Here is a 72,089-nt window from a genome sequence, read left to right as displayed (position 1 = left end):
TGTTTGTCACATCTTGTAAACACTAATGTAAATAACTATCAAATTTTTGCTTACACTTGAACCACTGTACAGAGAGAAATTAAGGTGATATTTGAATCAGTAAGGGACAACATATTTTATCTCAGTGGACCAGTTTCTGAAACTGACTACAGGCATAAGAAAAATAAATTGAAAAACGTTTAAAAGATTGGGTAAAATTTTGTTACTTCTTCCTCCCTTTCCTGTCACTGTTCCTGCTTTCCCTCTCACACATACAAACATTATCACAGTCCATAAAACAAGATGCATTTTTAGGGAAATGAGAGCATATAAAACAGACAAAGACTGAATTAATGCCTCAGAAAGCAAAATGTATTACAATGGAAGAAATCTGGAATACTTAAATATGTCAAACAAATAACAGAAGCTAGGAAAAGGTCTACACAGCCATCAATTATCCTCTGACATTTGCTAATGTTGGAGGTTGTCAAGTCCAATATTGTGGATAGAGTTATATATATTTATATTTTTTAAATGGCATGTATTGTTATGAACCTAAAGATATAGTTAGAGCATCATTTGGTTTAGCAGCTCAAATCACTTCTCTTTACCTCTCCCCTCTCCATTTGATCTATTCACCGGCATCTCAATCTCCTTTCAGTACATGTGTGTGGATGTCTACATTCCCAACGCAGAAAGTGTGAACCTAGCTGGAAGACTCACTCAAGTTAAAAAACAGCTTATTTGTTTGTAAAGTTATTTGGTTAGGTGTGTTTTAGATCCTGATCACAATGTAGATCAGAACAAAGAGGGGGTGGAGCAGAGAGAAGAATAAGTGTTAAAGAATAGATCTAGTGATTTTGCATCATGATTGCCAAAAAATAATGCTTCTTGAATGATTCCTTAATAGAAAAGTAGTCAGAAACTTCACTCCAATTGCTTAAATTATTCTCCTTCATTTATTTAAGGACACAGACAACATTGGTTGTAAGTTCCGTGCATCTCTCACTTTCTTTTCTGGAGTTAATGAACACAGAAACAAAGAAAACTTCTACTTCAATGTTTTTAAACTGATACTCAAGAGGGCTGGTGAGTTAAATACTATTTAAGTACCTACGATCTCACATTCTCTGATCAGGTGGCAGACGTGGCTTAAGAAGTTACTACCGCTTAGTTGCGTTTTATTGCCTCCCTGCTATGCATTATTACAGGAATAGCAGAGCTGGCATCTTATGACGTGGACTTATACTTTAGCTACTTCATTTCATTGAATGTTTTTTATATTCTAAGTAAAAGTATCCTTGGCATCTCTGAAAACCTGCTTACTAAATTCCATCCCTCCATTTGACAACTTTATTCCTGCCTTCACAGCTGGAGAAAAAAGATCACTGAGTATCTATTGGACACCCGAAACTTTAAAATTATATACTGTTATTTAGTGTTCTTTCTGGCAAAGTTCAAAATAGCCATTCCTGTTACAAAAAAAATCTCTGCCTCCCTCCTGCTCTTACATGAATGTTCCTGCAGGGTTATGTACTCTTTAAATACAAAAAGTGACACTTGTTTGGGAGAGAAGAACCCCTCTGGTCCCTGCACTCTTGGAGGTGAGGTGTATGTGCTGTTTATTAGCCCTCCAGGGGAAGGCAGTACAAGAGACACTATCTCCCAAATTATCTGCTCAGGAAACACAGAGAGGAGTGAATGAGGCAGGGAAGTGGCCCTTGAACAGACTCTCACAGGAAGCTTGTGTTGTAGCCCGAGCATCTTTAGCCTCATCTCTGCTGAGGACACCAGCCAATGATGCTTCAAACTGCTTGCAGCCCACAAGTCTGTCACCTTTTTCATTAAGATGAGGACAACGATGGGATAAACCAGATGCCAATGATGGGATAAACCAGGTGCCAGCACTGGGGCAGAAAGTGCTGAGGAGGGATCTGGCTGCTGCTTTTTTAGCTCATCCAGATCTCTTAATCCTCTCTGGCATTCTCACTCACCGGAGGTGTGATGGTGGCCAGGAGGATATAATTCTTGATGATTTTCTCTGAATAACCTTTCCACGGGTCAGCCTTAGCAGAGATAAGACTGTCTCTCTAGAGAGAGACAACCACTGATATATTTGGATACTTAGCAAACGTGCTGTCTGAAGCACCTGTCACTGATAGCAGTGGAACAACACTGGTGCAGAGCTGCTCAAATTATCTCAGGTTCAGAATGATTTTTCAGCGCTATCCACTTTGCTGTTTTTTTTTCTCAAGAGGCTTTTCAAATGTCACATCATCCCTACTCTTTAGCACAATAGTCTTTATGTTAAAACTAGCTATAAAAATCAGCAAGCTCTACTGGGGAATGCAGGCTGTGCATATTTCACAGGGGGGCAATACAAAATAAGCAGCAGTCAGTTACTCTCTTGTTGTTGCGGCAGTGAGAGACTATGATTTACTTTTAAGAATGGAGGCAAGCTAAATGACAAAAATGTCTTCAAGGGAAAAAAAAAAATAAGGTTTGCATCTCTGCTGGCTATTTAAATGGAGACAATCTGTGGTATGACATTTTATCCTCACTCCTTATCCGTACAGAGGTTTGTACTACGCCAGACGTCTCAAATTGACTAGATCAGCACATCCTAATGAACTAAATCTTAAGGCTAGATGCAATAAAGAAATAAAGATCACAGAAGATAGGACCTGCATAGTCCAGGCAGCTCTTGGCCTCTGGACCTGTCTGGGGAGCACTGTGACAGTCAGCCTGGGTCTCTAGCTGGGGAGATTTTAGGGGCCTCAAAATGACAACCCAAACAGTCAGGCCATGACAAAAGAGCAGCCTGGAGCAAGAGAATGGGAAACACTCATGCCACAGATTATCTTAAATGGATATTTTCCTCTCCCAAAGTCATATAACTCATTCAGTCCAAAACTGATATCTCAAACTGAAGCAAAGCTAACACGGGATTGTCCTCCTGAGGGCCAATGTCTCCTGTGCTTTTCCAGGATAAGAAAAGACTTCATCCTCCTGCAGAAGAGCTTCATGGTTTGAACAGTCATTTGGGGGGTGTGTGAGAATGAAATTCAGTGCCGTTTTTAACCTGAAAAAGGTCTCAAACCCTACGCTCACATACTCCCAGAGAATGCCTTAACCGTCGAGCAATTTGTACCCCATTCACGTCACTGATGCTGAACGGAGAGCACTTGGGAATGCCACAAAAATAACATAGGGCGTAAGATGGTCAACCCTTGTATTAGGGCCTTCTATTGCTAAATAATAAGTAAAGTTTAAAGTAAAAAATCATGTGCAAGTTCCAACCTGTTCACATCAGCATATAGTGCCCTATGAAGCTGTCTCATGAAAGTCACACAGTTCCTGCCTTTCGATGATCATACTGAGCTGCCTCGCTGCTACATCCCACTGAAAAGTCTCCTTAGAAAGACAGGACGAAAGACAGGACCAGTCTTCTCAGGCAGAACCAAAACTATTCAGTGACCTGATCTCTGTGCTATTGGAAATAAATAGGTCATTTTCTGTAAGGCCACTAATCCTGTGGAAGGCTAGAAGACCCATTCCTGTAGTTTTCTATGATGAACATATTTTAAAACCATAGGAGAATGAGATATTTATTTTTGCCTGTGAACTGCAGTATAATTTTGTATAGCAAAGCAGCAGGTAGTTCATGGTGTGTGTGTTCTCTGGAAAAAGAAGAAAACAAAGAATTACGCTCCGAGTCCTTGGTTTGCATCATTGATGTCTGAAGTTCCAGTCCTGTTAGTGAGGACAACACTTCATCCATGGGGAATTATTCTATTGATTTACATGAGAATTTTCCTAAGTTTTATGCTGAGCTGTATATTTTTTACTCCATGAATACATTTATGTCTTTTTCTTCAAAGCTAGAATTTAATCCAAAGGGAAAACAAAACCTTTTGCCATGATAATTTCTTTTAAGAAAAGTTGTCTTCCTGGGCCTATTCAAATGATCACAGAGTAAAAGATTGTCTGCCAGAATATAAAATCACATAAATTGTTATGCCTGGGTAGGGATTCTTTTCTTTAGTACAGGATGAAAACGTAAGAACCAAGGTCTCGGCATGGACTGGGGAAAAGTAACTTTTCTTCCTTTCAATATACACATCACATCCTCAATTGTTTTTTCTCTTTATTGATGAGATATGTCCCAAGAATATCATGGGATGATTAGATAGGATATGCTTGGAGACATTTGGGGTATAAAACATATACATGGAAATATAGGTCTGTCTGTATTAGTAAGCATGATTCCACTTGGCTGAATCTTTCATATGATGTATAAATCTATTGCAAATAGATATAACATTGACATTCCTAGAGGGGTTCTGGTTCTTCTAAGTTAGGCAAATGCATCTTCCTTTCTGCATTTCTTTACATTCATGAAGATATCTCAATGAAGTGTTTTAATACTAAATATTAAAATTCTGCAATTCCTTACAGCTAACAAGGCAGACTGCAAGGATATATGTGAATCAGCTGGTGGTAAAATAATCCCTCTACTGTTCATTTAAAAAATATATTTTCCTCTAATGTGGTTCCATCAGCTTCTACCATGAATAAATTACCATATGCCAATGTGCAATCTTCTTCTTGTTCCTGTTCTTTTTATTCCTAATTGGTCATTAATACGGAAACAATTTCTGTATGGAACAGTTTTTGGCATTTTAATTCCACAATTATCAGGTGCTGCTGATTTCCTACCAAGGGTTCTGAAACTCTCCAATGCTCTCCCCAAAATTGCTGGTCTTTACAGGTGATAAAGTGATGTGTGAAATCATCTCATTCTAAGGTCAACAGAAGTTGAAGGTACACCACATTTCACATGCTTGGGGTCTTACACTCCAAACAAATAAACAAAAAAGCAAAAGAAAAGATCTCTGCATGTGTACCTTATCTTCTGTTCATACCTAGGTCATGAGCAATGAGAGAGTCCTGGGCACTTTTCAGAAGGGGAGATGCATTGTAGTTATCTTTCAGAGGAATGTAAGAATGCAGTGTTTGAATCAAACTAATAGTTGTGACACCAGCATTTTGTGTCAAAGACTATTAATATCAAATATTGCAATGAAAGTTTCGATATATTCCATATACTTTCCAGGTCTGGAAAAATCAGGTCTATGGTGATAGGAGTGCATTTCAGCTCTTTTTACTTTAGAGAATCACCACAGTAATACAGATTATGAAATGATTATGGGCAGAAGGGAAAACTGGGACCTAATTTTTCTTTGCTGATTGACCTCAACACCACCATTGCAGCATATCCATAGAAAACTTAAAATGACAGTTTAATAGCTAGGCTGATATTGATCCACAAAGAGGGAGGTTGGAAAGTCTAACAGAAGCAAAATCTCATCTGTTTCATTAAAATAGTGCAATACTGAATTCCTTCACAACAACAAAAAAAAAAAAAAAAAAAAAAGGGCAAGAGAAGTCTGTATCAGTTTACAGTCATTTTTCCATAAGAACTCATATTTCTACATTATAGCATACAGCCCCTTTGGAAAGATCTTTTCTTAACATTTTCTTCATACAGAAGTTTGAAAAAAAACTCTATAGAGAAGTGTGAATAAGTATTTGTGAGGCATTTTATCTCTCCTTTTTATCACAGGAGACATGATTCAGGGTGTTCTGTGCCAGGAGATAAGTCCCCTGGGTTTTGTTTTGGCATTATAGACAGAAACCTGTGATTTCTTTACACACATTTAGTACTTTAATCTGTGGGTTCTTCTGGTTTCATTTTCTCAGCATACTGAACAAAACTTCTTTGCTTCAGATATCAGGGAATTGCAGGATGTATGTAAACAAGTTTACTTCCCATTTAAAAGAATCTCACAATAATGTAGGCTACAAGAGGTCAGATAGTACAACTTCCCGCTCAAAAGAGGGTCTTGTGGCCTCTTATTGCCTCCTGGCCTTCCACTGCACTTCTTAGAAGACTTCCATTCTGTTTTCTTTAGACTTTACCATTAGGTAGATGAAGAAAAAAACCCAAGATCTTCACTTAGCTTTCTCTTTCCCAGGAGAAAGCAACAATTCCCACTCTTTTCAGCCTTCCCTCATGTCACTTTTATTTCTTTTCTAGGTTGATGTTTATCCACAGTGCATGTATATTACTTTACATCCAAACTTTGATATGGAGTAAAATAAGCTTTTATTTCCAATTATAGCTTCATGCACGAGGTATAAATTTCACTAGGCCTCTTTGCATGGACATTTTATAATGTAAGGATCAACTATTTTCTTTTTCCCTAAAGAACAGGAGGAGTTGACTATTGCAACACTTCCTATAAAACTGTTATTGTGACTTGACTAAATTAATTTAAAAAGCAAAATGCTTGCATAAACTATTACATGGCATTGTATTATGATTGAAAACTCTCTTGGTGAAAGACAAAGACTTAACAGTTGAAACAATGTGATAATATATTTGTGACGTAAATATTAGCAACACTTTGGAAAACTTAATTTCAAAAATCTATGGCACAAAAAATTACAGTCATCTAATTAGGGTCATGATGATTTGTTTCTTTGGACTATTCTCTGTTGTATTTATCACCAGACCAATTACAAGGAAGTATTATTTAGACAAAGCTGCCAAAGAAAATAAGTCAGTAGTCCACTATGTGAGTGTATTTCTGAGAGAAAAGTTGGAGGGAAAAATCCATGATATAGAGTTGGTTTCTAATAATTAAATCAACAAAACGGTTTCCAAAGTCTCATCATTTGGTGATGTGACTATGAATAGGCAGTTGAAAAGTTATATCCATTCCTATTTTTAAAAATATATTTTTTCCTCTAAAATTTGCTGCTTTGTGATGTCTGCAAACACTATTTAAACTGTGCTAAACTGGTATTTCTACACATGAGTTTCAAGCAACCCACTAGCCAATTCTTAGTATTAAAATTCACAGCTGCTACAAGCTAAGTCCTGTACCCCCTTTAATAATCTCTCTTGCTGCAACTTTGTGTTGGGGACTAGGAATATTATTTCATTTCCTTCTGACCTCAGTTCCCAATCTGCACACTGGAGATGGGAGCACCTCGTAACCCCTTTCTGCCACACACCTGCTCTGTTTTCTTCACAGTTACAGGAACAACTGAGCTACAAATTACTGGAAGCCAAGAAGTTCTCCTATGAACTGAGTCACTTTATTCTTTGCATGGTATCACCTTTGTTCTCTAAGCTATTGTTTTGGGCCATTGTCAGCGACAGGATATAGCATTAAATGGTCTGACACAATACAACTGCTCTCATCTTCTTATAATCCCAAATCGCTGCCAACAGCAATGCAGTTTGGATTAGACTCCTGGTTTAAAAGCTTTTGGGGAAAGAAATGTGAAGAAAATAATAGTCTTCTATTTGTACTGCCAATGACAACCATTATATAACTACAGAAAATTATCATTCATTATCAGTTTCTTGGCAGAAGTACACAAAGAACAGAATTATCCTAGACTTACTTTGGATTTACTCAGAGTAAAATTGTATCTTCATTTCACTAACTTGGTTTGTAGGCATCTTTAAATTTTCATACTGCTTAAACAGATAAAAAAAGGCTAGCTGTATTCATTCATTTATTTATTTAAAATAGAGCCTGTTTTCATCTTTCAATTTCTTGCACATGAAGAATACTGTTCTATCAAAAATACTTTAGGACATATTTAATACTTGAAACAATTAATCACATGAATTAATATTAACTTGAGAGAGGCAAGCAACTTTGTTCAAAAGGTTTTTGCCATTCAGCCTGTATTAGAGAGAAGGCACAGGGCATTAGTGATAATGACAGGTCTGCTGCAAAAGCCATAGATTATCAAGATGAGAGTGTCCCCTCAGATAAGTGGTGAGTGATTAGTATTTTACTGGCCCTTTGTCAACTTCAATTATGTTTTTTTTGAAAATTCTGTTTAGAAAGCAATGCTCAAAATGCTGGATTTAGGGAGCTAAGTGTTAATCAGGTATGTGAGTCTAATATAAGCAGATACCTGTAAATCAAACACCCTAAGTGTTGCAATTACCAATTTCAGAAATATTCAGATATTGGTAGTCTTCTACAACAGAAATTAATTCCTCTACAAAAATAAGTCCCCAGCAAAAGATGCTGTTATGATATATGTGCTCAGATTAGCTAGAAACTCCCTAGCAATAAGCCATTATTATTTACCAGTATGGATTTTGAGGACAAGCTTTTCAAAGCCACTTAGGGGCTGACTATGCCCAATTCTCATTAATTTTATAGGTGATTTGGTATCTAAATCCCTTTGGAAAGCTGAAAAGCTCATTTTCTGAAAGTCCAGCAGGCATCTATGTCTGGATATTTCCTCTTGGGACCATAATTTGTACGTGCCCTAGACACTTGAAGAATGATTTTTCCCATTAACTTTTGATGCAAAAAGTCAGGACTCGACACTCATGCAATATGTATATGAAGCTAAAATGGAAACTTTAATCTAATAAGTCATGTGATATGAACAAAGATAGAAAGTGAGCAAGGAAAAGACAGGACAGGATTCTCCCTTCTGCAATATATTTTACTTCAAGGCAGAGAATCCTCTATCACAACGCAAAATAATCCCTGGTCATTAATACAAAAGCCATAAAATTAGTGGTGAAGCCTAACTTTGTTCATTTGTCTGTTTTTCTCCCAGAACTCCACACTAAATTAATGAATTCTTACAAAGGTGTTCTTAAGAGAAGTTTTTTTACCTCAGAAGGAGTAGTTTTCTCATTTGCCTTTATCAGGAGATATTCTGGTACGAGTGAAAACTTAAGAGTTGTAATGCTAAGAAACATTTCCAGCACATCTGCTATATTTTACTGTTAGCAGTGATAGCAGTAAGCTAGATTGCAGACAGAGTACTATATATATAAAAATAGTGATTTCATAGTATTAGTAATTTTTTTCTGGAATTTCTGTGTTTGTATTTGCTGTAGTTTTGGAATAAAGCAACGTTTATTTCAGTAGAGCAGGTGATTAATGAGAAGTGAGTGAACAGTGTATTACCAGAAGTAGAGGTTCAATAATTGACTGTTACATGCTTGAAAATAATAAGATTACTTTATAAAATCATAACATTAAAAACAATAAAGGAAGGGGTTTTAATAATTTATGGGCATTCTGGGAAACCTGTAAATATTTTTTTTCAGTTCCCTGGAATGTTGGGGCTTTTTTTGGTTTCTTTTCTAAATCTCATACCCACAACCTGTCACTTGGCCAGCAAAGAATTTGCTGTAGTAGATGACTTAAAGAAGGAATATTTGCCTTGATCAATTAAGTATTAACCAACTTGTCTTTCTCCCTGACCAACCTTGTTTCCCTGTAGGTATCCATTCTCTAAGACCACTATCATGAGATTTCCAGTTTGACACCCTGCCTAACCCCCCAATGACATATCTCTGTTTTTTCCATCATGTTCAGCTCTGCATCCACACCAGATACTATATAAACCTGCAGAATAAACAGATTAATTTCTGAATGAATGTGATCATTTGACTCCAGTTTGTGCTGCCTGAAGAATATGTGGAACCTGGAACCACAAAAATAAACAACAGGGGCTTCTCTTTTTCTCTTTTTTTTCGTCTTTTTTTTTTTTTTTTTTTTTTTTCTTTTCCTTAATCCGACTGTAAGCACTTTGGGGCAAAGATTCTTTCTTTGTTCTGTATTTACAGGGAGATCCACATCTCTACTGAGCATTCATCTTCTGCACAATTCTTTGCTCAGGGCAGGGTATGAAGTGTTACTCTAAACCATGGTGTGCAGTGGCTTCACGTCTCCCAGACAGCACATCAGTTTGCACACATTTCCAATTAACATCTAATTTTGGATTAATTCCTGATTCCCTCCTCTGGGCCTTTGTAATGAGATCGTGAGTTACATTGGCAGAAAGTTTATACTTAAAATGTACCTATATGGTAGAACCTTCTAGGTAGTTAACTGACAATAGGATCAAAAAACTATCCAAACCAAACAGGGGAAAAAGCCCAAAACCTCCCTATTTGTTAGACATCTGGAGTTTTTTAATTTCATCAGCTATAATCAAAGAAAGAATCTAAATACATTCAGCTCCCAGCAGTTGTTTCCTTCCCTCTCTTTCCATGCATTAAGAAGCTGGGTGTTATCATTATGTTGTTCTTATTTTCCTTCAGTACTGAGAGCATTACGCTGATGTGGGAAAGTGGACAATTTTACTAAATAAAATGCCTGCAGTTCAAACTCTACCTTCTTAAGTAATTGCTTTTAAATTATTTGTTAAACCCCAGAGCTGTTGGGAAAATATGTATTTTAAATATAGAATGAATGCAAAAGTTAAACGTTAGTTGAGCTGTTCTTATTTACCCACCCATATGCAGGAATGCACCATTGGAAGTGTGGCAGTAAAACTGGTATTCTTTACACATCTTGGTATTGATTTCTTCAAAAGGCCCAAATCCTGAAATGTACCCAGTTACCTTTTCCACATGCACACAGTTTTTTTAAAAAGAGATATAGGGCTAAAGTACTTTGATGGGATCTTGACAAAATAAATAACTAAACACCTAAGGGCTTCATTAGTAAAAGGATTTTAATGGATGAAGGAACCTAAACATTCAACTCAGGCACCCAAATCTAAAATTGACTTCTTATCAGCCGAAGGTAATATCAGCAGCTAAACTTCAAGGTCCATCCTTAAGACCATTCTTTTATCCCATTCACCTTGAACCTATACTTACCAGAAAAACATGAAGGTAGAAATCCTAAGCTTTTTCCCAGTTACTGGGAAGAGGTTCCGTCAGAAAGCACTGCAGACCTTTTGTTGAATGAATCACCCCATAAAGATGCTTACTGATTGCAGAGTAAGCCTGAAGTGTGAATAGATTCCTGTCTTACTGGCCAGTGTTCAATATTGCCTAGATGAAATCCACATTTGGAATCTCAGTTTTTCTATGGTAAAGCCCTATGACTGCTAGTTTCAGCACCTAGAGTATCTGTCTGAGATACCAGAGACTTGCAGCTCTGTAGTTTACTGGAGCAACCAGCTACAATATCCAAAGGCACACAATAACACTTGACATTCAAACTTGCCATTGTCACATGCCCCTTGCACTTTTCAGGCACCTGAACGTTGCCTAGATATTTTTGTGCTGGTACTGAATATGTATGGTGTTCCGATTCCTCAACACAGATGAAAGAGTCATTTCAGACAACGAAGGTTTATAGATATGGGAGACACACCATAAGATGTGTGGGTGTATGGGAGACACATATCCTGCTGGAACAGCACCTGGAGACCAGGCAAGATACCCCTCTGTTTCCGAAAAACACCGTGCAACGGAATCCTGCCCTCCATCTCCTTTGTCCTGACGGAACATCTTCAGTATTCAGCTCACATAAAGACACGTGTGCTTTGGTATCTTATCATCAAATTGAATACCACCCTGCACATTTCAATATCTGCTGCTTTCCTGGTTTGTGAGTGGTTGCTAAATCCTGTAGCCCCACAGAGGCAAGACTGCCACAGCTCCATGCTCTGAGGTCCAAACAATAGCAGAACTGAACATATGTTCCCAGTAGGAACTCACACACAGAACACATACATACAACACATGTATACATATATACATGGCTAGCCAAAGAGATAGCACAGACAGACACACTCATTGCTCACACAAACACAAACATCACCCATGGCTTCATCTTATTCTTCTCACTGATCAGGATGAAGATATATTAGTGAGAGTGTAGATATACATGCGTACAATGCTGATCCCTACAACAGGTGGTCTCAGACACTCAGTCTGCCCAGTAGCTGCCCCTGGGTCCCAGTCTGCCCAGTTGCTCACAGCTGGGCATTCGAGCTGCTATAGATCACCTGTACGCACAGCAAAATGCGCACACACACACATGCACTGGGTCCCTGCAGTAACTGGACTTACACAAACAGTCCATCCACTAGCTGGTCCTGGATCCTCATTCCCCCTTGGTGCCTCCTGCACAGGCACAGACACACACACAAATGGGTCTCTCGCTTCACACCTCTAAAAGGTACAGTCTCTCCAGGAGCTGTCCTGGACCGCTTGGTCTGTCAGCTAGCCAGGTCCTCCAGGTGCCTCACCCTGAGACGCACACACAGAGCCCTGGTTCCCACGTCTGCCTCGATCCTCACCAGAGCTCACACATTCCCTCACATGCCTGTACTCACTCCACATGCTGCACCATGGATACAGATACTGAGTTACACCAGTGTGCAGGGGGTCTGTGCCCAGGTTATGGCAGTGAGGGCTGCAGGGAGGCCTCTGTGGGAAGAAGAGAGTCATAGAATCTTAGAATCATAGAATTGTTTAGGTGGGAAAAGACCTTTAAGGTCATCGAGTCCAAACATTAACCTAACACTGTCAAGTCCACCACTAAACCATGTCCCTAAGCACTACATCTACATGCCTTTAAATACCTCAAGGAATGATGACTCAACCACTTCCCTGGGCAGCCTGTTCCAATGCCTGACAACCCTTTCAGTGAAGACGTTTTTCTTAATATCCAATCTAAACCTCCCCTGGCACAACTTGAGGCCATTTCCTCTTGTCCTATCACTTGTTACTTGGGAGAAGAGACCAACACCCACCTGGCTACACCCTCCTTTCAGGTAGCTGTAGAGAGCAATAAGGTCTCCCCTCAGCCTCCTTTTCTCCAGCCTAAACAACCCCAGTTCCCTCAGCCACTTCACATTAGACTTACTCTCCAGACCCTTCACCAGCTTTGTTGCCCTTCTCTGGACATACTCCAGCACCTCAATGACTTTCATGTGATGACGGGACCAAAACTGAACACAGTACTCGAGGTGCAGCCTCACCAGTCCCATGTACAGGAGATTGATCACGTCCCTAGTCCTGCTGGCCACACTGTTTTCTGTCCAGAAGGTGTTGATCTGGATCTTCTTACATCTAAGCTCAAACTTGAGGTGTGCACATACATTCACTTAGCAGTGAGGTGCAATTGCTTCAGAGTTTTTTGCAATTGCAAGAGGTTGCCTGAGAATGGCAACCTTTTAAATGCAACAGCTTTTCTTTGGTTGCAATTTGAAATGGATATAGGATAAAAAAATAAACTTTCATACTAATGCTTCATATACTGAGCACTGAAAAGAAAATTTATATATCACAAAGACATAAACCAAAGCTGAATTTGGGCATAATCTGATTTATTTTAGTATCATCTTGGATTTTTCTTTTCCCATCTTGTGTATTGACTTGATTTTTCCAATTCCAGAATAAATTATTCCATGATATAAGCCTCATCCCTGAAATCTACTTAATCAGTTCTACTCTGGTAAACGGAGTATAAAAACATCAACTTCTTTTGCAACAGACCCCTACTCGCTGTAAATTCCTAATCGTGCCAGCTAACTATGCAAAAGATGGTATTAGGTTTTACATCTTGATGTCACCAAATAGTTATATGTCCATAAGGATCATTTTCTGGATTGCACATCAGAGCATCTACATCTGAGATTGTACAAGATGCCCATGCCCAGGCGCTGTCAGGGGCTGCAGGGCGGCCTGTGTGGGGAGAGGCCGGGGCTGCCCCGTGCCGCACACAGCCGGTTCCAGCCGGTCCCAGCCGGCTCCAACGGCCCCAGCGCAGGACACAGCTGAGCCCCTCAGCCAAGCTGGGGGCGCCGGGGGGAAAACAGGTTTCAGCAAGGGCCAAAGGCGGCACAGGCAGAGGAGGAGGAAGCCAAGGAGGGTATGGAGAGCAACGCTTTAGCTAATAAAGACGGCGTGGGAAACGTGCGATTTCAACCTGTGCGCTAAAGCAGCGAAAAACAATGGTTCAAAGAAAAGATATGCACAAAACAGGCCTCACATTCTTCAGTAGCTCATAAATAACATGTGACTGGCCGAATCCAGGAGATAAGGAGCTGAGAACAGACAGCCAGGTGCCTGCCAGGTGCAAGAGAAAAACAGAATAGCAGATCTTGCAGGGAACACGAATCGGGTGATGATTGGGGAATAAAAGAGCCTCCCCTTTCAACAAGAAATACTATATAATCAGAAAATTCTGTAATAAAGTGGATTCTGTACTTGCACCCTATGGAGTCCGTGCCTATCATACACCACAAATGGCGCCCAAACAGGGACCTGAAAAATAGAAGAAGGACCTGAAAAATAGAACAGGGACCTGAAAAATAGAAGAAGGACTTGAAAAACCAAAGAAGGAAAAGCAGTGCCGATAATTACTGGTGGTGTACCCCTGCATAGCTGGACGGAGGAAACTGCACTGCATCGAGCAGTCATATTCATCACCAGTCGCTGGACGACACAGGTGAGCAGCGGTGGGGAAGTTTTTCAGACTGTCATTTTTTCATTATGAGACAGTCAGCGACTTGAGAACAGAAGTTGCATACAGAGAATTTACAACGTATTTTATGAGAGCAAGGTTTTAAGGTCGCTCCGCTGCAGTTGGTGAGGTTGCTTGTATGGATTCGGGACTATTGTCCGTGGTTCCCTGTTAAAGGCTCATATGATCTCACTCAATGGCAGAAGGTTGGTGAGGAGCTGCAAGCTAAGCAGCTTTTGCAGTTGGAGCTCCCCGATGATATATTGATTACTTGGCATGTGGTTTATACTGCTCTCAGGACTTTGCTACCTGCCGAACAGATATTGCAGAAAGTGAATGACTCTGTATTACCACCCGCTGAGACAAATACGAGAAAAGAATCTCGTTCGTTTGAATTAATAGATCCTGAGTTGGAGTCAGACTATGCTGAGGTGGTGACTGAACCTCCGCTGTCGGAGGGTGGAGCAGACCCTGGGGATCCTTTTGATCCAGGTCCTGTTGACCCCGAACGAGAGCCGGATTTATATCCCCCACTTACTCCTGTAAAAGCAATGGCTGCTTCTGCCCCCACGGCAGAAGAGATTTTGCAACAACAGAGACAAAAGACTCTCTCACGGCTATCCCTGATGCCCACCCTCCCACACACACTCAGTGCGCGCCCGCCCCCCCCCCCCCCCCCCCCAAGTTAACCATTACAAGGAACTGTTCAGTCTAAAATCTCGGGTGGACTACTTGACGAGTGCCGGACAGAGGCGTTAAAAAGAGGGGACATATGGCTTCTTCAAGCCATGCCTGTGTTGTATCAACCGAATAGACCCCCCGAATATGCTCATTTACCATATGATGTAATAAAAGAGGTCCGCAAATCGATAAAGGAGTATGGTTTGCAGGCATCGTTCACAATGAACTTGTTACAGGTTATAGGAGAATCTTACGTACTGACACCCTTAGATTGGAAATCCATCCTACGTCTTGTTTTATCTGCAGCACAGTACTCTGTGTGGTTTTCGGAATACCATGAGCTGGTGCAAGTTCAGGTGATGAACAATTTAACGGCAGGAACTGCTATTGGTCTTGACGAATTAATGGGAGAAGGGCATTATGCTACGGGGATAGCACAGGCTGGACTATCACAGAATGTTCTTACCCAAGCCACGGGGTTAGCCTTGAGGGCACTCCGATAGGTGCCAGATTTCGGTAAGCAAGAGTCGTCATTTGCTTCCATTCGTCAGGGACCTCAGGAGCCGTATATACAATTTTTGGATCGTTTACAAACTGCTATACAAAGACAGATAGACTCTTCTGAAGCAGCAGAATTGTTATTGTTTCAGCTTGCTATTGAGAATGCAAACACAGACTGCAGGCGAGCTATTGATCCTATGCGTAATCAAGCAAAAACTTTGAATGATCTTATTAGAGCATGCCAAAACGTGGGCTCTGAGCAACATAAGGCAGATATGCTAGCTGCTGCCTTAGCTCAACAGTTGGTAGTTGCACGAGCTGCTACTAAGTGTTTCTCCTGTGGTCAGGAAGGGCATGTGAAGAAAGATTGTCCGAAAGCGAGGAGGACGAGGACAAGGGGGGCAGGGAAGACAACTTGCTCAATTATGCCCTCGTTGTCAAAAGGGATACAAACAGGGCAATCTACTCCCTGAGAATACCTTGGGAAACGGGAGGAGGGGCGTGAGGTCCGGTGCCCCTAGACTACACAACGGGATCCAGCCCCAGCCCCCGCCGGCACAGTCCTTGACATGGCCGGCACAAATAAGCGAGATGAACGCGGGCAACTCACTACAGTTGAGTCTCTCAGACCAGCCACAGATGGCAGTGCCGGGTTGGATCTGGCCACCAGTCAATCCACGGTAATTCAAGATCAGCCAGTACATCTAGTGCCTACAGGAGTGTATGGACCTTTGCCTAAGGGTCTCTGCCTTACTGCTCGGTGTGTTGGGTTTGCGTGGCAGGGTTTTGGTAGCGGGGGGGCTACAGGGGTGGCTTCTGTGAGAAGCTGCTAGAAGCTTCCCCTGTGTCTGATAGAGCCAATGCCAGCCGGCTCTAAGACAGGCCCGCCGCTGGCCAAGGCCAAGCCAATCAGCGCCTCTGTGATAACATACTTAAGAAGAAGAAAAACACTTAGAGAGAGCGAGCTTTTGCAGCCGGAGAGAGGAGTGAGAAGATGTAAGAAACTCTGCAGACACCAAGGTCAGTGCAGATGGAGGGGGAGGAGGAGCTCCAGGCGCCGGAGCAGAGATCCCCCTGCAGCCCGTGGTGAAGGCCATGGTGAAGCAGGCTGTCCCCCTGCAGCCCATGGAGGAAGGATGAGGGGGTGTAGAGATTCCACCTGCAGCCCGTGGAGGACCCCATGCCAGAGCAGGTGGAGGCACCTGAAGGAGGCTGCGGCCTGTGGGAAGCCCATGCTGGAGCAAGTTCCAGGCCGGACCGGTGGACCCGTGAAGAGGGGAGCCCACGCCAGGGCAGGTTTGCTGGCAGGACTTGTGACCTTGTGGGGGACCCCACGCTGGAGCAGTTTGCTCCTGAAGGTCTGCACCCCGTGAGAGGGACTCCATGCTGGAGCAGGGGAACGATGAGAGGAGTCCTCCCCCTGAGGATGAAGAGGCGGCAGAAACACCATGAGATGAACTGACCATAACCCCCATTCCCCGTCCCCCTGTGCCGCTGAGGGGGGAGGAGGTTGAAGCCAGGAGTGAAGTTGAGCCCGGGAAGATGGGAGGGGTGGGGGGAAGTGTTTTAAGAGTTGATTTTATTTTCTCATTCCTCTACTCTGTTTTGCCTAGTAATAAATTAGATGAATTCCCTCTCTAAGTTTGGTCTGTTTTGCTCATGACGATAATTAGTGAGTGATCTCTCCCTGTCCTTATCTCAACCCACAAGCATTTCGTTACGCCTTTTCTCCCCTGTTTAGTGAATGAGGGGAGTGAGAGAGCGGCTCTGGTGGGCACCTGGCCCTCAGCCAGGGTCAACCCACCACACTCGGTCGTTCCTCCACTTCCAGAGCAGGTTTATTTGTTTTGCCTGGGGTCATAGATTCCGATTATACTGGGGAAATCTATTATTCAACGATCAGACTGGCCACAGGAATGGCCATTAGTACAGGCATTTGCTGCTGTTACTGGAATTGGAGGGACACAAATACCTTGGCAGAGTATGCATTCCTTGATTGTGGAAGGTCCTGAAAACAAACAAGCGGTTTTAAAACCATATGTTTTAACTGTGCCATGTACTTTATGGGGTCGTGATCTCTTGCAACAATGGAACATGACAATAACGACACATTTTTAACACGGGCCACTGATGTTCAGCCGCGACTCAAACTGACTTGGTTGACAGATAAGCCAGTATGGGTAGATCAGTGGCCTTTGAAAGGTGAGCGGCTAGAAAGGGCTCATGACTTGGTGCAAGAGCAGCTACAGTTAGGCCATATTGTTCCCTCCATGAGCCCTTGGAATACTCCTATATTTGTTATTCCTAAAAAATTTGGCAAATGGAGATTGTTGCAGGACCTCTGAGCTATTAATGCAGTGATGGCACCTATGGGGGCCTTGCAACCAGGAACTCCTAATCCCACTATGATTCCAGACAATTGGTATTTGAAGGTTATTGACTTAAAAGATTTTTTTTTTACCATTCATTCACATCCTGAAGATTGTGTTCGTTTTGCCTTTTCGGTTCCTGTGATTAATAATGATAGACCCATGCAACGGTTTCATTGGGTGGTTTTACCGCAAGGAATGAAAAAACAGCCCAACTATATGTCAAATTGTTGTTAGTGAGGCCTTGTCAAATATTCGCAAAACATATGATGCAATCATGTTATATCATTACATGGACGATATTTTGTTGGCTGTGGAAACTGAATCATCTCTTTCCCGAGTTTTCGACAGTTTAGTAGCTGAGCTTCGGTGATATGGTCTCCAAATTGCAACGGAAAAGGTACAATCACTCCCTCCATGGAATTATCTCAGCTGGAAACTTCTTGATTCACATGTATATCCACAGTGTGTATGACTTGCTACTGCAGTGAGTACTCTAAATGACTTACAGAAGTTGTTGGGGACAATTAACTGGCTTCGACCACTGTTGGGAATAACGACACACGAACTGTCCCCCCTTGTTTTCGTTGTTGAAGGGGAATCCTGAACTAACTTCTCCTAGACAATTGACAGAAGCAGCCCAGTCGGCGCTGCAGACAGTGATAGATAAAATTAATTTTACATTTGCTCATCGAATTTCTCTGCAATTGCCAGTTCGATTGTTTATCATTTATCATTCCTTTCAACCATATGCTCTCCTAAGTCAGTGGGATGAGAAGGTGCGGAAGGAAGAGCATGCTTTATGCATTTTGGAGTGGTTATTTTTGCCACATTCTTTTGCGAAAACGTTGACCACTGCCCTAGAAATGATTGCTAGACTTCTTTTGCATAGTCGTTTGAAATGTCAGCAATTGACAGGACAAGATCCTACCTTCCTTCATCTGCCATTAACCAAAGAAGAATTTCATGTTGTATTGTGTAATAGTTTGACTTTTCAGGCTGCCTTGGCTGATTATAGTAATGTTATTTTGTATTCTTTGCCACGCCATCGTTTATTAGGTTCTCTGCACTGTTTACCTCTTCAACCATGGTCTTTGCTGAGTTCTGTTCCTCTACAAAATGCTCATACTGTGTTTATTGATGGTTCTGGCAAAACAGGTAAGGCTGCAGTTGTATGGCATCACGCAAACTGCGAGGAGTAGGCCTCAGATGTTTCTCACTTATCTGGATCGACGCAGATTGTAGAGTTAGCTACAGCAGTCCGTGCCTTTGAGTTATTTTCTAAGGAACCTCTTAATATCGTTGCAGATTCTGCATATGTTACAGGTATTGTTCAGCGCTTAGAATCCGCTTTTATACGAGAGGTAGACAACAAACAATTGTTTGATTTATTGTTAAAGCTAGCCCAACTTTTAAAAATAAGACAGCATTCTTATGTCATTGTCCATATTCGTTCTCACACTAACTTACCAGGACCCCTTGCCGAAGGTAATACAATAGCAGACCAATTTACAATGGCTGCGGTTTTTCCTCGATGTTTTGATCAGGCAAAATTAGCTCATGAATTTTTCCACCAAAATGCACATTCATTACAAAAGCACTTCTCTTTAACTACTGCCCAAGCTCAAGATATAATTCGAGCATGCTCGGATTGTTAGCGCCTGTCCCCTTTGCCAGTTTTGCCAGGGACTAATCCCAGAGGTTTAAATGCTAACGATTTGTGGCAATCAGACGTAACACATATTTCTTCTTTTGGACGCCTTAAGTATGTTCATGTTTCTATTGACACCTTCTCTGGTTTTCTGGTAGCCACTGCCCATTCTGGAGAACGTGCCAGAGATGTTGTGAAGCATTTTTTAAGATGTTTTGGGACCATGGGGGTCCCACGGAAAGTTAAAACAGACACTGGCCCAGCTTATGTTTCTCGACGTTTTCTGTTATTCTTACAGGATTGGGGAGTTGAACATATTACTGGAATTCCGCGTTCCCCTACTGGTCAAGCAATAATAGAACATGCCCACCGTTCTTTGAAATCTATTATAGATAAACAAAAAAGGGGGAATCCAGTAGGGACAACACCACAGGAAATATTAGACAATGCTACTTATGTTTTAAATTTTCTTAATCTATCTGGATCTAAGCAATATAGTTCCGCAGTAGACAGACATTTTAGAACTGAGGAATCCTCTACTGTGAAGCCTCAGGGGTTTTATAAAAATCTGGAATCTGGTCAATGGGAAGGACCGGTCCCCTTGCTTACCTGGGGACGGGGATATGCTTGTGTTTCTCTTCCCTCAGGTCCCTGTTGGATCCCTGGAAGGTATGTAAAGCCAGTGCAAGTGAAAATGCATACTGAAGATGAACAGGACGATAAGAAACACCAAGATGATGTTGCATCTGGGATTGATCAACCTCACAATTAAGATTCTATGGTCAGCTATCTGACAAGTTCAGAAGATAGAGGCACGTGTTATGGACTGTTCTGGTTCTGGCTAGGATAGAGTTAATTTCACAAGGAGCTAGGACAGGTAAGCCAAGTTGGCCAGGGGCTATTCCATACCATGTGACATCATGCTCACCATAAAAGGGGGCTAGTCGGGCAGGGGAGGGTTCGGCGTGGCTCCGGGATGGGTTGAGTGTCCTGTCGGCTTTGCAGTTGTTTTTCCGTTCTCCTCCCCAGACCGCCGGGGGAGGGGTGAGTGAGCAGTGCGTGGCACCCAGCTGCCGGCTGGGGCTAAACCACGTCAGTCCTTTTTGGTGCCCAACATGGGGCCCAAGGGGTTGTGATAACGACAAGTCTGACCCAAGTGTGTTAAAACAAAGTTGTTATAAGCATTTATAATGTTATTGAAACAGTCGCTGGTCATAATGATGTTCTGTTTGGTCACATGGCTCTGTTTTGTAAACCCGTGTTTACTCTATGTAATCCCTGCGGCGCTGTTTATCATCTCTGGGAGAGGGGTTTATGTTCTCATGTTGTTGTATTGTGTGATAATGACCTATGATATCGTCGACGGTTATGAGTCTGAGCTGGTACTTGTATGTAGCATTTCTGTTAGGCCTGTACCTCGGTCAATATCTTTCAGAACTGATTAATAATTGCACCCAATCTATGGGGAAGACGGGGGGGATACCTTCTCCCACTCTTTCACCTCCCCTTTTCCCTTTTGGTTGATTACAACAATTTTTGAGAATTTTGAATACCCTTGGAATGTTCAGGCCAGTATATTCCTATTGCTATGTCTCCTGCATGCTTTCCGAGTCCTGTTCAGGGTTAGCAAAAATTGTTTCAAGAATACCACCCAAGGATCTTCCCCAAGGCTGAATGGTCAGGGCTGGCATGGCATGTGGGAGACTATGAGTGGGTATCTAGAGACCTTTTCACCCCCAATGGTTTGGAGCTTCACTCCCAAACAACTGCAAGACCCTGATAAAATAGTAGAATATTTGAAAGAAAAATGCTGTGGGTATTCTAAGGAGACACAACTTACTGCGCTGTGCTGGGCCCTGGCCACAGTCTATCAAACACTGCTTGACAGTAGACAGCACCACCCAGAGGGAGAGAGCAGACCCACAGGCCCTGCAGCTGCCCAAGCCCCTGCAACAGGCCCTGCAGCTACCTAAACCCCCGCAACAGGCACTGTAGCCGAGCCAAAAGATCAACCCATACCAGTATCAGTTGCCCCTATACACAAAAAGAAATACACAAGAAAATCAGTTCGCTTTGTGAAAGATGATGATGAACCGGGACCATCATGAGAACAAGAAGAGCCAGAACCAGAAGTGATCACCCGATCCCTGTCCCTGAGTGAGCTGCAACATATGCGGAAAGATTTCAGCCGCCTTCCAGGGGAGCACATTATTACCTGGCTGCTCCGCTGCTGGGATAACGGGGCCTGTAGCCTGGAACTGGAGGGCAGGGAGGCCAAGCAGCTAGGATCCTTGTCTAGGGAAGGGGGCATTGACAAGGCAATTGGGAAGAAGGCACAGGCCCTCAGCCTCTGGAGGCGATTCCTATCAAGTGTGAGGGAAAGGTATCCTTTCAGCGAAGATGTCGTGTGTCGGCCAGGCAAGTGGACCACCATGGAGAGAGGTATCCAATATCTGAGGGAATTAGCTGTGCGGGACATGGTTTATTATGATCCGGACAATGCACAGCTGCTCACAGACCCCGATGAAGTCCAGTGCACCCGACCCATGTGGCGAAAATTTGTACGAAGTGCACCACCATCGTACGCCAACTCACTGGCAGTCATCAACTGGAAAAGTGAAGAGGCACCCACAGTGGATGAAGTGGCTGGCCGACTCCAGCAATATGAAGAGAGCCTTTCTTCCTCCCTCGTCTCGGCTGTGGAGAAACTGTCCCGGGACGTCCGGCAACTCAAAGAGGATATATCTTACTCCCCACCTGTACAGACCTGTATTTCAGCTGTTAGGAGTAAGCGTTTTTCTGCTCCAGAGAGGGGATATAGAGCATACACACCATGAGGTATCCTGTGGTTTTATCTGCATGATCACGGAGAAGACATGAGGAAATGGGATGGTAAGCCTACCTCAACCCTGCGGGCACGAGTACATGAGCTACAAGGCAAGACAGCTGTAAAAAGGGACTCTTCCAGAAAGAATGCCGCTCCAGTTTCCACCGGGCAGCCCCCCAGACCAAGTGAAAGGCCCGATCGCACTTATGATCCTCCTGAAGGGACTTCTAAGTCCTTTTTGCAAGAGTTGAGTAGTGACTATGATGAGCAGGATTAGAGGGGCCCTGCCTCCAGCCAGGTGAAGGAAAGGGACAATACAGTGTATTGGACTGTGTGGATCCGATGGCCTGGCACATCGGACCCACAAGAGTACAAAGCCCTAGTAGACACTGGTGCACAGTGTACCCTAATGCCATCAAACTATGAAGGGGTGGAACCGATATCTATTTCTGGTGTGATGGGGGGATCCCAACAGTTGACTCTGTTGGAGGCTGAAGTCTAACTGGGAATGAGTGGCAAAAGCACCCCATTGTGACTGGGCCAGAGGCTCCGTGCATCCTGGGCATAGACTACCTCCGGAAAAGGTATTTCAAAGATCCAAAAGGCTACCGGTGGGCTTTTGGAATAGCTGCCTTGGAAGCGGAGGAAATTGAACCATTGTCTAGTTTGCCCGGTCTCTCGGAGGACCCTTCTGTTGTAGGGTTGCTGAGGGTTGAAGAGCAATAGGTGCCAATGCTACCACAACTGTGCACCGGCGGCAATACCGCACCAACAGAGACTCCCTGGTTCCCATCCACAAGCTAATTCATCAACTGGAGGGTCAGGGAGTGATCGGCAGAACCCACTCACCCTTTAACAGTCCCATATGGCCAGTGCGGAAGTCCAATGGAGAGTGGAGGCTGACGGTAGACTATCGTGGCCTGAATGAAGTCACACGACCGATGAGTGCTGCCATGCCAGACATGCTGGAGCTTCAATATGAACTGGAGTCAAAGGCAGCCAAATGGTATGCCACAATTGATATAGCTAATGCATTTTTCTTGATTCCTTTGGCAGCAGAGTGCAGGCCACAGTTTGCCTTCACTTGGAGGGGTGTCCAGTAGACTTGGAATCGACTGCCCCAGGGGTGGAAACACAGCCCCACCATTTGCCATGGACTGATCCAAACTGCACTGGAAAAGGGTGAAGCCCCAGAGCACCTGCAATACATTGATGACATCATTGTATGGGACAACTCAGCAGAGGAAGTTTCTGAGAAAGGGAAGAAAATAATCCAAATCCTGCTGCAGGCTGGCTTTGCCATAAAACAAAGTAAGGTGAAGGGGCCTGCGCAGGAAATCCAGTTTTTAGGAATAAGGTGGCATGACGGGCGGCGTCAGATCCCAATGGATATTATCAACAAAATAGCAGCCATGTCTCCACCCACCAACAAAAAGGAGACACAGGCCTTCTTAGGTGTTGTGGGTTTCTGGAGAATGCACATTCCGAATTACAGTCTGATAGTAAGCCCTCTCTACCATGCAACCCTTAAGAAGAATGATTTCAAATGGGGCCCTGAGCAACGACAAGCTTTTGGACAAATTAAACAAGAAATAGTTCATGCTGTAGCTCTTGGGCCAGTCCAGGCAGGACCAGATGTAAAAAATGTGCTGTACACCGCAGCCGGGGAGAATGGCCCTACCTGGAGTCTCTGGCAGAAAGCACCAGGGGAGACTCGAGGTCGACCCCTGGGGTTTTGGAGTCGGGGATACAGAGGATCTGAGGCCCGCTACACTCCAACGGAAAAGGAGATATTGGCAGCCTATGAAGGGTTTCGAGCTGCTTCAGAGGTGACTGGCACTGAAGCACAGCTCCTCCTGGCACCCCAACTGCTGGTGCTGGGCTGGATGTTCAAAGAGAGGGCTCCTTCTACACATCATGCAACCGATGCTACGTGGAGTAAGTGGGTTGCACTGATTACACAGCGGGCTTGAATAGGAAGCCCCAGTCGTCCAGGAATTCTGGAAGTGATCACAGACTGGCCAGAAGGGAAAGATTTCAGGATGTCACCAGAGGAGGAGGTGACACGTGCTGAAGAAGCCCCACCGTATAATAAACTAACAGAAGATGAGAAACCATATGCCCTGTTCACTGATGGGTCCTGTCGCATCGTGGGAAAGCATCGAAGGTGGAAGGCCGCTGTATGGAGTCCTACACGGCGAGTTGCAGAAGCTGCTGAAGGACAAGGTGAATCGAGCCAGTTTGCAGAGGTGAAAGCCATCCAGCTGGCTTTAGATATTGCTGAAAGAGAAAAGTGGCCAACACTGTACCTCTATACTGACTCATGGATGGTGGCCAATGCCCTGTGGGGGTGGTTACAGCAGTGGAAGCGAAACAACTGGCAATCCAGAGGCAAACCCATCTGGGCTGCCCCATTGTGGCAAGATATTGCTGCCCGGCTAGAGAAGCTAGTTGTAAAGGTACGTCATGTAGATGCCCACATACACAAGAGTCGGGCCACTGAGGAACATCAGAACAACCAGCAGGTGGATCAGGCTGCCAAGATTGAAGTGGCTCAGGTGGATTTGGACTGGCAGTGTAAGGGTGAATTGTTCATAGCTCGGTGGGCCCATGACACCTCAGGCCATCAAGGAAGAGATGCGACATATAGATGGGCCCGTGATCGAGGGGTGGACTTGAGCATGGACGCCATCTCACAGGTCATCCATCAATGTGAAACATGCGCCATCATCAAGCAAGCCAAGTGGGTAAAGCCTCTGTGGTATGGAGGCTGATGGTTGAAATGTAAATATGGGGAAGCATGGCAAATCGACTACATCACGGTCCCACAAACCCGCCAAGGCAAGCGTTATGTTCTTACAATGGTGGAAGCAACCACTGGATGGCTAGAAACATATCCTGTGCCCCACGCCACTGCCCAGAACACTATTCTGGGTCTTGAAAAGCAAGTCTTCTGGCGACATGGCACCCCAGAGAGAACCGAGTCAGACAACGGGACTCATTTTCGGAACAACCTCACAGACACCTGGGCCAAAGAGCATGGTATTGAGTGGGTGTATCACATCCCCTACCATGCACCAGCCTCTGGGAAAACTGAAAGGTACAATGGACTGCTAAAAACTACCCTGAGAGCAATGGGTGGTGGGACCCTCAAACACTGGGACACCCATTTAGCAAAGGCCACCTGGTTAGTTAACACTAGGGGATCTGCCAATCGAGCTGGCCCTGCCCAATCAAAACTTCCACGCCCAGTAGAAGGGGATAAAGTTCCTGTAGTGCGCATGAAAAATATGTTGGGTAAAACAGTTTGGGTTATCTCTGCTTCAGGCAAAGGCAAGCCCATCTGCGGGATTGCTTTTGCTCAGGGACCAGGGTGCACTTGGTGGGTGATGAGAAAGGATGGGGAAGTCCGGTGTGTACCCCAAAGGGATTTGATTTTGGGTGAAAATAGCCAATAAATTAAATTGCATGATGTTAATAGCTATATACTGTATCAATGGCATGACCATAAGAATCGCCCAAAACTAATGAAGGATGGACTATGAACTGAACAAAGCGCCACGATGATGGAACTAGAACTGACTTCAACTGGTGCCCAGGAACTTCATCAAAAATCACATCTTTGACATCCAGACTGCGAGCATGGACCATACCAGATACACAGGCCGTGAAAATAAAAACTCCAGATGCAGTGTGCAACAATCCAGTAGCACACACCATTGCTCCTGCTCTGAGGGACTGTAATGGTAAATGGAACCCAAAGCCCTGGACTAAATGAACTTGACAGGCATTTTAGAGCGATAGCCCGTAGAGTTAAGGGAATGAGATCTGTGAAATAATCTGGGCATGACGTAGATGGTATGGAATAAGGGGTGGATAATGTCCTGGTTCTGGCAAGGATAGACTTAATTTCACAAAGAGCCAGGACAGGTGAGCCAAGCTGGCCAGGGGCTATTCCATACCATGTGACATCATGCTCACCATAAAAGGGGGCTAGTCGGGCAGGGGTGGGTTCCATGTGGCTGTGGGACGGGCTGAGTGTCCGGTTGGTCCTCGGATCGGTAAATTGTTCTTTGTTATCACCCATTGTGAATATCTGTTATCAGTACTGTTGTTGATTGTTTCCCTCTCCCTTGCTGTCCCGGTAAACTGCCCTTATCCCAACCCTCAAGGCTTTGCCGTTGTTTTTCCGTTCTCCTCCCCAGCCCTCCAGGGGAGGGGTTAGCGAGCGGTGCATGGCACCCAGCTGCCGGCTGGGGCTAAACCACGTCATGGACACACTGTTACTCAACGGGGTTGTCATAAACAAAAAAGTGGGAGATGTGGAGAACAACGCTTTAGCTAATAAAGACAGCATGGGAAACGTGCGATTTCAACCTGTGCACTAAAGCAGCGAAAAACAGCGGTTCAAAGAAAAGATATGCACAAAACAGGCCTCACATTCTTCAGTAGCTTGTAAATAACGTGACTGGCCGAATCCAGGAGATAAGGAGCTGAGAACAGACAGCCAGGCGCCTGCCAGGTGCAAGAGAAAAACAGAATAGCAGATCTTGTGGGGAACACGAATCGGGTGATGACTGGGGAATAAAAGAGCCTCCCCCTTTAACAAGACATACTATATAATCAGAAAATTCTGTAATAAAGTGGATTCTGTACTTGCACCCTATGGAGTCCGTGCCTATCATACACCACAGCAGGGAGCAGCAGCAGAGGGACCCCGAAGCCGGAGGAGGAGGAGGAGGGCAGGAGGTGCTGCAGGCCCGGAGCAGGGATCCCCTGCAGCCCTGGAGAGACCCCGCTGGAGCAGAGACCCAGCCTGCAGCCCGGGGAGGGCCCCACGCCGCAGCAGGGGGGTATTTCCTGCAGGAGCTGTGGCCGTGGAGAGCCCAGGCGGGAGCAGGTTGTCCCTGAAGGACTGCAGCCCGGGGAAGGGCTGGAGCAGGGAGACGTGTGAGGAGGGAGGAGTGGCCGAGAGGGGCTGGGATGGACCCACCGCAACCCCCATCCCAACCCCTGCGCCCCTCGGGGGGGGAGAGGAGTCGGGGGTGAGGGGGTGAAGGTGGGAATGGGAAAAGGGCAGGAAGGTGTTTTAATTTTGGTTTTGTTTCTCACTAGGCAAATCTATTTTGATTGGCTATAAATGCAATTATTTTTTTCAAGTCTAGTTTGTTTTGCCCATGATAGTAACTGACAAGTCATCTCCCTGTCTTTATCTTGACCCATGATCCTTGTCATCCTATTTTGTCCCTGTATCCTGTAAGGAGGGGGAGTGAAGGTTCAGCTGGGGTGGTTGTCTGGCTGCCAGGCAAAGTCAACCTGTCACACCCATAAACACACATGCACAGGGAATAGAGAGTCCTTCATCTAGAAAAATCTACATTAGAAGTAAATTTAATAAGACGATAAAACTTCCAGGCTTGGTCAGACAAACGTACTGACAAGCAACTTGTTTACATGTGACACTTTTATCCTGTTATCCCTCGGTTTTACCACGCTCTTCAGATCACCCAGGCCTATCCACTTCCACACCTTTGGTTCCTCCCCTAAACTTACGTAGTAAGTCATGCACAATCCCAGGATGCTCTCCCCTGTATACCATGAGTCCCATGAATGTGGGCAGTGAACCCACTTAGTAAGGTTACCCAAAGCGCTGTTCCTGTTGCGCCATAGAGTGAGTGCCACCCTTGGCCCATGGGAGTAAGGCTCTCCTGGGACAGCAGTGGCAGGGGCCAGGGCAGGGACTCGTGTCTGTGACTGGAGTAATGAGGCTTTTCTGCTTGTCTTGTGCTTCTGAGCTCCTCTGTGTGTACAGAGACAAGCTTTACATCACAGAACCTGACAGTGTTAGGCAGCTTGACTTCTCACTCCAAACCTCTAAGGCATTTACAGCTCAGACATCCCTCTGTCTTGCCCACAGACCTCAATCTCATAGTCATTTTCAGAGTATTCCTAGGAGTTCGGACTCTGTGAAAGGCACAGAGACAGTAAGCACTTTTAGAAGTGTCTCTGAGAGCACTGTCTCCTTGTTATGCAAGAGGCATGAGGAAAGGGGCAGAAGAGATAACTTTGAAGTATGACGAAATTTGCACCCAAACATCCCAGAAGAGTATTCAAACAGCTTGAGTATAGAACATCATCAGAGACTGGAAACTGGGGAATCCCATTCCCTCGTCTTAGAGCTTATCTATTTTAAATAAGTCTTTGATGGAAAATAAAATAAAAACTGTGAGAAGCAGTCTATGGAACTGAACATACATGTCCCATGGTAGAGTTAAAGGGCATTTGACTGCTCAAGCCACCATCTTCCTCCATGTTCTGAAAAAATGAACTGAATACTACAATTTTTGAAAAAGGTGTATCAGATACTTGACCTCAGTGTTCAGTTTAGGATAGAGGACGAAAAGCAGAAAGACGCATCTGAACTCCAGAGACAGAATATATAAGAAAGTGTATATTTGTTCTTTGCAATTCCTCTAATGATAGACCACTGGCTTAAACACACCCCCCCGCCCCCCACCCCACCCTTAGGAACTAAATACAGGGCCCAAAAAGAAAGGCTTTTGTCTCTATGTATTTTATGAAGGACAATGCAGTCAACGGAGATACTTCTAAGCTTTCAAGTATCTGCAATCATCTGTACTTTCCAAACTACAGAACTCTATTGAATTCCACAGTGCAACTCAAGAATGGGGGTGTTTTTCCATAGCTATTGTATATTCTTTGGATCTAAAAGCAACCTTATCTTCCTGGTAGATCCAGTGACACAGAGTCACAAAGGGCTGAAACGAAATGCCACACAGCAGGCCAAGGACAATAACTGAGACCAGAGCTGAGGTCTTTGATGTCATTGGTAAAGGTCTAGTTACAAGTTGATTATGTTCTCAAGATATGCTTTTAAACTGCACCTCTGATCCTGTTTCAACTACTGTCTGCCTTTGGTGTTTGTTGGTGGACAGAGGTAGGGTTGTGATAAGTAGCTCAGAATCTAGTTGGAGGCCTGTAGCTAGCCGTGTGCCCCAGGGGTCTCCTTCTCTGGAGATACTCAAAACCCGCCTGGAAGCAATCCTGTGCAACCTGCTTTAGGTGAACCTGCAGTGGGGTTGGACTAGATGATCTCCAGAGGTCCCTTCCAACACCTTCTGTGATTCTGTGATTCTGTGATTTTGTGATTTAGTTGGGTGTGTGTGTGTGTGTTTGTTTGTTTGATTTTTCTTTTGGGTTTTGTTTTGTTGGGTGGGGTTTTTTTTTCAGAATGCCTCTAATTCTTTGTTTTGTCTTCCCACTGTCAAGCAATTAATTTTGAACTCGGAACAAATAAATATTGTACAGCTGGATTACAGTGGAGATAGAGGAACTGTCTGCCATAGCTTGCTTTTTGGAAAGGCAGATTTATTATAGATATAAAACTGCCTTGCAACTTTAGCAGAACGACATTTAGAAGGAAAGCTGAAGTGATTAATTATTACACAGTAGACAGTTAAATATTTATTAAATACAGGGGATGCATACTGTAGTGAACCAACTAATGTGCACATGAATTGAGTTTATTATCATTATGGCAATAACAGCATGCTCAAATTGAGCTAGGCAACTTGCAAGTATTTAAGATGCCTTTTCCCAAGAGAGTTTGAAGCTTTATATAAGATATTAAAGCACAGGTAAATCCATTTAAACATAGACTAAACAGTCTTTGCAGAAAGGACCATTCTTCCTGCACCGAGCACATTTGAGCTCCTGAAGCTGATATCAGAACATACAATCAGAGCATATATTTGCATATATGTGTAAGACTAAAGAACATCATTCTCTGGATTTGCTGCAGACATACAGCTAATGAAGAGCATGAACATCTTTTTCTCAATGGCAGAAAAATTTTCACCAAAAATACATCCTTGGCATCTACTTCATCCCAAAAACCTGCAAACACTTTTTAGGTCTTTATAGTTTAAAGAACCAAAACTCACAGATAACTGAAGTCTAAAAGTCACTGGTATGAAAGGACTGGCTTAACAGCTCTGCACAATTTTCTCCCACTTTGTTAACTCCTGTTAAGCTTTCTCCAGAGATACTAGCTACTGTCTCCAACTTTTCCAGAGACACTAAGGAATAGTCTAGCTACAGCTCCTTATGTTGTACAAGCAATGGATATGCTCCTTCCTCAAGCTGTCTAGCTGTTGACATAATTATCTCAGCCTGATTTTTATCCTGAATTTATTCTTGGACTTGAGAATTGCTGTTCCTTATTGTGACCTGAAGCAGATTTTGTGAAACCCCTATGCTCTTCAGAGTCTGCTCGCCCTCATTGTGTGGATTGATGTAATTAAAAATAGCATTTCTTCCTACAAGCTTTGCCTCTGTTATATCTTGTGACCCACTGTCGTGGTTTAACCTGGCAGGCAGCTAAAACAACCACACAGCCATTTACTCACTCTCCCCCCGCAGTGGGATGGGGGAGAGAATCAAAAAAAGGTAAAACTTGTGGGTTGAGATAAAGTCATGCTGCTGCTGCTGCTAATATACAAAACAAGTGAGGCACAGCACAATTGCTCACCTCCTGCAGACCACCGATGCCCAGCTAGTTCCCAAGATGTGGTCTAAACACCCAGCCAGCTTCACCCAAGTTATATACCAAGCATGACGTCATATGGTATTGAATATCCATTTGGCCAGTTCGGGTTAGCTATCCTGGCTGTGTCCCCTCCCAGCTTCTTGTGCACCCCCAGCCTCTTTGCTGGTGGGGCAGTGTGAGAAGCTGAAAAGTCCTTGACTTGGTGTAAACATTGCCTAGCAACAACCAAAATATCAGTGTGTTATCAACATTATTCTCATCCTAAATCCAAAACACAGCGCTATACCTGCTACTATGAAGAAAATTAACTCTCTCCCAGTCAGAATAAGGGTACTCACCAATACAACTACTGTCAATGATAAAACTAATGAATGCAATAGGGAGAAAAGATATGATGTAATCATAATAAAATAAGCTAAATTTGTCTTCTAAAGAGCTGCCAGCGAATGTGCAGTGGCAGCTAGGAAACCTCAAAGGAATGATGCATCTCAGGCACACACAAATCTCAGCAAAAATATCTTTCCTGGCTTGAGTGTGAAGGAGTCACTTCACAACAGAAGGGATATCAGAGAAAATGAGGTCTAGGAAGAAACATAGGCATCTAGTGACACTTGGGTTTCCTGAAAGTATCTAAGGTTTCCGCACATGACTGGTAAAATGGCACAGAGCTTATGGGAGGTTAATATTGTCTGAACAGTCATCTGCAGGCTATGGAGAGATCTGAGACAGCCCTGGTTTTCAATTTTTAGCAAACTGAAATGTTGTCTCATGACTGAATGGTGTTGCACCATTCCGTAGATGTTGCTTGCATACTCTGGAGGTTTTGGAAGGGTGAAAGATTTGATGTGAATCCTTCTCATTTTGCATTATGAGACTCCAGTGAAGGATAGTTTATGAGGTAAATAGAGGTATATGATACTGGGAAAGAGATGGGAAAGACTGTGCGTAAAGGGAAGAGCAGTAGCAGTCCAGCACTAAGAAGAACAAAGATAGAGGGACATTACATGCAAAGGGAAATCAGTGAGGTACAGCTCAAGTGAGGTGAGTACAGAATTAGTTGATGCTGTTGACAGTTGGAATTGATCAGTGATTTTTTTCTGAATCCCAAACCCTTAACCTTTTCCAACTACTGAAAAGTGCTTTGGTAAGTAAGAATAAGTGTACAGTTACTGTTACGGGGTAGTTTAAGTAGTCTTTCCATTAAAAACAAAACAAAAAAAAAATGGATAAGAAAAAGTGTAGCTTTTAAAAATAAAGTCATCTTCATTTTGATTCAAAGATTTTTTCAGAAAAAAAGGTTTAAAATGTATTCCATGTATTAAGAGTGTTTCTGTGCTTCAAGAGGCTTTCCTTTGGGTACTGTAAGATGGTTTATTATCCATTATCTGTAACACAAAGATAATGAAAGTGGTTCTATTGTACTGTATGTGAAACCCATAGGAATACCAGGATTTGACAGTCATGATATATCTCAGTTTCTAATGTGTAAAACCATCACAAATCATAGAGAAGACAGTCTGTTGGTTAAATAAGTCTACAAAGTAAGATGATAGAGTTCTTCATTTATCTTCATTGAAACAGCTTTGACTGCTGTGTAGTTGATAAAATAAATCTAGTCCTGTTCAGAATCTCTCCTCTCTGGCCGTTGTAAGCAAGCAGTTTCTATTCTACTGTATTAATTCTTGTGCAGCCCTCATCACCCACAATATTGGAGTATCTTCCATTAGCACATTAAGTAAAGTGACTAACATGTGTCAACTGTAGCTCATTTTCTTTCTCATCCTCTCCCAGGAGAAAGAATTGTGCATGCAGTGAAGTGTTTCATGCAGTGAAGTGTTTTCATTGGAAGGTTTTTTTCTTTTTTCTTTTTCTTTGCTATGTGTTCATAAAAGAGGTGGTAAGTCAAAGAAATGCAATAGGAGATTGAGAGTTTCATTACGATTTTCTGCTTTTAGGGGAGCTCACTGTACTCTTGAAGAATAATCCCATGAAATTCCATGAACTTCACAGTTATATAGAAAGTTCAATGATGTCAACAGACCAGAGCTGTTGATCACAGTCTCACAGCGTTAATTTTCTAAAAGTGCATGTTCCTCCCCAATGGCTATAAAGACACATGAAGCATATGCAAATTTTAAGGCTAGAAAAGACAAATATATACTCCCTCCCTTGGGGACCATAAATAAGGCTCAAGATTCTGAATTTTACTTGGTGTTTAATGACAAGCAGTGATAAAACCAGACAATTAGATTTGTTATGTCTTTTGGACATGCGAGATCCAATGCTGACAGTATCTGCAATTAAGGATTTAATTCCAAGCTATATTTAATTGCTTTAACCCAGCCAAGAAATAAGAAAAACATGAATATCACCATCATTGCTAGAGTACTGTTAAGTGTATTTGGGCAGCTGGTGACAAACAGAAGGCATCACTCAGAAGTGTGGGGCGGTAAGAGTCTGAAATCAGCAAGGAATGCAGAAACAGTAATAGACTATAGACCATGTTGGCCAAAGATAGATATGTACTCTTCAGCCAACAGCTATTTCTTAGTACCAACATTTTAAAGTGCTTTTCTTTGCTCATCAGCATCATCACTGGCCTTTTTGGTTTTAATTTCAACAAAATGCTTTTCACACCTGCACCTGCTTTCCAAGTGTTGTGCCATGTATATTGAAGTGGTGTGTGTATATATATATGGTGAAAGGTTGCTGATATGAGTCTATATCATTTTACAACTGCATTTAAATGCCATACAAGACCGGAGAAATGGTTGATCTCTGGTATCATCTTCCATCATGTTCTTTGGATGTACCTCAGTATTAGAACATTCCCTTGGAAATATGACAGATGTGTCAAATGACTCGGAGAGGTCTAAGATAAGAACATCTCTCTGTTAATCATCCCTGATGGTAGCAAACCATCTATCATGCCACAAAGACTTTTCATGTGCTGGGCTGAAACTGGATTATATCAAGTCTAGGACATTACATGTAATTTTGCAAGGTTCAGATTGACCTTGGACTTGCTTTTATGTGAAATTCGAGTGAAAAAAGATATTTGATTTTGGCAGAGAAAATAAGTCTTTCCTGAATAGAGTTATTTCTTTAATACAATTATTTGTGTTCTAGTCACTTGTTTTCAGAGAGACTTTGAATGACATTTTATAAAGAGGATATAATATTTAACAAAACACACAAGAAAACAAACAATGATAAATGCTTAGGGAAGAGAAAGGAAAAAAAGAGTGCTAGCAGAGTGAGGTTGTGAGGAACCAGCTGCTTTAAGTCAAGGTATTTTATTGATGTCCCCTCCCACCTTTAGTATCACTGTGATTTCTTTAGTGTGTTAATGCAGAAGATACATTAACTATTCAGGTTTCAATAAAAAGGATGAAAAATCTATTTATTCCTGAAATGGAAATTACAGCTTACAGTAAATAGTCAGATTTCCATTTAGGCTGGAGTACAGCAGTGTAAAGCACTTTTTTTTTCCATTTCTTTTTTCTTTCATTTTTTTTTTTTTTTTTTTTTTTTTTTTTTTTTTTCTTCTGGCCACTCTAGCAGAGTCCTGGTATAAAACAACAATGCACTGCCTGTCTGCCAGGAAAAGAGGAAGGTTTTGAAAAGGTTTACCAAGATAACAGACAGGACTAGTTGCTTAGTGGACAAAAAAAGAGGTAACTGGCAAAATCCTTATGAATTCTTTTTCAGGCTATGCTTTTCCCCCTCATAAATCAGCATGACCCCCTCACTGTTATTGTTTTAGATCAGAAATAAGAGTTATGGTCATGAAAGTTGGCATCCCAGTGCTTCCATTTTGCTGAGAGTCATGTGATGATGCTGGGGATGGCACACTGATAAAAATATATGAAATGTCTTAAATTTTCTTAGTCTTTCACAAATCTTCTGAGGAAAAAAAGCAATTGCATTTTCTAAAACATACAGTCAGGCTGGATTGGTTCAGGCCTTACCTCTGAGTTCTCCTCAAGCTCACAGAAACCTTGGTGTCCCTGTTGTGGTTATGTGCATGACCGAGAGCTAAAGGGTACCATGAAAAACAGAAAGAGGTCATGAAACTCTCAAGAGAATTGTAGAGTCTCTTTCTCTGGAGATATTCAGAACCCACCTAGACACAATACTGTGCAATTTGCTCTAGGTGATCCTGCTCTAGCAGGGGGGTTGGACTAGATGATCTCTAGAGGTCCCTTCCAACCCCTGCCATTCTGCGAATCTGTGTGAATGAGGCAGCTGTCAAGATGAGTTTAGATAGAGCTGACGTTGCCTGGGTCGATAATGTTTTGATTAATTAAATAACGTTTTTATAAAGGCCTAATCCAGGGAAGAACTAACAAGTGATGTGCTTTTTTAACATGAGAATGGGTCCTTTATAAATTCCTCCTGTTGTTGACTTTGATAGGAATGGATCTTTGTGATAAAATGTTAAAAGAAACTAAAAAAGGAAGAAGAAGAAAAAAAGGCTAAATTAGAAACCTGAAGAATAGGTGTATCAGGTGCCCATGCCCAGGCGCTGTCAGGGGCTGCCCGTGTGGGGAGAGGCCGGGGCTGCCCCGTGCCGCACACAGCCGGTTCCAGCCGGTCCCAGCCGGCTCCAACGGCCCCAGCGCAGGACACAGCTGAGCCCCTCAGCCAAGCTGGGGGCGCCGGGGGGAAAACAGGTTTCAGCAAGGGCCAAAGGCGGCACAGGCAGAGGAGGAGGAAGCCAAGGAGGGAGCAGCAGCAGAGGGACCCCGAGGCCGGAGGAGGAGGAGGAGGAGGAGGAGGAGGAGGAGGAGGAGGAGGGCAGGAGGTGCTGCAGGCCCGGAGCAGGGATCCCCTGCAGCCCTGGAGAGACCCCGCTGGAGCAGAGACCCAGCCTGCAGCCCGGGGAGGGCCCCACGCCGCAGCAGGGGGGTATTTCCTGCAGGAGCTGTGGCCGTGGAGAGCCCAGGCGGGAGCAGGTTGTCCCTGAAGGACTGCAGCCCGGGGAGGGGCCCGCGCTGGAGCAGGGAGACATGTGAGGAGGGAGGAGCGGCCGAGAGGGGCTGGGATGGACCCACCGCAACCCCCATCCCCACCCCTGCGCCCCTCGGGGGGGGAGAGGAGTCGGGAGTGAGGGAGGGAAGGGGAAGGGCGTCTGGTGGTTTTTTTTAATGTTTGTCTAGGACTATTTAACTGGCAATAAATGAAAAGAATTTCATTTCAAAAGTATAGAATTACTGCTTTTTGCCAAAGAGAACACAACCAATGGAAATCTTTTTCCTGACATATATACTTACTCCTATTTTTTTTCTATAGTAGTTAATATGTTATAATCTTTCTTTTAAAAGGAGACTGAGGGGGTATTGATCTGTTTAGAAGACTTTATCACAAGATACTTTACTGATTATATGTAAGCATGCTTTCAGCTGTTTCATGGGATTTATCTTCAGAAGAAAATAACTGGTTCTGGCTAGTCTTTCCAATCTCCCTGTGTTTCACTGTTAAGGGGATCAAGGAGCCTTGGCTCTCCAGGTGTACAGCAGATCAGGATAAATTTCTGGAGCTTCAGAGATCATCTGCTAACTTACTAACCGTAGGTAGCTCCACCTGGGTCAGTTTCTTATCCCTTCCTATCTGTTTCTAGACTCAGGTAGACTCGTGAATGGACACATTGTTTTCTTATTCATTGTAATATCAAGCCAGTACGATGCCTTGTAAAGGAGGCCAGAAAGTGTTTTCTAACATCCAGCTGTTTTGTAGGTTAAATTCAAATGGTCTCATTTCTGATTCACCTTTACAAACATTTACTCCCTTTCTTATACCTCATTTCATGTATCCTCCTATTGGTTATCCTCTTCTGTCATACATCAGTCATGTCCATTTTAATTGTCAATTTTTACCTACACAATGAGCTCGTACACAACTTCAAGTCATTTGCAGCACTCTATGTTCATTTCATGTTGTGTATTTTGAAATGCTATATTTAGCTATTTTCTGGTTTTCATATTCTCCTCCAGAACGTACCAGAGGTGTCTTATGTAGATCTTCATTAGTCCTTTGATGAATTGCAATCATCCTGCTCATCAGTCTAGTACCAGCTGCTCATCAGTTAAACTGCTGAGTTCTGCTGTTGTTGACATTAGCATCTGCAATTCTTTTAAAATCAACAGTTGCTCTGGAAGTCAGTCCCACAGAAATGTATTTTAAAGTTAGGCATACAGTGTAAGCTTGACTTGTCCTATAACTGATTGAAATGGGTACCCCAAGGGAGACATTTGATGTAAGGTGAATGCTAATTTTAAAAGAGAACCACCCTTCAGACTCTGTGGACTAAAGAGGGAGCCCAGATGATTAGCTTAGGTTTGACTTTCAGTTGGCTTAAGTTAGGTAATATAAATCCCAACCAGCATGCCTGGAGTTTATTGGTATTTAATCAACAGACCTTATTTGTATGCAGCTTTATATTTTTAAACAAATGAAATCTCATTAATGAAAATAAGCTGAGATAACAAAAGGAAATATTACAGTTGTAGTGCTAGCTCTAAAGAAATCGATGGAAATTTGCACTAACTTCTCTACCTACAAGTAAGACTTCACCTTCAGTTCCAACTCCTGATACAGAGGTATTGATTGCGCATATGAGGACTGGACCTTTCTTATAGCCATCTCTAAATACTGTGTTATCAAGATATTTGAGTACTTTTAAGGATTGGGAATTTATGTGTTATCCTAATTCAACGGTTAAATAATGAGGAAAAAGAATTTTCTTCCCTTGAGACATGTGGTAAGATACAGTTGTTAGATACTATAATGAGAGGGGGATATGCATACCTGAAAAACCCAAACCAAACCACTAATAACAACAAAAAAAAAAGATATGCAACCAAAGCAATCTTTTATATATGTTGATTTCAGCCACTGACAGCTCTTAGCAAATTTCTATCTACCGTAACCTTTTATTTGGTCATTTGTTCACAACATTACATGAGGTTTACAGCCCATTAAGATAAACCATGTCCATTGACTGCTTTTCTCTTTTTAAATAAGTAATCAAAAGTTATTTTAGTTGGAAAACTAAATTGTTAGAAGTTAAGGTTATTGAAGAATATACAACAATAATCAAGCAGAATAATCAAATCTGTAGAACAGCTATCTTGCCTACTTGCAGTGTTAATCAACTGTGTTGATTTTGGTTGGGATAGAGTTAATTTTCTTCATAGTAGCTGGTATGGGGCCATGTTTTGGGTTTGTGCTGAAAACAGTGTTGATAATGTAGAGATATTTTTGTTATTGCTGAGCAGTGCTTACACAAAGTCCTCGTCTGCTTCTCACACCACCCCACCAGTGAGTAGGCTGGGGGTGCACAAGAAGTTGGGAGGGGACACAGCCGGGACAGCTGACCCCAACTGAACAAAGGGATATTCCATACCATATGATGTCATGATCAGTATATAAAGCTGGGGGAAGAAGAAAGAAGAGGGCCATGTTCAGAGTAATGGCATTTGTCTTCCCAAGTAACCGTTACTCGTGATGGAACCCTGCTTTCCTGGAGATGGCTGAACATGGGAAGTGGTGAATGAATTCCTTGTTTTGCTTTGCTTGTGTGCGTGGCTTCTGCTTTACCTATTAAACTGCCTTTATCTCAACCCATGACTTTTCTCACTTTCACTCTTCCGATTCTCTTCCCATCTTGCCGAGGGGCAGTGAGCGAGGAGCTGCATAGTGCTTAGCTGCCAGCTGGGGCAAAACCACAACACAACATATTTAAGCACAAAAATTGGTCTAGGAACAGCCTGAGCTCCCTGGGGGAGTCTGTGATTTGCTGAAATTCCCACCTTGAATGCTCCTGAAACAAGTACTTTTTTATGAAGAGGGTTAGGAGGTCAGTCAGCCACCTTGTCTTAGGTCAGTTTATTGTCTGAAACCAGCCTATTGCCTTATCCATGCTGATAAGACAATAAGGAGCTGACAAGACAAGCTGAGTTGTTCCTGGGCCACCCTAGGGATTAATGACCTAAGCGCACTGGGTGTGCACACAAGATACCCCATAATTATAAGGGAAACTTAAGATTCATACTTACAACTAAAATTCCACAGCTCTTGCCACACTGGTATTTTTGTGGTTTGTGTTTGAAGGCCAGAAGAATGGGACTGCAAATGGCTTTTTGCTTTACTGGTAGTCCATAGTATCTATTAAGATATAATTTCTTGTTCAAAGTTAGAAGAAAGATTATTTTGTAGTATCTCTTCAAGCTTATATGAAATACTTGCTGAAATGAGTTAGAAACTTTATTTGCAAACTGATTAGTTGGGAAGGTGACCCTCACTTTTAATTCATTAATTAAAAAAATTTAAAAAAAGTAAAATATGGACTGTCATTTCTCTCCTTTTTAATTAAATTTCTGGAAACCTTTTAACAAACGATTTTTTTTTTTTCTGCCTTGGCCCCTTACCAGCTGTATTAGGTTCTATACAATATGCTTTTAGTGCCTAATTGAATACTAATAAAGAGAGTTCATACTCATTGTCTACAGCTGGAACTAGCTTAGTATATTATCAGTCATTAAAAAAATTCTAAGGTGCAGTATCGGCTTTCAAGTATAGTGTACTCTGTTTAAGACCAGACTAAACAAGCTATTTTCATTAACTGAGCATAGAATGTATTAAAGAGATATAATAATTAATAAACAGCATTTGGAAGTTGCAGGTAATGTAAAACAGGATTTGTTTTATTCACGTCAGTAGAGCTAAATGAGTAGCAAATGAAAACTGTAGCTAAAAGAAGACGGAATATCTTCCAAACAGTGAAAACAAGTATCTATATTTTTGTCTGAAAATTAAGAATAAGAACAAGCGTTCAAACTTAATGAGAAACATGGAAATGACCAAGAGTTCTCCATTTCCATTGCAACAGATTCTTGGTTCAAACTTGTTTTTCTTGAAATCAGTGGAAGCACACTCAACACTTGCTGCTTAGAGGATAGTTTAAGTTCGCAGTAATTTATATAGACAAATGTTCTGACTGCACCTCGAAAGAGAACTAAATGGAATTACTAACTTGAGATCCACTCATAAAACATGTATGTGCATGTGTGGTGGGTTGACCCTATCTGGATGACAGGTGCCCACCAAGCTGCTCTATCACTCCCCCTCCTCAGCTGGACAGGGGGAGAAAATTACAATGAAAGGCCTGTGGATTAATGTAAGGACAGGGAGAGATCACTCACAAATTAACATCATGGGCAAAACACACTCAACTCGTGGAAACTAATTTAATTTACCAATCATATCAGAGTAGGATAATGAGAAATAAAAAATAAATCTTAAAAACACCTTCTCCCCACCCCTCCCTTCTTCCTGGGTTCAACACCCAGTTTATCACACGTTGTCTCTGCTGCTTTTTTCTCCTCACACTCTTACCCTCCTCCAGCATGGGGTCCCTCCCACGAACTTCTCCAACTTGAGTCCTTCCCATCGGCTGCAGTTCTTCACAAACTGCTCCAGCATGGGTCCTTCCATGGGGTGCAGACCTTCAGGACCAGACTGCTCCAGCGTGGGTCCCCACAGGGTCACAAGTCCCGCCAGCAAACCTGCTCCAGCGTGGGCGCCTCTCTCCACGGGGCCACAGGTCCTGCCAGGAGCCTGCTCCAGCGTGGGCTTCCCATGGGGTCACAGCCTCCTCTGGGTGCATCCACCTACTCCAGCATGGGGTCGTCCATGGGCTGCAGGTGGATATCTGCTCCACCATCATCCTCCATGGGCTGCAGGGGGACAGCCTGCCTCACCATGGTCTTCTCCATGGGCTGCAGGGGAATCTCTGCTCTGGCACCCGGAGTACCTCCTCCCCCTCCTTCTTCACTGATCTGGGTGTCTGCAGAGTTGTTCCTCTCACATCTTCTCACTCCTCTCTTCCAGCTGCCATTGCACAGCAGGTTTTCTCCCCTTCTTAACTATTTTATCCAAGAGGTGTTACCACCATCGCTGATGGGCTCAGCCTTGGCCAGCAGCGGGTCCATCTTGGAGCTGGCTGGCATTGGCTCTGTCGGACATGGGGGAAGATTCTGGGATCTTCTCACAGAAGCCACCCCCTGTAGCTCCCCTTGCTACCAAAACCTTGCCACGCAAACCCAACACAGCATGTTTCATTTAAAATGTGTGTTTGGGTGATTTGAATTTTCTTCTTTAAATAAATTTATTCTTAAACACATTGTTGAATAAGGTTTATCTGCTTTTTATATAAGACTATACTAGATCATGCAAGTCATACCTGAATGAGTAAATAAATGTATTTCATTACTAATAACTTGTTTGAATATTCACAGGATATAGGCTCAGATACACTTAATTTAGCATTTGCATTGGAAATGCTACAACCCCAGACTCAAGAAAAATAAACAATTTTCCCAGAATAATAGAAGACTTTTAGTGCCGTGTTTTGGGGGTTTTTTATCCCTCTGACATTTATAGATGAAAGAGTAAAAAAAAAGATTGATGCAGTTGCTGTTTTTTTCCAGGTTATAGGCCTTTTCCAAAAGCAACTGACTGCTATGATCAACATGTTTTGCTCAAAATATCTCTGACTTAATCTGGTGAAATGTCAGAACAATAAAGAATTTGTCCTCTGGAAGCTGGCCTGAAATTATCAAAAACTTACAGAAAACCCCAGGCTTTTCAGCTCTAGCCAAACTACCCCACCTTGATGATGTTCTTTCAAGAATCTAACACTTACAGGCTTTTGTCTGGAAACCTGATATTTTCTAGAATCACAAATTTTAATTGATACTGCCAAAGCTACAAGCATCCTTAACACAAGGCAAGACTGGATTGCAGACAACACAAAACTGGGAGGAGTGTTTTGTTCACCACATGGTTGTACTGCTATTCAGAAGGACCTTCTCAGGCTGGAGAAATGGGCTGACAGAACCCTTGTGAAGTTCAGTGAAGGGAAAAGCCACGTCCTGCACCAAAGGAGGAATAACCTCATGTACCAGTACAGGCTGGGGACCGGGTCTGCAGAGAAGGAGCTGGCAGTCCTGGTGGACAACAAGTTAAGCATGTCAGCAGTGTGCCCCTGTGGCAAAGAAGGTCAACAGCCTCTTGGTGTGCATTAGGCAGAGCGTTGACAGAAGGTCAAACCACCTAAGCTGGTTCTGTAGCACCATGAATGGACTTTGGCTCATGCTTTTAAATATATACCATGTAGATATTTATCTGTGCACCCTACAGTCAATACAAAGCAACCATCAACAGAAAGAAATAAGTACTATTAGTAAACAATTTATCTAACCAGTTTTAGATGCATTATCTTCAAATAATTTCACTGAGAAGTACGTATTTATCTCCATGACTATATCAGGTGAAGACATACACACTTGTTCAAATCAGTCCTATCTCTAGAGAATTTATTCAAGAAGAAGGTGGGTTAGCTTGGATAGAGAACTGAACAACTGCAGTTAATATGCTGCCACAAACTAATCTCCACACGGTGCTGCATTGAACTTTATAGGCATAAAGTCCTAACTCATGGTCTCTGAAATCTATACATCATTACAAAAATACTTATTTTCCCAGTGATGAATCCCCAAATGAGTTGCAAATGGATATTTTGGGATTTCTATGTTGCTATTTTAAACAAACATGCCAGGATTCATTGTGAAGACATTTTGAAGGAAAGAAAGACAGCAGTCTAAAGGCACAGTGTGTTCTGCTTCACCTTGTATCAGTTGCTGTGTTTCTACAAGATCCAAGTTCCCAGGTCCTTGGCTTTCCTTTGTTGATGCCTTGGCTTCTGATGGACATAAACTCAGCACAAGCCAGGAGAGGTCCTTTGCCTTTCTTGGATAAGTAATCCACACATACATCAAAGAGGTGACAAAAAATTTAGGACCTCAGATCTCCAGATCACTTTGCCAACTGCCTACTGTGGATTTGGGGATTCCACTGATTTTTTTTAAAATATCAACTTAAGTTTATCCAAGGTCACATGGATCTCAAGGACTGTGACTTCCAGATCCTTACTACATGTTCTTGATTTCAGTTATCCTAGTTTTCCTTTATAAATGGCTGGCGTTCTGCTTTTGCCATCTCTATTCTCTCCTGTGTGTATCTCCTGAACTCTGTAAGGAGAGGGAAGTGAGATGAGTCCAGCATATTTAAAAGGTTAAAGTCTCTGTTTGTAAGTCCATTAAGAGTTTATAGTTTTTAAACAGACTGTACTGGCCATTAAAATTCTGATGCCTTTGCCTGACAAAGATTGTAATGAGAATAGAAAATGGCATTAAATGGAATCCATTCTGAAGATGATTGCAAAAGACACAAGCCTAACTCATTCTCATTATAGCTTTCTGTTGGTATAATTGTGAGTGTTACTCGGATACCTGAAATACTTGGAGAGAATTTTACTGTGATTGTAAAAAGGAGCTACTTAATTTGATTTAAAATTGGAACTGTAGTTGCCTACTTTTGCTGTACTGCAAATGGGCATGGGAGCAGCTGACACTGATTTTGTGTAGGCCTGCAGGAGTATTTTTCTCTTGCTTAAGCCCAGCTACTGACAGTCAAGACAACTATATGTGGTTTTAAGACTCATTGTCCTGATCATCCAGAGGGCTGACATGTCAGCTGCTCCAGTCATGTAGTTTAGGGTGAAACCAGACTGGAGAAAATCCTACGATTTTAGATTGTATCGAAACATATCCTTGACTCTGTGTGGATGACTATGAGGACACAGCCTTGGTATTTGCTTCCAGGTAGTTTGGACAGTCTCTTCAAAACTAATAAAGATTTTTTTTTTTTATTTACAAAAATGAAATATGAATTCTCCTCCTCAAACCACCTGTTTCTTGGTGTTGATCGCACAGCTCAAGGCTGATGATGGACACTCAGGTGCTAAGAAGACCTTTCTTAGTGCAGGTCCAAAATGCTCTTAATATTGTGTAAGAATAAGAGCCAATCCTTTTAAATTACTTATCTTGATTCCTTTTACCCCAGTGTATCATTGATGAATGCCAGTACCAGCTTTTTTCTGAATGGCTATGTAGTAAACTTGTTGCAAGAACAAATGAATCCCATGAAAATTCCTGTAAGACAGTTAGAGCAGTTAGCAACTGACAATGTAGCATCCTCTGAAAGAAAGAAAATGTCATGAAAATGTAAGCAGCAGTAAAACATGGAAAAATCAAAGCTGACAATCAACTGAGGAGAAAAAAAGTTTCAGCTTACACCATCACATTTGTCACATGTCCTTATCAAAGTATAAATCTTAATCCACCAAAGTCATACAAGGTAGAATGCCTACAGATTTCAATACTGGTGCTCCCTTTTCATAGTCTTGATAATTACCATAATACCAAACCAGATGGTTGGGAAAAAAAGAAACAACAAAAAAAAATACATTGTTGTTGAAGGCAGAATTTTTGCTTCTGTAACAAAGAAAACTACTTCTCATGGAGAACAATTACAATTAAGTCTAATAATAGACATAGAATCTTCCCACTGGGTCCCAGAAGCCAAAGAAGACATGGATGTTATTTATATGTCACAGCATACATATGCCTAAGTGGATGCCACTGGTTAAAATTGATTAGGCATACTTGTTTATCCCTTCTCAAGAAAATATTCCACCACTGTATAATGGTGTATATGTATGTACATATAATATACATATAATGACAAATGTAGATAGAAAGCCTGCCTTATTATACAATCTGGAAAAAAAAAAAAAGATATTTGTGGACGGTAACAGTAATCTGAGGCCCATATTCTTTTTGAATTGATTAAGAATCAATATTTCATACAGATAGAATTGGTACCAAATCTAAGAGAAAGATAGCTCAGTCAAGTAGACATTGATTTGTTTGTGAAATACATGGTATTTATGCAACTCTGTGTATGTTTTGCATGTGCACATGTATCTTTCGGTGTAAACACATTTGTGTATATTACTTCCCAAGAAATCAATGTAATGCCATGTTTTTGCTTAAACTTCTGTTTTGTAATATGGATTCTTAGAAAGGGAGATTCATGGCCTGCTAATGTAGTGCAAATTGTCTTACAAGATTCATAGTAGTGGTCAATATGTTTATTGTTTTAGAGAATAAAGCATTACCCTTGAGAAATATGGCTCATATCCTAAAGAACAAAGAAATGTTTAGCGGAAAGAAAGCAGGGAATACAAATAGAGCATACACTGAACATATTAATTTTAAATGCTGTGGCCACATTCTTCAGCACTTGCTCACAGCAGTTTTTCCTTGACGTAGTAGAACTGCTTCTGATTTATGTCTGGTAAATAATAGGAGAATCTATGCTGTCATTTAAATATGCTTCATTGGAAAACAATGAAAACAATTCTAAAGGCATGCATTTTTGAACAGTATAAGCAGTTTGACTGCACAAGCAAGATACCTATATTGATCCAAACAAAGTCACTTCAGACTTACTGGGGAGACGACAGAAACAGAGAAAACCAACTTGTTCTCTTCTTGTCTAGCTCACTGAATTTTTACTACTTCTGTCACTTTTTTATTCTCTTTAATATCTAGGCAAAACGAGTGCAATTAGGTGTAAGAAATCTTCTCTTTTTTATTTTTTTACTATATACTGTTTTGTCATTACTTGCATAGGCGTTGTATTGACCTGATGTTGCAAGATTCCATGGCTTGTCTGGACTTGTCTTAGCCTGTGCTGATTTTAGCTTCTTTCAGTTGCGACAACAATCGTCTAGTCATGAAGTAAACATCATCTAAAGTTGTTTAAGCTTTAGTTAAGCTTTGTGGAATTGTATGGTGTACTGCCTATTGTTCATGGATAAGTAGCAAAGCAAGTACTCTGTGCAGGGTGAACTATCTTATGACCCTAGAATAAATAGTAGGGTTTAGGTGAGGGCAGGCACAAGATGACACAAGATACACTAGGACTTTACACACAAATCACGCTGGCCAGACACTGGTGACTAAAGGTATATACAGACAAATAAATAAACAAATGTGAGTCAGGTGAAAGAGGTTTCAGGGATAGTAACAGAAAAACAAGTATACTGTGGCACTGGAAGTACTGGGTGAGTCACTGCAAGAATGACAGAAAATATCCTTCTAGAGGAGGACTGAAGCTGATGACCTTCAGAGACAAGTGAACATTGGACCGGTGAGCATAACACCACAGAAGAATGTTTTTGTTTATCAGTCTTAACTGTGTTATTAACTAAAAGTGTTACTATGATCATAACAGGACTGTAATAACCGTTGTGCTTTGATTATATTACCTTGATTTCAATTGCAGTAACTATAAATTCTTAGATCCGTATGTAAGGTGTGTTTCCTTTGATCCAGAAGAAGAATTTAAGTGTAATATTTTATCCATGTAAATGACTCAGATATTTGTCGCTGAAGCCTAGTTATTCCAAACATAAGATGTCTTATGCTGAGCCATACCAGAAATGTGACCAAGGTCCTCCCTCTTTAGAAGAGGCTGGTAGTAGCTGGTTAGGGAAAGAGTATAGGACATGGGGAAATCAGGAACAACTCCTGCCCCGAATGCCATCCCACTCATTATCAGCCTGGAATTTAGGAAATTCCTGTGCCAAATATGTTTAATAACTTCTAATGAACCAGTCCTCTATGAATTTGTTTAAGCCCTTTCTGAAGTAATATAGTGTCTTTTGGACATAGCTACCACAATTCAATTAGGCATTTGGTTAAAAAGATAAACAAAACAAAACAACCCACTGCTTGCTTCTTTTGAATGCATAGAGTTCTTCCTTCTTTATGTCAGCGTAACTGACACTGTGTGTATCTTACCCTGTATTTTTTTTACATAAGCATCTTCTGGGCTATGCTTTATGGTTATAAAAATGATGCCAGTTATTATTTTGCACATAACTAAGAGTTAATGAATGATACAGGAGTGGTATTAATTCAGATTGCTTAGGATTACATTTTTAAAAACATAGAAATACTTCCATTGCAAAGCCATTGTTCTGTTTTGTAACTGCCAGCTGAACCCATCTGCTTCTTTCTTGGGACTTCGGGGAGCGTAGGCTGTACTCCAGCTGAAACACAAGAACAGGACAACATGGCTTATACATAACATGCTACTACTTTGTGACTTGTTAAATCTAATTAAATATGGGATAGTTTCTAGACTGAAACTTAATCTCCTTACACAATTTACACTCAAAATTCTATGGAAATTCATCTTTTTTCATTATTAAGAAATAAAATGGAAACTACACATTCATTCCTTAAATTCAGTTTGAACAGTTTTCCAAATAGGTCCCTCTATCAAAATATTGAATAATAACAAAGAATTTTTTTTTATTATGAGCGTGTTTTTGACTCTGAACAATCTTACTTTGGCTATATGACAAAGGTATCCCTAATAGCTTTGTTTTTATGACTGACATTCATCCCGGGTGAACGCAATTGATACCAAGGGATTTATAACAGGTATAATAAACAGGTCTTGGCATTTCCAAATTCATTTCATTGACCTAATATAGAGACAGAATCATAATCTTGGGTGTTCTTGCGAGAAAGTTTCCCCATTCCCATTAGTGCTGAAGCAAGTATTAGCATGGCTTAGGCTGTCATTCACGCTGGAGAAAATTTTGGATTAATTCATTTGGCAGCCCTTCTCTCTCTGTTCTCAGTGAGGGCTCACTTCATTCCTGAGTACTTGCTTATGTCTATGACAAAGGGGTGTAACAAGTACAGCAGTGTCAATACTTTTAGAATAGTTCAGGTTTCTCCCTTTTTCGGATTTCTTATTTTTCAAATCAGTATGTGAGTGACTGTCTTCTACTGCAGTGTAGTGGACCTGAGTATATATAAATGATTTTCCTGCTAGCAGGGATTTGCTAGCTAGTTTGGCTCTGGCAAGCAAAAGCTTATTGTTAAAGAGCATCAGATCCCACATTCAGAAATGCCTTCTGCAGCTGTGTACAGCTGACTGGCATCCCCAGTACCTTTGTATACATGGCCACAGATCATCATAATCAACTCCCTCTGCTCTATTGGTTTAATTACCAGGAAGAGTTTGCTTATAAAACAAGTAGTCAGGTTTTTTACCTTATAAACTTTGTTACATTACAGCATCAGTGTTGCACAACACCAGTTAATGTGTTTTGTCTGTCTTTTGTGACCTCTCTGACTTTTTTCCATTCTTCCTTCCATAATTTATTAATTTTATCAAAAATGCGGACAGAAGATTGCATGGCATGTATCATGGTTGGCCAAAGATGACAGCAAAGAACTCTGGACAGTCTAGAAATACACCACAAGAACTGGAAGATCAGCTGACACAGCAGATGCTGCATGTTCATCTGCTGAGGATTGGAGATGTTCAGAGAGGACCTGAGTAATCTTAGTCAGTCACTGAGACACAGGATGATGTTATGAAAAATAACTTACTTATGCACGTGAATACATTCGTGTGGAGTAACGGAGCATAATGCAGAGATCTTTGACTCAGTAGAAACCTGGGAAAGTCCATAATGATTCTGTACAGTGTTTATGATTTTACCTGGATGGACTTACAAGCAGCCTAGTTGTGTTTGCTGTGAATGGTGTCCTAGCTGATAAATCCTCTCTGTTGGCAGAGATGCAATACCATGCAAAAACATCAAAGAATATCTTTGTGCTGCTTTTCATTTCCCCACCTTTCTGGTTCAGAAATGCAGAATTAAATGCTCCTTGTATAAATCCAACAATGCTTTACAGGGTAGAGCATCAGAAGGCTACAATGCCTAGCACAGCCATTCTTCAAGAACATAATTCCTCTTCTCTTCCTGTCCCAATCTGTGGTCAAAGGTTAATGATTTTAAAACTATTCCTGTTTCACTTGGCCTCACACTTACTAAGAGCTTATGAAAACAGCATTCTTGATGTGAAAATGAGCTGCATATGCCCTATCCAGACCCTTGCAAAGCTTCACACCTCCTCAGGCCCTCATGCTACTTTCCTTTATTAATGGTCATACCCAGCTGCCCTGTTATGAACTGAAACCACAATTTAATCAGCATGAATTTTAAGAATAATTGTGTGCCAGATCTTACGTCATGAATCATCATGAATATCCACTGTGATATACTGTGATATCTATTATAGGTCCTTACTGGTCAGTAGCAATGTCTGTAATTCCTGAGACAGTTCATGCCAGGAGTGCACTACTACAGGTAGTGTTCGACACTACTAATGCATGTTAGCATTATCTCTTGAGGCTGGCTGAGCTGTTCCCTGAAAACAAAGAAAAAAGCCCTGAATATTACATGATCAGAGTGGATTGCTTAAATCATCCTATACAACTGAGTTCAGTTACATAGAAAAACAAGACTTTTCTGAGACTACAAATATAATAAGCAGTACAAATATGATTTTATTCAGAAAATATCCAAAGTTTGGTGAAAGTCTCCTGTGTTGGCCCCAGTGTTCCCTGTGTATAGATGTGCAACAACTTACTTGAATGTCTCAGACTTTCTTGCAAAATCCACTGACGTTAATCAATTGAAATTAAACTAAAATTAGTCTTTAATGAGGATGTGTTCCTGGCTCTGGTAACCAATCTTCCTGCATCCTTCCACTGTTTAGCTATACATACTCAGTTCTTTAGGTTTCAAAGGAAATAATTGCTCCAAGATAAAGTGAGGCTGAATTCATGAAAATTTTCACCAAGGATGTTTTGCAATTCTTAGATGACAACTACTATATTATGGGAAAGTGTATACCTGCATATGTCATGATATATTGAGAAACAAATGCTTCAGTAAACTCGACTATCTGGAAATATTCTAGTCTGATTAGAAAAGTGCCAGTAAAAATCATTGTCTGTCTTTAATTATTACACAAGAACAGGGATTTCACCTAACAGTTACCCTGATAATAAGACAGAAAGTAGACTTTATGGAACATCCTACTCATTAGCCATGACTGTATATTCAGTGAGCAGAAGTACTGCAGTTCCTGATAACAAGGGATTAGATCATAAGACTGTCAGTCTAGTATCTTGCCTGAAGCACTGGACAGTACCAGGTAACTGATGACAGTTACAGCAGCTCAGTTCTCCCAGTTAAGTAGATTCGTTACGTTACAGATCACTTGCATTAAATCAGACAGAAAGGGAAAAGCTCCTACCCACACAGAAATAATGGACTGACCACTGCATCACGCAGACACGCTCCTTGTCAGCCCAAGCTACTCACTGCAAGAGTCAACATTGTCCCACAGGTACCACTTGATGACTAGTGCAACAATTAAGGATCTGTCACATCACATGCACTTGGCAGCAATTTATCTTTATTGCCAGGATTTCAGGCAATTTTTCATGAGGCTAATAATGGTTCCAAACATAACTACCATTCAGCAATGAGATACCATTTCAAACTGGTATGTAAACATGGGAATGCTGTATGGAAGACATGGGAGACAGTCACTCAGCTGCATTTTGCTATTGGTGACTTGTTCTGAGAAAAGCAGAAATGGCTTAAGGTGGTAATTTTTTAGCTTTGAAAAGAAAAAAATGGAGAGGGAGATGATCCTTCAAGAGGAGAAGGATGAGTAAAATACAAATGTTGATCAGTTGTCTCCACTGTGGAAAAAACAAAAAAACCCAACTCTAAACTCCAAAAAAACAACAGGTAAATTTGAAGAAAGACATTTGGGAATATGAATATTTATGAATATTTCTTTGGTAGGAGAAGCTTCATCTTCTGCAGTTTTTGAGATAAGTTTAGATTAGCAAGTCAGAGGTTTTGTAGGTGTGGTTGGCCCAAGTGAGAGGAAGGGACTGTATTAAACAAGCTCTTGAAGCAACTTCCATCTCTTCAGTGATGAGGCCTTTTCCTAACTTCACAACCCACATTCCTGCATCCTAGTTCCTGCTTTAATTTCCCAGGTTCTTCCAGTCTGGTTCCAGAATCAAATTCAAAATAGAATAAAATTCAGATTTTCAAAGTTTGAGTTTCCTGCATTCTAACTCTGCTGGGTTGTTTTAGGCTTTTTTCCCATTCATCAGAAAATGATGGTTCATCCCAAGGAAAACTTTACTGGGAATGTATTGTCTTGGTTGCATTTGGGAATTTCCTTAAGCTGAAGGTGGAAATCTCGGTCAGAGGAATGCCCCTCCATTGCAGAATAGCCCAAATCACTATGGAATATACACAGCCCAAGTCCTTTGTTCCTCCTTTACCTCATTTAAGACCTGTTCAATGAAATTCTCCACCAGAAGTTATCACAGGAATAAGTGGGAAATTATTCTGTTTTTTCTTATCATTTTTCCCCCTCTATAATGAATCTCACTGGCAGGTTTGTTTTATGTTTACAGTAAGGGACTAGGCTGCATTCTGAATCACATGAAAACAAGTGCTTAAACTTAAGTCAATAAATATACTGGATAATAAAAGGGATAAGTTGTTACTTGTTCATACTAATTTGCAAGTGCATAAATCTTACATTTTTTTTCTGAATTGCTAATGGTCCGGGGGGGGGGGGGGGGGAGTGATAGGTATATTTCAGATGCACCTGAAAGAAATTCATCTGTCTGCAAGAAAATTAAGGAAACACCTGGATCCCTTTATGGTGTGGCTGGCAAGAATGAATAGTGAAACCTCAAAAGGCTCAGTTAAGCTGAGACAAATCTCCTATAGGCTGTGGAAAATTCTGCCTTGAGTTACACTCATTCAGTCTGACTTCACTGAGTTTGAACGAAGGGACTCTTGGCTTTTTCAGAGTTACAGGATGCTCACATTGGCTTTATTTCCCACAGATTGCACTCTATTCCTTCAGTCTTGCTGGGAACACTAAGACCATAACACAGAGGACTGAAATAGTAATACTTCAATGTTCTGTTATATATTTTCCATCAATGTGCAGAAATGGGATTTTGGACTAGTAGGAAAGGAATATCAGATCTACGTATCTCATCTTTCAGATAGCTCAAATAATAAACCTCCTGCCTCTCTCACTTGTGCGTGTTAGTAATTATGGAGCAAAAGAAGAGCAGAGGGGGCCTAAAAGTCTATGGGAGTTTTAAAACAAAGGATATTAGAAGGAAAATACTGAGCCTTTAGAACTTTAAAGTATTTCTATTTCAAATCTGGTACAAAAATTGACATACACTTTTATAAGAAGGGAGGAAATGCTTCCCCCCCCCCCCCCCCCCCATACTATTCAAAACTCATCATTTCTCATCTTCATACAATATTGCCATCCAAACTGCTAGCTATTTGGGAAACTTTGGAACGTATGAGTGGCTGCTACAGTATATTTACAAATTAAACTAATCTTTAGTCATAATAGTGCTTATCAAGAACAATCTGATAGATTTGAAATATTTATCTACCCTTCACCCCTCTCTTCTTGTATTAGCATAGTAATCTGCCTTTCCAGTTCAAATGCAGCCTTTGTAGTACTAGTTTGCGGTATGTTTCTGATGTCTTCTGCCCTTGTCTGTGTAATTCATGTTTGAAATGCAACAAAAGATTCTGGAGAACAAGAGAACTACATAAATCCTTCCTTAATCCTTCAATCTTTAGATTAAAAAAAATATCCCTGCATTAAAGTTTGTAAACCCAGTAATGGGACCCGGTCCAATCATTTATGGCTACATTTGCTATTCAGTTTTCTGCTAACATGAAGATTAAAGAAAGGATTAACTTCCAGCCCAAAGAGCCACTGTTTAGCTACATGAGCTGTCAGTAGCCAAAGTATACTTTGATCACTGAATGTGCCAAAACGTAAAAAAACAGAAAAGATTAAAATGGTCATTTCTGATATCTCTTCTTTGAAACAAAGATTAAAACCATTTTAAATGTAACCATATGTTTATTCCTTTTTTTTTTTTTTTTTAGCAAGTGTGCTTGGCATTCAGTATGGCCCCATAGGACTTGCCAAACTACTCTTCCTGACCTTGTCTCGTTAAAGTTAAAAAATATGAAGGCACCAGCTTCAGTGTCTTTATGCTGAGGGTAATTTGAAAGCGTTACTGGAGGTGAGCTGCTTCTCCTATGCGCTGACCCAGGGTAGCAAAATGGCAGTCTGATTTGGCAGATAAACAAGTCTGTGACAAATAGCACTGACATCCTTGTCAAAAGAAAAGACATGACTCAGACTCGATATCTATACATGGACCAGTGCTAGCTTTCAGTGACAAATGGTTTTAGTCTGACAGTGTGTTTCACTGCTTGAACTTTCATCTATCAAAACAAGACACAGAAGCGTGGGGACACAGACAAGAAGAAGGGAGCATGAGAGAAAGCCACAGATACAGACAGGCAGTCTGGCCTGCCCTCTCATAACAGTGCTTACAGTTTTTTCTAGTCTTTTAGTACTTCTGTCATTCCCTGGTGAATATTTTACTCCTCCTCCCTGTTCTTTTAAACTTAAAAAAAAAAAGGTTTAATTTCATTACTTGCAGATTCAAGCATTAGAAAACCAGAAAAAAATGTGATTTTTTTAATTTAATCTCTCTCCACACACAACACTAAGTTTCACTCATCCATGGGCAGAGTCTAACAGTTAGTATTAGACTAATGGAAATTTATGTGTGGATAAAAAGTAACTTCCAGCCAGTTACCCATTCTTGCTTTGAAGGCATCAGCAGGTAGAGACTCAACACCAGGCAGTTTGTTCTGGCAGTTAATCACCTTTCTGTGTTAACAGTTTAGATCTGGATTTCCATTTTTTATTTGTCTGGCTCCAACTTCCAGCCATGAATTCATTTCAAGTTTTTCTATGCTAGATAAAAAAAAAATAAATAAATCAGTAGACTGTTACTGCATGGCCCTGCCCAGGCTTTGGCAGTGGGGCTTCAAGGCGGCCTGTGTGGGGAGAGGCCGGGGCTGCCCCGTGCCGCACACAGCCGGTTCCAGCCGGTCCCAGCCGGCTCCAACGGCCCCAGCGCAGGACACAGCTGAGCCCCTCAGCCAAGCTGGGGGCGCCGGGGGGAAAACAGGTTTCAGCAAGGGCCAAAGGCGGCACAGGCAGAGGAGGAGGAAGCCAAGGAGGGAGCAGCAGCAGAGGGACCCCGAGGCCGGAGGAGGAGGAGGAGGAGGAGGAGGAGGGCAGGAGGTGCTGCAGGCCCGGAGCAGGGATCCCCTGCAGCCCTGGAGAGACCCTGCTGAAGCAGAGCACCCGTGGCCTCATCTTGTTCTTCTCACTGTCTGATCAGGTACATTAGTGAGTGTGTAGATACACACACGTACAATGCTGATCCCTACAACAGGTGGTCTCAGACACTCAGTCTGCCCAGTAGCTGCCCCTTGGTCCCAGTCTGTCCAGTTGCTCACAGCTGGGCATTTGAGCACTAAAGCCTGCAGCCTTACTCCACTTTGCTGCTACAGATCCCCCTTGTGCACAGCAAAACAGACCACACTGGGTCCCTGCAGTAACTGAACTTACACAGTCCATCCAGTAGCTGGTCCTGGATCCTCATTCCCCCTTGGTGCCTCCTGCACAGGCACAGACACACACACAAATGGGTCTCTCACTTCACACCTCTAAAAGGTACAGTCTCTCCAGGAGCTGTCCTGGACTGCTTGGTCTGTCAGCTAGCCAGGTCCTCGCCCTGAGACGCACACACACAGCCCTGGTTCCCAGGTCTGCCTCACCAGAGCCCACACACTCACACACCTGCTCTCACTCCAGGTGTTGCACCATGGATACATGGGTGCCATGAGAGCAAAATGGATACAGAAATCGAGAGACACCAGTGTACAGGGGTCTGTGCTTAAGTGTCGGCAGCAGAGGCTGCAGGGAGGCCTTTGTGGGAAAAATAGAATCATAGATCTTTAAGATCACCAAGTCCAACCATTAACCTAACACTGCCAAGTCCACCACTAAACCATGTCCCTAAGTGCCACAGCTACACGTCTTTTAAATACTTTCAGGGATGGTGACTCCACCACTTGCCTGGGCAGCCTGTTCCAGTGATTGATAACCCTTTCGGTGAAGAAATTTTTCCTGATATCCAATCTAAACCTCCCCTGGTGCAACTTGAGGCCATTTCCTCTTGTCCCATTGCTTTACACTAATAGATGGGCACCATGAGAGCAAAATGGATACAGATACTAAGAGACACCAGTGTATGGGGTTTCTGTGCCCAGGTGTTGGCAGGGGAGGGCTGCAGGAGGGGCTGTCTGAGGAGAGGCCGGGGCTACCCCATGCTGGACACAGCTGGCTCCAGCCGGTCCCAGCCAGCTCTGATGGCCGGGAGCCGTTATCGGTATCAACCAGCATCATCTCTGTAGTTTTTTCATAAAACCTATATTCTTGAAGGCTGTTTTTGCTGACATTAATTACATTCCTGTCTTTTCATTGTCCATAACGTGAAACTTGAATGATGCTTTTCCTTACTTTAACAGGCTTACAGTCAGCCCACATACTCTTTTTTTGTTTGTTTTGAATACTGGGGAAATGTTTGTGTCTCGAAGCTTTTGCAATATTCTATTATTATATCCCTCAATAAATATCTAACTCTATATCCAGAGATCTGCTCAACAAACTCCCTAAGTCACTTGGGCATGATTTTGGAGGCCCCCTGTTTTAATGAAGACAGATAGTGACTTCTTCAATTACCAGTAATTCAAAACTACCTAAAACTGGTGCAATAACAGGTTTTTTTTCCCAAATACAGAAGAAAAGTTCTGGGGTTTCTTAACAATTAATTATAATATTGCCTGTAACTAGTAGACTTATCCTCAGAACTTGTTTCTCATGTGCATATTCTTCATTGTTTATTTGAACCATTAATTTTACTTTATGTGTTTGTCTTTTCTTATCATATTTTACTCTTAATAACTTCTAATTTTTATTGATTATCATCTGTTTCCCTTTTTTTCCTTTTGATAGATATTGATTTTTATTTCCCAATTATTGCCTTCATTTTTCCACTAGGACAGGTTAAGTGCTAGAAAAAACTGTCTTTACAAATATGGAATCATTACTTCTCAAGTAAATAGCAAAATAATATCAGAAATTCTTTTCATAAAGCTCCATTTTTCAAAAATACTGTCGCTTCCTTTTTTATTTTTTTGTCTTCTATTTCCCATTTATTTCTCCTTAGCTTGGAAACTGAGCTTGTCTGAAACGCCATATATAATTCATACAGACAAGCTAATCACCAGCTTGGAAGCTGGTGGTTTCCTAGCAAGTGGTGGTCAGGACCATCTTACAATCAATGAAACAAAATAAAAGTGGTTGGGACTATCTTTTATCTGCTCGTATTAAATATAAGCAGGTTATAATCACTGGTCTCTAAGCAACAGCCAGATACTAATCCAGCAATTAATTCATCTTTATCCATATAATGAGGTCCAAAATAGAGCTAGCTTGTGTTAAGCGTGACGCCTCTAGTGTGATGGAAAAAAAAAAAGAAAAAAACCCCACCCATATATGCACGCATTCAAGAACTCTAATAACTACTGCCTCTGTGAGACCTTTAACATGTCTCCAAAATTGAAATCCTCATTAGTATCACAGTTTTTCTTTCTTTTACATACAGCTTAATAAAAGTAAATCCTCTGTTCTCTGCTTTAATTTAGGAGTTATGAATAGACTCTATTTACATTTTTTGTTATTTATTTAGCCCTTTGGTCCCTTGGCATCAACGTCCCTGGACCTATCAACCCTAAAACTGGTACTGACATTGCTAATACTGAATGCCACTGTTTTTTCTCCTCTTCACCCTTACTTTTCACTTGTTCAACCCTCTCTGTCCTTGCTAAACATATTATAAGCAGAGCTGGCAATTTCAGTCATGTAAATTAGCCCAACATCAGTGTTACAGTGACCCACTTATACCTCTCTTTTCTCAGAGGTGAGACAGTCTAGTCTGGTCCCCAGTTTTGTACTACAGATATATAAACAACTAGGGGAAAGTGGGAAACTTCTTTCCACTGTGTTTGCTGGAGCTATTTAGTCTGCATCATACAGATTTTCAGTTTTATTAATTTTAATCTAAATTCAATCTGTTCACTCTTAACTATTCTAGCTATGCGAGCTATGCTCCAGGTAAGAGAAAGTCTCCATATTTGCCTCCCTGCAAGATGTAGGCTATCCCATACACATAATGCATTAGCTATGGTGCCAAAAGGCTCTTGCCATCTTTCTAGGTTCATTGGTCCTGTTGAACCACTAGCACAAGCTGGCAACCAACAGTGCTTGAGAGACCCACCTTCAACAAAACTAGACTTCCACTATAATATAAAAAAGGAATTTTTAGTCTTAAGCACACATGGTTAGCTATTAGTTTGCTCCATGATTTTGTTGTAAATGCCCTATGGCATCTTAAATGGTAGTAGACACCTATAGTGAGTCAGATACATTGGACCTCAAGGAAAGAGTCAGTATAACACTCTTACGTTTAGGTCACTGCTTACACATTACTACTTCTAATCAAGAGTGGTTGGGTTTTTGGTTTTGTTTTGTTTTGTTTTTTTTCTCCCCATCCCTGTTCCCCAGTGATTATAAAATTTCTTTATATAGTATAGTATATAGTGTATATATATGCTTTTGTTAGTAGTATGTTATTTCTTAATAGTACAACTTAAACTAAGATAAGAATATACTGAGAAGATACTCATATTGCCTGCAACTTTTACTTACTCTGTTAATTTGCTGAGAGTATTCATTTGGGTAGAAGACAGCTGTCCTTTTCTTGATATAGCTGTGACGGAAGAAAAGGTTGTAATTCTTGACCGCTCATTACTGCTCAACTGATCAAGACTACTTCCCTCCAAAATCTACAGACTAGTTTATTTAAGTGCTCTCTAATTAATTTCTGGTAAAATTAGCAGTTTGGTTGAGACTAACAAACTATTGCAGTTAACCGAGGTCATTTTCCCTGAATTTAATCAGATACTGCTCATGAAATTTTTTGAAGACTAAACGAAGTGGTTGGTAACATGCAGGAAAAAGGTAGTAAAGAAGGGGTAAAGACAGCAATCTCTTTTAGCCTAACAGATCCTGAAGTGAATGTCTGTCAAGGGCTTCAGTTACCAGGAAATAAGCTGCAAACTTTACACATAATGCCCACACAAACTACACTGGAAGTTACAAACCACTAACAAAAAAGGACAAATATGCCAAATTAGCATGGCTGCAAGCTCCTTTGCTCCTGTGCAAGATAGCAGATCCCTTTCAACACTCATTTCTTCTTGTTTCTTAGATACCTTCAGCTAGACTTTAAACTTACCTTGCAAACTCATTAGGATGGAACAATGGTAAAAGATCAAAAACAATCAGGGGAGTCTCTGAAGTGTTCTGTTCTTTATTTGGTTCCATATGGTATTGAACTATTGGCTTCAACGTGTGCTGGCACCATTAGAGATTCTATATTTTTGCATTAGAGACACATTGCCAGTTCTCTCTGTGTTTTCTTCTGGATATTCTGAGCAATTTAATGCTTTTTACTGATAATATTCAGATTTAAATGAAATCAGAAAGAACTGAGAAGACGTATCATCTCCTTCTTCAGAGCATAAAGATTTGGGTTTAGCATATCATTACAAATCCCAAGCAATTTGGGCAGTTAATTCAGATTGTCAAAAGTGGAATTTACTGGTTAATAAATCCCAGAAGTAGGAATTATTATTTAAAATAGTCTTTGGCAACTGAAAAATAGGTTTCTAAGTGAATCAACCATATTGGCTCCCTCTGCAGGTAATGAAGATATACCTCCAGAGTGCAAGTAATTCAATTTATCTTACATATTTATTTTAGAATGGAAAGAGTCATCCTATAGAGCTATCCACCTCCAGTCGCTATAGAGGAATCCTCGCTGTCCATGTTTGATACATCACCTTTAGTTAGATACAATGAACCCAACCTTGAGCTACCTTGCAGATCATCTGAGACAGTCTGCGTGGACAAACCTGGTGGTATGATAACTGCTTAGGAGAGAATCTGCTCTGGAAGTTAAAGCTGCATATCAGGTGAGTTTGACATTGGCAGACACTTCTGGGCTGTCATTATCATTCCCAGTAGATATCTTCAAGAAAGATTAAAAACAAATAAATAAAACTTGGTATACTATCACACTGTTTGTTAGGGTGAATGTAGCTTTATTTAAACATTGATAGAAATGCACCTCGATGTCGGCCACACCAATGGGATTTTTCTTCAATGAACTTTTTAAATTTTATTTTTCAGAGAAAGTAGCTAACTGAAATAAGCACAAGAATGTGGTGTGCAGGTCTATATCCCCATACAGAACTGCTCTACATGCCTCTTTAGAATATTAAACTACTTCTATTTTTTATGTGCTATTTAAACTGATATGGGGATTTGTGGATATTCAAAGCCCAAGACTATAAAAGGACATTCATAGAGATGTAGGATAGAAGGGATTAGTTTGTTTGTTGTTTGTTTACTTTTTCAGTTTAAAATATATTTTTGAGCTAACTTAACCTCCATCACTTGCTAGGTGCATGAATTGTTTACCTATGTTTGAAAATACTTCAGTTCCATCTTAGCCACTTCATTTATGTGCAGAGATTTAGCACTGCTCTCAGTAGTTCTTCGTTTTGTCAGGTTCTGATTTACAACGTATAAAGGTTTCTGAAGATTCCAGTTCCTCATGTGTAATTGAATGAACTGTAAAGTTTTTTAGAAATGTGTCTTAAAATACTAGATTCTAATCATTTTGGAAAATGAACTCTTATATAAATTTCATACCTTATATTTTTGTTTAAATGTAAGCAAATTTTATAGTTTAGTGTGTTAGACCAAAATACCAGACTTTTTGTAAACACTAATAATTACTGATTAGCTATTTAATAATCACTTCAACTTAGTGTGAAATGAAATCAGGTACCTTTTCCTGAAATAAAATATGTAAAACCTATTTTCCTCCCTGTAAATTTCAATTCCCAAAATGTCAGTGATTAACTAATGCTGCTTTTGTTCATTGACTATAAATAAACTGTTCAAACTGTTCGTGTGCTTACAAGAGTTTTTAAATATACTGTGGTTCAGTTAGAGGGCAAGTATGTCATGGTTAAAATGTTCCCAACTGTATTTACAGAAGTCTCCACTTTTTCTCCTGTTTAAAAAAAGTAGCAACATAACTGCCTATCAGTTCAGATTCTTCTGAAAGTCAGGAAAACAAGTTTTCGTTCTCCCAAGTGAATCCATAATTTTACCAGTAGGTGCTTCTATGCATGTGGCTATTAGGAACTGTGAAAAGGTGCTCCAACAAAGGAACGACTAGACTTTTGTGAAACTTCTGCAATATAGCTGGAAAACAGAAAGTTTTTGATTTAGTGTTTCAATCAGATTTGAAAATCACAATCAGTTGATTATCATTTAATAGTTCCAGAACTACAAAGAATTAAGGATAGGACTCACCTGACCAATACGGACGTCTGTAATGTAGACATCTAACGAGGTACCTGGCTATCACAGCTGAATCTAGCTCCACTAGACAGGGGAGAAAAATTTGAAGTGCAATTTTCTTCCTTGACTATATTATGAATTTAGATGGTAAGCTTAGATACACATCTCTACACTGTCAATTCTTGCAGCTGATTCCCCCTCTGTGGGTGGGATTTATCCCATCAGTTTCAAGCTCTTATTTTTAGATAGATTTCATCACAATTTGGCAGAACTTTGCTCTCTCCATTCTCAGCAGAGAGGACCAAATGTTTGTCTTTGCCTGTGATCTTAACTTTTTGCCTATTTAAATCTACAGAGAATGAATCCCACCCATGGTGTCAAATTGAAAGCTATCTGGGTTAAGCTGACTTTTGTATTTAAACTCTGAATTTGAACCTGAAATGCAAAGAAAATTTTAAGGAGGTAGGTCTGAGCAAAGAAAACTTCATACTGAATTATACTGACCAAAATTATTTGAATATAGGCATTTACTTTGGGCTTTATTAGAATAGTCACTCTATCATTCAGCTGACGTAAATTAGGATTAGCAGAACAGTACAGAAATCAGCAAAGTTACATCGATTTGTATTGTCTGTGTTATATCAGAGAGAAGATCTAAGACAAATAAATTACTGGGGATTTAAAATGGATTGTATGGCTGAATTTTTCCCTCTGTCCCAAAGCCTGTGAATATTTTTATTATGCTGATCAGTATCTGACAATTATCTCCTATTTATTGTATTTATCTGTCCCTTGAGTTATACCTTTTGTGTCTCTCCCTGGAAGGATCCTATTTAATTCAAGACATGTAAATTAGTTTTACAGGCTTGGAGTTTCATTGCTCTTCTTTGCTAGTCAATAGAGATGCACCTCGAGAAGCAAATAAAAAAATAAAGTTAATTCGATTTTTTGAGAATTCTCTACAATGACAGGAAAAGAATGACACCAACTAAGATCCTACCTTTTGTTTTTCAGTCAACTGCCTCTAATTTGGAGGGACTGGACAGTGGGATCAAGTGCACCCTCAGCAAGTTTGCCGATGACACCAAGCTGTGTGGTGCAGTCGACACACTGGAGGGAAGGGATGCCATCCAGAGGTACCTTGACAGGCTGGAGAGGTGGGCCTGTGCAAACTGCATGAAGTTCAACAAGGCCAAGTGCAAGGTCCTGCACATGGGTCTGCACAGTCCCAAGCACAGCTACAGGCTGGGCGGGGAATGGATTGAAAGCAGCCCCGAGGAGAAGGACTTGGGGGTGTTGATTGATGAGAAGCTCCACATGAGCCAGCAGTGTGCGCTTGCAGCCCAGAAAGCCAACCGTGTCCTGGGCTGCATCAAAACCAGCATGACCAGAAGGTCGAGGGAGGTGATTCTGCCCTTCTACTCCACTCTCCTGAGACCCCACCTGGAGTACTGCATCCAGCTCTGGGGTCCCCAGTACAAGAAAGACATTGAGCTGTTGGAGAGAGTCCAGAGGAGGGCCACGAAGCTGATCAGAGGGCTGGAGCACCTCTCCTATGAGGACAGACTGAGAGAGTTGGGGTTGTTCATCCTGGAGAAGAGAAGGCTCCAGGGAGACCTTATAGCAGCCTTCCAGTACCTGAAGGGGCCTACAGGAAAGCTGGGGAGGGACTGTTTATCAGGGAGTGTAGTGACAGGACAAGGGGTAATGGGTTCAAGCTGAAGGAGGGTTGATTTAGATTAGATGTTAGGAAGAAATTCTTGACTGTGAGGGTGGTGAGGCACTGGAACAGGTTGCCCAGAGAAGCTGTGGATGCCCCATCCCTGGAAGTGTTCAAGGCCAGGTTGGATGGGGCTTTGGGCAACGTGGTCTAGTGGAGGGTGTCCCTGCCCATGGCAGGGGGGTTGGAACTAGATGATCTTTGAGGTCCCTTCCAACCCAAACCGTTCTATGATTCTATGATTTTATGATTAAATTCAGTCTTTGTGCCTACCATAATAGTAGTTCCAGTTTGGAGGATAACAGCACAGAACAGAAAAATCTGTTCACAGGCAGTTCATATGAACTATCACCTTTAAAAAGTATTCTTTCATCTGATGCTGCTCCATTTTGAGACTGAGTTTGGTAGGCTTGTTTTTCAGTTGTGCACAGTTCCATTTCCTGCTGACTTCTTTTGGAGTTGAATGCACTCTGGTCATACTATTAGGGACTGTTATATGTTATCACTAAAGCCAAAATGGAATAGCTGGGCTCAAAAATATGGAATTTTATTTTCCAGTGACTCAGTTTACCCTTCTTATTAACAGAACTGACTAGTAACATATTTCTTTTTCACATAAATGATAAATGCTCGAATTCACTAATCCTTGCAGTTGCGCATAGAGGCCATCTGGTGGAAGCTGCTTCTTACAGAAGAACAAAATATTTCATAGTTTATAATTTTTTTCTTCTATGGTGTGAATAAAAAATAAATATATACTTTATGCAGAGATTTAAGTGACAGCCACTGAAATTCAAAGTATTCTTTCATCTGATTTCACTTTATAAGGGGTGGGGGGGTGTGGGGAGAGGGAAGGGAGAAAAACGCTCTGAAGTAGTCACTCATTATATCTTTTCTTTTGTAAATAAATGTAAAATACAAATTATCATTAAAAAGCAAGCAGAAAGTAGTCAGGGAGTAATTAATTACCACTATGAATCTCAGACTTTTATTCAGTTATGCACAATTCATGATAATAAAAGTATGCACTGTTCCACTGTTATAACTCCTTAACCACACATGTTCAACAAAAATGCTAAGATCAGGAAAAAAAACAATGAAGAACAGAGCATTACAATTAGTGAAATGGTATGTGAAGATCAGAGCAGTATGAGAAACAATATCAGTGGTCACTATATCACAGAAACACAGAAACAAAGGTTGTTGAATCTGAAGAGGGCATTCCAACAATTTGGTGTGCTGAAGGAAGAGCCAAACATCTTTTGTAGGAGTCTTTGATTTATTCCTAGTAATTCTTGTTATGGAAATTTTGTTCCAGGGACTTTCCCTGTACCCGATACTAGAAAATGTTGGTTTCTTGTTTGTTTAAGCAAGAATACCTCATCTTAAAGTACACAAATGTTTTCACCTGGGTGGGTTTTTTTTTTCTATTCTCACAGGGTACAGACAAAAATTAATTAGGATCTTGCCAATACGAAAACTCTTTTCATATTGGAAAATGTTCACCTTATCTCTTATTCAGTCAGTTCTTTTGTAGATTTAGTAAATTCAGTCTCTTCAGCCTCTTTTTACTGGAGTGAATTGTTACACTGAAGGGAGAATTTAAGAAGCTATCGCAATATAATTATTTGTACTTCTAAGGTTGTTGTCATGTGCACACATGGACATCTGGAAGGAGTTGTTATTTTCAGCCTAATCCAGTTTCTTTTTAGCAAAAGAAGAGACACATAAGTAAGAAAAACTATGTTGGAGTACAAAATGGAGCAACCACCAAAAGAAAGAAACATTTTTGTGAATGCACAGGTTTTTTCCCTCTTTATAGGGAAATAAGCCTACAGGACTTCAGTTAAAGAAAATATACTACGCATTAAAACAGGCTTTTCAAGAAATAAATTACTCTTTCTGTTTTAATTTTTTCCCCAGATTCCTGGGATTCAGTGTAGCAACTTAGCATGTCCTTCTAAACATACTTGTCAGCAGAATTAGACATTGCTCTGCCTAGATCTCATTGGTCATCTATATCTAGGTATGATAACTTCACCATGGACAACTGCAATCTGAGGGGTTTGGACCTACCTCTGTGAGTGGATGTGTTGAGTTTGCGTGGCAAGGTTTTGGTGGTGGTGGTGGGGCTACAGGGGTGGCTTCTGTGAGAAGCTGCTAGAAGCTCCCCCTGTGTCTGATAGAGCCAATGCCAGCCGGCTCCAAGACGGACCCGCCGCTGGCCAAGGCCAAGCCAATCAGCGCCTCTGTGATAACATATTTAAGAAGAAGAAAAACACTTAGAGAGAGAGAGCTTTTGCAGCTGGAGAGAGGAGTGAGAAGATGTAAGAAACTCTGCAGACACCAAGGTCAGGGCAGAAGGAGGGGGAGGAGGTGCTCCAGGCGCCAGAGCAGAGATCCCCCTGCAGCCCGTGGTGAAGGCCATGGTGAAGCAGGCTGTGCCCCTGCAGCCCATGGAGGAAGGATGAGGGGGTGTAGAGATTCCACCTGCAGCCCGTGGAGGACCCCACGCCGGAGCAGGTGGAGGCACCTGAAGGAGGCTGTGGCCTGTGGGAAGCCCACACTGGAGCAAGCTCCTGGCAGGACCTGTGGACCCATGGAGAGAGGAGCCCACGCTGGAGCAGGTTTGCTGGCAGGACTTGTGACCTTGTGGGGGACCCCACGCTGGAGCAGTCTGCTCCTGAGGGTCTGCACCCTGTGGGAGAGACTCACACTGGAGCAGTTCGTGAAGGACTGTCTCCCGTGGGAGGGACTCCATGCTGGAGCAGGGGAACGATGAGAGGAGTCCTCCCCCTGAGGATGAAGAAGTGGCAGAAACACCATGTGATGAACTGACCGTAACCCCCATTCCCCGTCCCCCTGTGCTGCTGAGGGGGGGAAGGTTGAAGCCAGGAGTGAAGTTGAGCCTGGGAAGATGGGAGGGGTGGGGGCAGGTGTTTGATTTTTTTTATCATTGCTCTAGTAATAAATCAGATGAATTCCCTCTCTAAGTTCGGTCTGTTTTGCTCGTGACGATAATTAGTGAGTGATCTCTCCCTGTCCTTATCTCGACCCACAAGCTTTTCGTTGTACTTTTTCTCCCCCGTTTAGTGAAGGAGGGGAGTGAGAGAGCGGCTCTGGTGGGTACCTGGCCCCCAGCCAGGGTCAACCCACCACAGTGACTTTGTCTCCTGTAGAGCCTCTAGCTAGTTCCCACCAATGACACCACAAACACTCTGCGTCTCCATCAGTCTAAGTTGTCTGGAGGAGACATTTGGCTTCTTGGTCAGAGTTTGTTTCTTGAGAAGGCAGCCCTTTTTCATCGGGGGAAAAGATGCTGAGCCACAACTGGAACCTTGCTGAACCATATTTCTTCTCATAGCACAACTACCCTACAGAATCATAGAATTGTTTTGGTTGGAAAAGACCTTTAAGATCATCAAGTTCAGCTGTTAACCTAACACTGCCAAGTCCAACCACTAAACCATGTCCCTTAGCACCACTTCTACACATCTTTTAAATACCTCCAGGGGCTGGTTATTCAACCACTTCCCTGGGCAGCCTGTTCCAATGCTTGACAACTCCTTCAGTGAAGACATTTTTCCTAATATCCAGTCTAAACCTCCCCTGGCACAACTTGAGGCCATTTCCTCTTGTCCTATCACTTGCTACTTGGGAGAAGAGACCAACACCCACCTGGCTACAACCTCCTTTCAGGTAGTTGTAGGGAGCGATAAGGTCTCCCCTCAGCCTCCTTTTCTCCAGGCTAAACAACCCCAGTTCCCTCAGCCGCTCCTCATCACACCTGTGCTCCAGACCCTTCACCAGCTTTGTTGCCCTTCTTTGGACATGGTCCAGCACCTCAATTACTTTCATGTAGTGAGAGCCAAAACTGAACACAGTACTCGAGGTGTGGCCTCACCAGAGCTGAGTATAGGGGGATGATCACTTCCCCGGTGCCACTGGCCACACTTTCTTTTTTTTTTTTTTTTTAGATGAATGAATAAATAAGGAAGAGCCGTAGGCAATTTATTCGCTTGCTTGTTTTTTGGGTTTCTTTGATACAGACTCACGCAGAGAGAAGGTGATCCAGGTTCAAATTCAGTGTGAGCAAATTACCCACAAGATCATACCTTGGCCACCAGACTTTAAGATGTCTTGATGGTGAGAGAAGGGTCCTGACAAAGTTGCTCACTGTGCGAAAAGGAGATGCAGATTCTTTGGGAACATTGTTCCTCCACCTTCCAACTGGAGACTCATATTTCCCTGAACTTTTGCCCAGTTACAGTTTAATAGAAATCTTGGTTCTCTGACTTAGGTGAGTGCTCTGATCTTTGTGAGGGTTTTGTTTGTTTGTTTGTTTTTTTGACAAAAAAGTGGAGAGTTTGCATTACCATTAGCTTCTGCTCTATGTATTCATAAACAGAGAAATGCTGACTGTAAAAATCCTGAATTAAAATGCAGACCTACTTACCTTTCAGATGCAGTATGTTACAAATGGATGGAGTAACATTTTAAATCTCTTAATGGCATGCGCAATATAGCATTGCAGAGTTTTAGACACTCTCAGGTAACATATCCTGCTGTTAACCTGTGGGCATGTTGTGAGATTTCCCACGGCACATGCTGTATCATTTTCAATCTTGTTTGCCAGGACTCAAGTTTTCCTAGACACTATTAAAGAGACCAGGTTTTGAGTCCTTCTGTAAGGAAAAAGGGTTACGCAGTTTATCAATGTAAACTCCAAATTCTTGGTTCTTTACTTATGCTAATAACAAAGGTTTCACTAACTTCACTGGATATGAAATTAAGCCTTCATTGCCCTAGAGTAATGAAATCAATGTTTCCTTCGTCATGAACATGTCTGATTGAATTAATTAGAAATAGCTTGCTTTGGGATTTGATCTGGGTTCTCTTTCATGTTTTAAATTAATTATTTGTGATCTGATTCTCTTTTTCTAGTTTTAAGGGATTTTTTAATTGATTTGTGTTCAACTACTGTCCATCAAAGTGTAAATTTCAGTTTGCTCATATTACGTGTCTTTTCTATATGCTGTTTTAAATACTCTGTCCTGTTTGAGAATTTACTTTGATTTTTTTTTCCTTGCATAGTTTTGTTTATAAGGTTTCTATTCTTTCAAATCCCGATTATTTTCTTAATTTTTGCTGTATCTGGACATTTTGCTAATTCAAGATGCACTTTTTAACAGAGAAGACTGATTAAGGAAATATGTTTGTTTTGCTAGGTTTTTTTCCCTGATGAGATAAATTAGAAAGTATTAGTGAGAAAATAACTATCAAATTATGAACAAGTCACTTTCTGCTATGATATTTTAGATGAATAATCACTTGTTCTAAAGCTCTGCAATATTTCTGAACTTCCTAAAACTTAACGTGAGTACTCAGCAGGTCCATGGGAAACAAGGTTTGTTTCTTGGTTTGGGATCTTTTGAAGCCAGTTCTATCATAAAGCAGATTTTCCATTTTTGTGCAAATCACCTCATAAAACTCTTAATTGCACTAGTGAAGTTAACACAAAAAGTGGTTTGTTTTCCATGACATGCTAGTAATTACATCAACTGCAGTGAACTAGGAGGTTCTAATTTTGTTGTATTACAACACAAAGGTTTTACTTCCATGGTCATGAAGCTGCTAGGTACCATGGTGGGGGAGACTATGGAAAATGCAACATCAGACAGATTATGACTGATGCTATCATAATAAATGGGAGAAAGGACAGGGCAGAAATAGAAATAGTATCCATTACACTAGTCATATGTTCTAAAATTACTAAGTGCCAGACTGAGCCTAATACGCTATGAAAGACTCTAATGACCAATGAGTACATAAATCTAAGTGAATTAGGAAGTCCACCTAAATCAAATAAATCTCATAACTTAGTATTCACAGATTATTTTTAAAACTTAATTTGAAGGATAATAAGGGCTGCTCAGGGCAGATTTCATCACTGTGAATCCATGGCCATAGGTGACTTACAATCCCCTCTAATAATCACAGACAAATTTTCCTTGGATTTCTAATAACTGCTTGAAGTACTTTGTAGTTTGCCTTCACTTATAATTTGCATCATATGCAAAGAGAATACAGTGGTGGGACAATTACAGCACACTGATGAACACAGGATATGAATTTCAGTATTTAGTCAGAAATTATTTGCAGTTAGTTAGTAGAATTATTTGCAAACATTCTTCAGAAAATAAAGTATTAAGAAAAAACAACAAAGACAAAAATAAATTATTTTAACATACTTTATCTAAATATTTCAGTGGCCTTTTGTTCCAACCAGTATGTTAAAAGGAAATGTTGAAGATTCGAATTAACCTTAGAACGTTGTCATTCATCCCTTTCATACACCTATTTTAAAATGTTACCAGTTTGGAAAGCAACTGCCCATTCTAGAGACAGTATGTCATATCCTCAAGAGGTTTGAGTATTTACATTTGCCTAAATCTTAGGCCATTTAGTATCAGTTGAGAATTTGGTGGCAAGTCAAGTTTCCATTCAGGTTGAGTTCTCAGTTTGGCAAAGGCTATCTGATTCTCTGATGATGATCTCCGGTGAAGACTAGTTACCAAACTGTGCTCTCTCTGTTAAGGCAGTGGTTAGCAAAATCTTTGCTGTTAAACAGGAGTAACGCAAACATGCATACGCACACATCTTCACACACAAAGAAGTCCTTAATTGATACAATAACATACAATCTTTGGTTTTTATTTGGAGTGGGAGTGGTTTGCCATGAAAGATAGCTAACATTGGATTTTCTCCTGTTGCCGCTCACCGCAGCATCTTACTTGGACAACTGGCACCTTGAAACAGTAGAAGAAACTATTACTGACAGATGCCACTGTCATCTCAATCGAGTTCCTGGACTTTGCCTTTCTTGTTTCTGATATATTACATTCTGAATGTCACTTTTCCTTCATTTCCAGCATCTTGTTTCTCTTTCTTCTTTTCTTGAAAGACTTAAATTGCTCATTATCTGCAATAAATTGGCTTCAGAGGAGTTATCTCAATTTATACCAGCTGGAACAAAGCAGTGAATGGCTATAAAATGCTGTTCTATTTTATCATAGAGTTGGCTTGGATTTAACCTATTATTTTTATTTCACTGGCAGGTTTTCTTTCTCTCCATCATCTTTCAATAAAAGTATTTAGTAACTAAACATATCAAGCTGTAACAGTTCTCCTTAATTTAAAACCCTATATATTTATTTATTTATATTTATCCTATCAGCCAGCCTGGGTAAAGTACGTTTGAAAAACTATCAAAGCAAAGAATGTGCAATGTTAGGTTATGTGATAAAAGCTCATATGAAAACCCACAAAGGAGCTCTGAGAGAGCAGGAGGGGGCAACCAAGTAATACCCTTCCCAGCCCAGGAGCCTTCAGCCCATCCAAAGCCCATCTGCAGAAGCCCAGAGAAGCACTGGAGCACAATGGCAGGGGGAAACCCAAATTAAGGACTCAGAGGAAGGGACACCCTGTCAGGGCCCCTCCCAGGGCTGTCCCGGGAGACCTTCAGCCCCGCTGTCCAGGAGGGAAATCCATCACGAGTCAATGCTAGAGCACCCTTTGGACTGAGGGGTTTTGCTGCCTGGGGGTATGGGTACATTATGGAATGCAGAGGAAGAGCATTTTAGGATTGTAGAGGACTTAGGGGATATTTAGGGATCAAGGGCAGGGAAAGCGTTAGGCAACTGCTAGCTGAGGTGTGATGTGAAAGCCTGGTTCAGCTATGCACACAATGCTCAGTTAAATCATATGCATGTTAGTTCTAGATCTCATTTACTATTGATGTAACTCCATACTCAAGGCATTTGGACTATAATTTTTATGTCCAACTCAGTCATAATCCTAAAAAGAGCATACAGTTTCTTAAAACTGTTTCGGCTGTATTCAAAAACATAAAATCGTCTTGGGTCACTTTGAGTTTGCTGGTAGGTTTGACTCAGATTGGTTTCTATTTCATCTAGATGTGTTCACTTATTTCTACCTGTTTGCTTTTGTTCTAAAATCTCCAAACCTCCTTTGATGAAGGAAGTACCAGTCAGTTTGAATCAGGATCATAATGGACCCCCTTAAAAAAAGAACAAATCTGTCAGTGAAGATTAGGTGGGAATAGCATTTTCTAGCATTTCAGTTTAGATTTTCCCCACAGTACTAAACAATGTCTCTCAATAATTTAGATGGCATTTAACCATAATATTGTTAACTGATAGAAGTAATTATAGTGCTTTCTTAATATTGCAAATCTCTGGTGCACAATATGGAGAGTCACTGAATGGTAGAAAATACACAAAGGACTTTAACTAAAAGTTCTGTGTTCATTTAAATGTGGAGTTGAAATAAGAGCATATAAAAAAATCATAACAGGTTCTGCTTTCTAAATTCAATCAAGAAATGGGACTACACGTTATCCAGATGCATACAGGTATAGCAGGCGAGTACACATGATTAATCAGAATTTTAGGTTATACACCACAGAACAGCAACACTGCGTCATGCTGACATATACCCTCCAGAAATATATATGTGTGTGTATATATATATAAAAGGCCAGTTCAATAGATACAGAACAGAGACCTATCTGTTTGTTCCAGAAGTGTTCTTTAGAACCATACCTAGAAAGTTGGATGAACTGTAGCACTGCTGTAATTAAAATGTCTGCAGTGACATCTAACTAAAGCTGGTCTTACATGGAATCAGATTCCCTCTTTCAATGTTCTGGGGTTCAATGGCATTGGAAAAATCCAGGCTAAGCATTTAGAGGTTCTGTTGAAAAATATTTTGGATACTGATATTCTATTTTGGGTATTTGGATATTCTGTTTATCAAGCATTCTCTTGCAATTTTCTTTTTTTCTCATGACGTTCCAAAAGTAGTATTTTCCTAACTAGTCTTAACACTAAAATCTAAGGAAGATCTGATTTTTAGTTCTTAAATTATTGTATGGGTTGCTGTGCAAGTAGTGATCATGCTTTATTATTCTGATCACTTTTTCATTAAAAATGTGTTGAATATTTAACTAGCTGTCAGATTATAGCAATGTCATAAACTGATTTCCTACCTATTATTGGCTAATTTAAAGAGCTTGGTTGTGTTAAACTGTTATATCATGTTCAGTTTAGATTTAAAAGTGTAGTGCACATAATGATGCTTAAGAAAATAAATATTTTTTCTGTCAGCATATTTCTCTCAATGAACTTACATGAACTGCTTGGTTTAAAAAATGTTGCATTTCGAACTATGCTCACTGGAAACACATATGAATATAAATATATAATATGTATCTATATACAGAGAAAGAGACACATGAACTTATATTTAAAATTAAAGTGGATTAATGAAAAAAAATTTGATGTATTTCATTAATGTTTTATCCTGGCCTGTTGTTTACTGAGAAATAACAACAGAAGGTTAAATCACTAGGGTTGCTGGTAAAAGGCAAGAACTGGAGCAATATCCGCAGATGAGCAATCCTGCAACCAGCACTTCAAAGTGAAGAGGGCAATAATAAAGCTATTATTTCAAACCTTGACCTCTAGGCTGTCATTAAGTTGTACAACACTTTCACCATGCAAACGAAACGATTATATTCATACATAGATATAGCATCATAGAATCATAGAACCATTTAGGTTGGAAAAGACCTTTAAGATCATCAAGTCCAACCGTTAACCTAGCACTGCCAAGTCCAACCACTAAACCATGTCCCTAAGCACCACATCTACACGTCTTTTAAATCCCTCCAGGGATAGTGACTCAACCACTTCCCTGGGCAGCCTGTTCCAGTGCTTGACAACCTTTTCAGTGAAGACATTTTTTCTAATATCCAATATAAACCTCCCCTGGTGCAACTTGAGGCCATTTCCTCTTGTCCTATTACTTGTTACTTGGGAGAAGAGACCAACCCCCACCTGGCTACTACCTCTTTTCCTTCCTAATTCCTGTAGAAATGGAGTCTAGGATTTCCTAGTAAATAATTTTTGTCCATCTCAACTAGTATTTAACAATAGCATCCAGAATAGCTGGACATTTTTTCCCCATCAAAAATTATCCTGATGGTAAGTATGGATTTTAAGAAAAATGCTGGAAGTCAGAAGGTTTCATGCAAATCCATTGTGCATTAGTCCCAAATAATTTGTTTCTGTTT

The 72,089-nt window shown here is 41.2% G+C and overlaps 1 long non-coding RNA gene across 4 annotated transcripts; it reads right to left on the bottom strand.

Annotated features, from left to right (window-relative positions):
- Window positions 1-40,149: 40,149 nt before the first annotated feature.
- Window positions 40,150-60,363, bottom strand: LOC129203177 (uncharacterized). Of its 4 annotated transcripts, XR_008575939.1 has the most exons (4): window positions 60,226-60,363; window positions 57,484-57,544; window positions 43,856-46,937; window positions 40,150-43,003 (listed from the first exon to the last, which is right to left on the bottom strand). It is a non-coding gene; the product is annotated as an uncharacterized LOC129203177 (long non-coding RNA). The 4 variants fall into 4 exon arrangements; XR_008575936.1 differs by having other exon boundaries at window positions 40,150-46,937; XR_008575937.1 differs by lacking the exon at window positions 57,484-57,544 and adding an exon at window positions 49,002-49,122 and having other exon boundaries at window positions 40,150-46,937.
- Between the last annotated feature and the right edge of the window lie 11,726 nt (window positions 60,364-72,089).

Source organism: Grus americana, chromosome 2 (assembly GCF_028858705.1).
Source record: "Grus americana isolate bGruAme1 chromosome 2, bGruAme1.mat, whole genome shotgun sequence".
NCBI classification, from domain to species: Eukaryota; Metazoa; Chordata; class Aves; order Gruiformes; family Gruidae; genus Grus; species Grus americana.
This window is presented reverse-complemented; position numbering and strand designations above follow the sequence as displayed.